This window comes from Peromyscus californicus, unplaced genomic scaffold (genome assembly GCF_007827085.1).
Source record: "Peromyscus californicus insignis strain IS unplaced genomic scaffold, ASM782708v3 Scaffold_24__1_contigs__length_46423439, whole genome shotgun sequence".
In the NCBI taxonomy this organism is placed as follows: Eukaryota; Metazoa; Chordata; class Mammalia; order Rodentia; family Cricetidae; genus Peromyscus; species Peromyscus californicus.
This window is the reverse complement of record NW_026294535.1, coordinates 35,172,128-35,244,216: the sequence shown is the minus strand read 5'-3', so window position 1 is coordinate 35,244,216 and position 72,089 is coordinate 35,172,128. Positions and strand designations below refer to the sequence as shown.

The following is a 72,089-nucleotide window of genomic DNA, read 5'->3' as shown; positions in this document are numbered from 1 at the left end:
AAAAATAAAATAAAAATAAAAAAAAAAGAATAGACTTTGTTTTCTTGGTTATTCTCTAACAAAAACATTTGCATTTTTAATTATACCTCAAATAGTAGTGAAAAGATCCTATGTAGCTAGCTCCTGAAGAATTTATGGTCAAAATTGTCTGCCACTCCCCTGGTATCTCTTAGTGAGCAGCCTATCTGAGAGGAGTTGGGGGTGTCCATCATCCCTATCTCCATGGCAATGAAGAGGTACTTGTAAGGCTTTAAACTTACAAGACCTGAGTTATCACAGCCTAGATCTCCTTACTGGTAAAAGAGGGACAGTACCTACAAGATCATTCAGAAAACTGAACTACATCATGTAGGCAGAGGACAAGTCGCCCACAATGTTGCTGGCTCTTGCTCATTTCTAAGAGTAGTCGTTACCAAGCATCTTCTGTGTATGGATGACCGTGGAAGAACCCTATCTGCACCTGCTCGGTCAGTCTTGATGCTTTGTGGGCTTAGAGATGCATAGTAACAGGCCTAAAATTTCATCATGTGTCAAAGCAGAGGTAGGAACCCAATGCATCTAAGCCCACAGCCTAAAATCTGCACTGTACATGGAGATGTTTTTGAAAATAAACAATATGAATAGTCTGTTACTTTATAATTTTGTGTACATATGTGTGTTTGTGTGTGTGGGTTGTGTGGGTTGTGTGTGTGTGTGTGTGTGTGTGTGTGTGTGTGTGTGTGTGTGTGTGTCATATATAGACTGTCATGTACTTCAGTGGATGAGAGAGTGTGCTCAGGAACAGACAAAAGATGCCAACACACTGTTTTGTACACCTTGAGGTTTATAATACCCACCCCCATCACTGCCCTGTACTTCTCACTAGTTAAATTTCTAAAAATACAAAATTGAAGTAATTTGTATTTCCCTCAGCATCTCTCACCTTCTGTGAAATAGAGCTATCTCCAGGAAATAAGATAGAAAATAACGTCGTTATGATTTCTGAGTGCCTTATACATGCACTTGAAGTATTAAGTACTTCAGATTTGTAAGATTAGCCATATTAGTCAGGGTCATCTAAAGGAACAGAACCTATAGAATAACAATATATAAGTATATTCAAAGGGCATTTCTTAGCATGACTCACATACAGGCTGTGGTAGGAGTAGTCCAACAACAGCTGTCTCCTGACTGAAAGGGCAAGGATGTGGAAATTGTTCAGTCCAGGAGACGGGCTGTCTTGGCAGTCACAATCTGGTGCCGGCGTCTCAGGGAAGTCCTAGAGAGCTGACGGTGTTCAGTCTAGGTTGGAATCCCGAAGAAGCAGGTTGTAACCCTAGTGGAGGAATGACTCGGGAACGGGACAGACACACTTGCCAGTGAGAGCGAGGACAAGCAGACAAAAAGCAAAAGCTTCCTTCTTCCAAGTCCTTCTATTGCACGCTGCCGCCAGAATGCATGGCCCAAATTTAGGATGTGTCTTTCACCTCAAGTGATCCAACCAAGAAAATCTGTCACAGGTGTGCCCAGATGCATGAGTGTTAGTTGAGTCCAGATGTGGCCAAGTGACAACCAAGATTAGCCATCAGAAGTCCACTCCTTGTCAACCTGACTCACAACCATGTTTCTATACCATGCTTAATTTCCAGATGAAAGCAATAACCCAGTCATAATTCTACCGACAGCTATAATTATACCTATACCTATACGATATAGCTATCCATGTATAACCACAAATGCATTATAGATTTCAGAATAGGTGGCAATGTCCCTTGAGGAACTTTCTTTTTGCTGTCTTATAACTTAAATAGGATGACCACTGATATTGTCTCAATTGATGCTACGTGATAAAGAAATTGAAGAAAGAAAGTACAGACATTGCTGTATGTATGTCTATATATGCACAAACACGTTCTTAACAAAATAGGACAGAGTCTAGGCCCCTTAGCATCCTACCTGGACTAAGCTGTTGTAGTTTCTCCTTGACATTAATCACAGGCTATGGTAGCAAGGGAGGCCCTAAAGTATCGCCGTATTCTTGCTTAACTCCATTGTGGAGGAGAAATCCAATTTCTCCCTGGTTGTCTGGATCAATCACCCCTCTTAGTACTGTTATTCCTTTCTTAGCCTGTTGGTTTAAGGGCATTAGAGTCCAATGAGGCCAGGGGGATGCCTGAGCCTCCAGTTCAATGGAATGCTTGTTGTGTCTCCTGGACACAGGAGTGCTCCAACATCTGGAACCAAAACTTTTAGGCTAGCAGAACTTAAGGATATAGGAATAGGGAGCTAAAATTTTCCTAGTGGGTCGCTAAGGATGATAGTGATTGGAACCATTCCCATTTCCAATCCATGAATCCTGACTATGGGAGAGACCATACCATATATTGGATGCTGATTCAAAGCACACACTGCCTTCTGGAGAGCCCTGCTCCAGCCCTCCTCGCTACCCCCACCCACTTAGCACTGTAATTGTGTCTTCAGGAGGCCATTACATCACTCTATCAGGCCAGTTGCTTCAGGATAATGAGGAACATGGCAAGACCAGTGGGTTCCATGAGTGTGGGCCCACTGTTCCACTCCTCTGGCTATGAAGCAATGCTGTATGGAATAACATGATGGTGTTAAGGTATTCTGTAAGTTCACAAATGGTAGTTTTGGCAGGAGCATCAATACATGCAGGAAAGGTAAGTCTGTAACCAGTATCTGCCCGGGGATGTCTTTCTGTACATTGTGAATATATGTTGTTCCCATTGGTTAATAAATAAGCTGCTTTGGCCTATGGCAAGGCAGCAGGCAGGAAATCCAAGTAGAGAGACAGGGAAGAAGAAAAGAGAGCCAGAAGAGACACCAGCTTGCCGCCCAAGGAGCAACATGCAACAGACCGATGAAGTCACGGAACACATGGCAAAACATAGATTAATAGAAATGGGTTAATTTAAGATATAAGAGCTAGCTAGCAAGAGGGCTGCTATAGGCCGTATAGTTTATAAATAATATTAGGCCTCTGAATGATTATTTTATAAGTGACTGTGGGACCACAGGGCCAGGTGGGACCGGAGAAAACGTTATGACTACAATGTCTATTCCATAAAGGACAAAGTATTGCTCTTTCCATGAAGGAAGTGGTCCAATGAAGTCAACCTGACATCAGGTCACTGACTGGTCACCCTGGGAATGGGAATGGTATCATATCGGGCCTCAGTGTTGGTCTCTGCTGCTAGCAGATCTGGCACTCACCAGCAGCTGTAGCCAAGTCGGCCTTGGGGGATGACAGTCCATCTTTGCCACCATGGCCCCTTTGTTCACAGCCATACTGGGCAATGACAAAGATGGCTGGGAAAAGAGGTTGACCGTCCAAAGTATGGATCATCCTGTCTATTCGACTATTCAACTCCTCCTCTGCTGAAGTCACCTTTTGATGAGCAAATACATGGCATACTTATATCTTCACAACCTCCGCCCACTCAAAGAGATCTAGCTATACACTTCCTCCCTAAATGTCTTTCTCGCCAACTTTCCAATCGTGCTCTTTTCAAATTCCTGACCACTCAGCCAATCCATTAGCTATTTATTGCCCATGACTCAGAGAACAATTGCAGATCTGGCCAATTTTCCTCCCAACCAAAATGTACAACCATCTGTACTGCCCGAAGTTCTGTCCAGTGTGAAGATTTCCCTTCCCCAGTATCTTTCAGGGTTGTCTCAGAAAGGGGTTGTAATGCCACAGCTGTCCACTTCTGGGTGGTGCCTGCAGAACCATCAGTAAACCTAGCCCTAGTCTTCTCTTCCTCAGTCAACCAATCACAGGGAACACCCCATGAGGTTCTAGGTTCCCGCTTAGCAGCAAATGACATTGTAACAGGAGTAGAAACCATAGGTATTTGGGCAACTTCTTCATGTAGCTTGTTTGTGCCCTCAGTACCTGATTGGGCCTCATCATGCATATACTGCTTCCAATTGATAATGGCTTGTTGCTGTGCACACCTTGTTTTATGAGTTGGTGGGTCAGATAACACCCAACTCATGATGACCAACTCAGGTCTCATGGTAACTTGGTGGCCCATCATCAAACATTCAGCTTCCACTAAAGCCCAATAGCAGGCCAAGAGCTGTCTTTCAAAGAGAGAATAGTTGTCTACATATGATGGTAGAGCCTTGTTCCAAAATCCCAAAGGTCTGTGATTCACCTATAAGTGCCTACCAAAGGCTCCAAACAGCATCCCTATCTGCCTCTGACACCTCAAGTACCATCGAGTCTGCTGGGTCATATGGTTGGGACCTGCTGAAGAGCCTCCTCCTGCTCCAGGCCCTACACAAAGCTAGCATCTTTCCAGTCTGTTATATGGGCCAGAGTAAGATACCCAAGAAAGAAAAGTCCTGTCTCCAGAATTCAAATAGGCCCACTAAACCTTGTGTTTCTTTCTTGGTGATGGGCGGGGCCAGAAGCAATAACTTATCCTTCACCTTAGAAGGAATATTCCTGCATGTCCCACACCACTGGATTTCTAAGAATTTCACTGAGGTAGAAAACCCTTGAATTTTGGTTGGATTTCTTTCTCATCCTCTGTTAGACATATGTGTTACCAACAAGTCCAAAGTGGTTTCTACTTCCTGTTCCCTTGGTCCAGTCAGCAAAATGTCATCAATATAGTGTGATACTTTGTGGAAGAAACATATGATCAGGATTCCTTTGAACTAAGTTCAGGGATGGAGAGCTAGTATACTCTTGAGGTAAAACTGTAAATATATGCATTGCTGACCTTCCCAACTAAAAGCAAATTGCTTCCAGTGGTCATTATAGACAGGTATGGAGAGAACTGTATTTGCTGGATCAGTAGCTGCATACTGTGTACCAGGAGGTGTGTAAATCTGCTCAAGTAGGGATGCCACATCTGGTCTCACAGCTGCATTCAGAGTCCCTGCTTAAGTTTCCAATAGTGAACTATCATTCTCCACCCTCTGTCTTCTGCACTGGTCAGATAGGAGAGCTAAAGGGATGTGGTGGGAACAACCACCTCTGCATCTTTCAAGTCCTTGATGGTGGCACTAATTTCTGCAATTCCTCCAGGGATGTGATAATGTCTTTGGTTCACTGTTTTCCCTGATAGAGGCAACTCCAATGACTTCCGCTTGTCCTTTCCAACCATAATAACCCTCACTCCACAGGTCCAGGAATGACTGGAAATTCCTCCATTTTCTAAACATATCTATGACAATTACATATTCCAGAACTGGGAAAATAACCCCAGGAGTTTGAGGACCCACTGTGAATCAGACTTCAGCAAAACTCCAGTGATCACCTGGCCTCATAAGCCCTCATACTTTAACTGGAGGGCCACAATGTTTCTTGGAGCCTCCTGGAATCAGTGTCAATTCAGAACCAAGATCCAATAGACCTTGGAAAGTCTGATTTTTTTTCCTTCTCCCTGGTGTATACTTACCCTTGTAAAACATTATAGGACCCTCTGGTGAAGGACTGGGGAAGGCTAACACTAAAACTCTCAGGCATTTCATCAAGGTCCTTCCTCAAGTCCCTTCATTCTTAAGTCTGGAAATTGGTTCATGGGTCAAGATTCCCTTTTGTCGTGATCCAACACAGCCTTCATTTGTTTGAAAATGTTTCTGCTTATACAGCTCAAACAAAAATGGCAGTCTGTTTCTTATCTGTTTCATTCCTGGAAACATCATGACTGATTAACTGATACCAAAGGTCCATTCAAATCATGCCACCATAGAAATCACTCTGCCTATGCTGAACATTGTGGTTCAAGCCATTATGGACATGGCTTCCCCATGCTGCCCATGAAAATAACTGTGGTCACCTGGCCTTTGGTGAATCAGTATTACCACCTGGCTCCTGTTACCTCGGGGACCCGATTAAACACATACATTTTAATCCATCCAACTGAGCAGCAGCATCTCCAACCCTAAGTGTTGCCACAAGGAAAAGAGTTAATGACAACGCTCTTTAAATGCATGAACCCCTTGCCGTTTTGTATCTTATAGGATTAGTGAAGGGTGTGTCTTCCGAGCCTTCCCATGATGAAGGATTAGGTTTTACACATCATAACCCCCCTAATATTGTGATTTCCCTGAGCCATAAAATTCCTTCATCCACAGTAAGCCAGGGGATATCAGGCATCTCCAACTCCTTTTCAGTGGGCCATCTTTTGACAAATGCTTCAGTCAACCGTTCAAACAAACCTTTGACACCCTTTTGAATTCTGAGTGAGCTTCCATATTAAACCTAGAATCTCCACTCAGTGGGTCTATACTGATAAACTTGGCCTGACCCATCTTTATGTTCCTCCAACCATTATCCCACACCCTTAAAACCCATTCCCACACACATTCCCCAGGCTTTGGCTTGAATGAATTAGCAAACCCATTAAGCTCTTCAGCAATGTAGCGCACCTCCTTATGGACTACACTTTCTATCTCTCCTCTAGGAGACTGCTTAGCCTTAAGTCTGGCAGTACCAAGCCTTTTTCTTTTGAGCGCCAACCAGCAAGCTCACAAATCATGACACAGAGACTTGTTATTAGTGATGAATGCTCGGCCTAGCTTAGGCTCATTTCTGGCTAGCTCTTTTAACTTAACCTTTTTATCTTTATCTACCTTTTGCCTCGAGGCTTTTTACTTTCATTTCTCATGTCTGCTGGCTGGCAGCTGCCTGGCTTCTGGCCCCGGGCATCTCCATCATTCTCTCTTCCTCCTCCTTCTCTCGTTCCTCCTTTTCTTCTTCCTGTTGAGCCCAGATTTCTCCTCCTCTTTATTCTCTCCGCCCGCCAGCCCCGCCTACCCTTTCTCCGCCTAGCTATTGGCCATTCGGCTCTTTATTAGACCAATCAGGTACCTTAGGCAGTCAAGGTGAAACAGCAACACGTTTTTGTAATTAAACAAATCCAGCATAAACAAAAGTAACACACCTTTCCACAGTCAGAGTAATATTCTGCAGCATAAATGCATGTAACCCATCTTTGCCTAGTTAATAATTCACAACATCTGGTTATGGGTCTAGAGGTCTATTGGTGGGCCCTGAGGTGCATCAATATTGTCTTGCCTGGCATCTCCCTCAAGGAAAGTCACCCAGGGTTTGGGAGACAATGAAAGATAATTAAGTTGATCCCAACACCTGTACTGAAATGACTCAGGGACAGGGTAGATGAACTCGTCAAGGAGAGTGAGGAAAAACAGGCCAAAAACCTAAGAGTGTCCTTCTCCTAAGACTTTTTATATAGGTTGCCACCAGTAGGCATGGCCTAGATTTAGGGTAAATCTTCTCACCTCAAATGATCAAACCAAGAAAATCCTTCACGGGTATGCCCAGATGCTTGGGTCAAGTGACAACGAGGATTCACCATCATGTTTACTGATGTTTTCTGAGATGGCTTAGGATTATGAAACCTATATTTAGCACACTCAGCGGCAAGAGCTCAGAGAAGTCAAGTAACTTTCCCAGGGTTGCACAGCTAACAAGTGGCAGAAGTAAGATTCACACACCATTGTCTGATTATGATTGTTTCTGGGTTCTTGTTGGTTTTTTTTTTTCCAGTTTCTTGTGGTCTGTTCAGAAAGTTGAAGAAAACTTGCTATAACATTGGCTTTCAAGCTTCCTAATGCTGTGACCCTTTAATACAGTTCCTCATATTGTGGTGACCCCAAACCATAAAATTATTTTCACTGCTACTTCATCACTGTAATTTTGCTACTGTTATGAGTTGTAATGTAAATATCTATATGCAGGATATCTATATGTGACACCCCCCCCCCAAAGGAGTCATGGCCCACAGGTTGTGAAATGCTGTGCTATAGAAAGTGTGGAGAGTGAATCATTCACCCAGAGAAGGAGATGGCAAGTCAATACATTTCTAAATCCATTTGACTGTGTGCCTTCACCATTCCTGGTTTTTAGGGTCCCGTCAGGAGCTGAGGAAAGGTCATTTCCAGAATCCTAAAGCAACTGAGACCTTGAGACCCAGAAGGAAACATGTCACTGGTTTAGCATGAAAAACACAAAGGCAAGGCACGTGTCCCTTAAAGCATGGTGTACTGCCGGAGGAAAATGTACTCAAGATTTCTTGTATTTTTGTCTTACTTTTGCATGTAGATCTCAGACAAAGCAGTTGTGGTAACAAGAGGAGAGTGTGTTGTGAGTCACTAACACACATGCAAACACGTTCTCACGCCACCCTATGTGACTGCGGCTTGGATGGACTTTCTGTCATCGGCAGGTAGGAAGCCATTTAACAAGGGGAACGGGACAGTGGAAAAAGTAAGGCTTGCTGACTTTGCTGACCTTCAGGGACAGGGAGCAAATGGAAATTTCCTGTCACCGAAACTCCATGAAGCCCAAGTGGAAAGCGGTCTTTCTCCTTAGACAGAACGGATGAGAAATCTTCATCTTGCTGCTGTGGTTTAACTGCTGCGCACACTGGAAATGACCTGTGGCATTTTTGCATGCACTTTGGGTGAGTGAATGAACAAGTGAATGAATGAAAACTTCCACTAAATCTACTTGAGGATGATATGTAGTCTCTCTAAAAGCTTTCTCAATCAAAAAGGCTCACCATTGCTGTTTCAGCACCCTTACCACTATGAGTTGCATAAGTAAATATTCTGTCTCTGTTGCCCTGTACTTCCACTGCTCCAAATTATAAAAGTGGACAAAATGTTTCCTTGGTTCCCACACTTGGATTGTGACTGACTGATCATAGAGACCGGCATGTTCTTAGAACATGGCTCCAAGGTTTATCTCCAGTCTCAGACATAATTCACAGAGTCAATTTGAATGGTGTTTATCTCAAGCAGATATTCTCTACTGCTAACACACTTTGGCAGCTCCATCTTCACAAAATCACAAGGCAAACTCTCTAAGAGGACGGGTCCTTCACGGAACCAGACTTAGCATCGTTGCTCAACCTATTTTCAATTCTGTGTTGGTTTTCCCGTCATCTGTTTTGACCCAAATACATTTTTAATGGGAACATCACACGCTAAGGTAGTCATTGTGGGCAATTTTTCCTGAGTGTAGAAAGGGTCCAGAACCCCGACTCTCACTGAAGTCTGAAAGAAAACATTCATCTACATTTTCCCATAATGTATGTCCCTGAGGTTAGCTTTTATTTTCTTCTTGGAATTACAGAGCTTAGTTTTGGTTTGGTTCATCTTAGAAGTCACTTGCAGCACATAGAGGAAGCCTTTGATATTGGCCACACAACTCATTCATGGACCAAGCTTGCCAATCTTTCCTTTCATCGGCAATCACCAGGACTCCCGAATCTCCGCATTTCCTGACTCAGGCCCGATAACATCTCCAATTCACGGTTACACTAATCTGGTTCGAGTACACCAGGTAATTGATTCCACCTTCTACAATCGCTGAGTCACAATACTGTAGTCAGAATCTTTTTTTTTTTTTTTTTTTGTCTTTACCACATAACGGAAATAGATAAATCATTTCAGCATCTCTCCCCAAAACTGCCTCTCCGTGTGAGCTGAATGTAGGTCAGAAAAGACAGGTCTGTGCTGAGCTGTGCCACAGTTTCGTTTCAGGGTACTGTGTCTCCTGCTTGCTAGATTAATCCCGGGTGTCTCTGGAATGAACCCCCTTTTCTTCTACTGTTTTAATAAAAATTTGCCAACAAGATATTTTGTGCTGAACATTGAAAAAGCATATGTAAAACTCCTTTAAGACCATACACCATTCAACCTGCTCACTAAACTTGAGCTCACTGGCATGCTGAAGAACACAGGCTCAGAGCTAAATAGACTTACTCAAAGAAGAATTATATGGGCTATTTTAAACCCAAAGCCAGTGGTTCCCAAAGGATCTTAGCCTCAGGACCTTCTAGAACAGTGGTTCTCAACCTGTGGATTGTGACCCCTTTGAGGAGGACCAAGTGACCCTTTCACAGGGGTCACCGAACCCTGTGGGGGAGGGACCCCAGAAAGCACAAATATTTATGATTCATAACAGTAGCAAAATTAGTTATGAAGTGGCAATGAGAATAATTTTATGGTTGGGGGTCAGCACAACATGACGAACTGTATTAGAGGGTCGCAGCCTTAGGAAGTGTGAGAACCACTGGTCTAGAAGGTTATACATCCAGAATCTTGGGCCCATCTCTGGGCTGGTCCATAGTCTATCATGGCTGTCCCTCTGGAAGTCCACTGGCGGCCACCTGTGGTTTGTTTTATTTTCTAGATGGATTTCACCAAGAAAGACAACTAAAGCAGGTATTTATTCGTATATGTCAAGGGGTGTGTGGTGTAATAAACATCACATCTGCTGCTTATTTCCTGGAATTGATGTTTTTCCATCTGGCAAATGATAGAGAAGGCTCAGCACGGATGGGCAGAACACGGCAGGGGGGAATTCGTACACTGCCTCTCTGGGAGGGAGATAGAAATGCTCTGATTTACACGGCTTGCTGATGTGGGCAGTCTCAAACTACTGATGCTTTAGCAACTGCTCACAGATTTACGGAGTCTGTAAACTAGCGCCAGCCTACTATCAGACGTGGAATGTATGGAGAAATTTCACAGCATAACCGGAGTATTTCGTTGTTTGACTGGCTGCGAAGTCCTCCAGTATCACTCCACCTATCGGCACCAGGACCTGGCTGTCAAGGTAGTTGAGGGCCCCCCAACACACACATGTCCTCACCCCTGGGGTATCATAAAGTGAATTAGAATGGTGGGTGAGCCCTTCGCAGGAAGAAGAAAACGGATGCCACCTGAGGGCATCCATTCTGGTTGAGTCCATCTGGATGATAACCCACTGCCCACATTCTCTTCTTTTCCTGACTCGAAAAAGGAAGATATTTTATCTTCCAAGAAGGCAAAGAGAAAAATTAACTCCCAAATGAATCAAGCAGAAATAACTGATTCATAGCAGATACTACATTTGAGCAGAAATGCTTCAGAGAAGAGAGTGTGGGTGGAGTTCAAGTCAAATCTAGATTTAACTCACTAGCCAATGGGGTCTTGGATCAAGTCATTAAAGTTGTTTTGTCTAGAAAGTGAGCATGATTCTGCTTAAATTACATAAACCTTCCTAACAACATACCAAACATTCTTATCATGTTCTTAATCATTCTTCAAGCATACTTAACTTGGGATTCAGACTCCAAAGGGATCCAGAGGTGAGACTAAAACTTAGCATGTGAACGCTGTCATATACATATGCACATGTATGCATTTGTACTGGGTCCTCAACCGAGGAGCAAGGAGAATGTCAGCTCCTGGAGCGAATATGGGCCTAAGGAGGAGGGGGATAGCTTTGAGGAAAACCTTATACAGTGACTTAAATGTTCACTCCTGAGTATGGATCATGAAATGCCAATTTTGACAAAATTACCAAGTCACCAGGTTATAATACCCATTTGGCTATACTGTACCTCTAACACATATGCTCAAAAAAAAGGTATACTTAGGCCGGACATTGTGGCACATGTTTTTAATCCAAGGCGGAGGCAGGTGCATGTCTGTGAGTTCCAGAACAGTCAAGATGACATAGAGAGACCATGTCTCAGGGGTAGGGGTAGAATACACCTAAAATAAATAAAGGCAGGATTCACTGAGTGTTTCTGAAGACAGTAGGAAGCATAGTTCTACTCAAGGGCTCACAATGTGAACAGCAGACATGTTTAGTATAGCCTCAAACTGTAAGAAATCCAAAGTTTGCCAGTAGGTGAATAAATTAAAAAAGAAACATGCACACCAAATCATGATCTCAAAAATACAATGAAATACAGACTAACATTTTCTAAACTCAGATTCATGGTTGCCTTGAAGACCAGCTGTGGGACAGACTTGACAATAGAGGAAAATCAGGACACACGGGATAGAAACACATCTTGATGGCTGCACTTTTTCTGGGTGTGTTTACCTGTCCAAACTCTACAAGACGTAATTGTAACAGTATCAGTTTATTAATGTATGCCTAGATAAGATTAATTTTAATTAATTATTTGAACACACAGATTGCAAGCCCAGCACCACTTTGAGATCTTTGGCAGCAGTTAACTCTGCAGCTCACACACGATTGAGCCTGTATGATAATGAGTATTCTGAGACGGGTAATGCCCGGGGGGGGGGGGGGGGGGGGGGGTGCTCACCAACCTAAGACAGAGCGCCTGTGTGGCCTGGGCAAGTGTCTCCATGACGGGTAAGGAGACCTGCTGACGTCCCACACAACCTAAGTCAGAAGCTCATTTTCTAGTAAAAGGGAGACCTGTAGGGTCCTGGCCCCCGTTTTGGGTAACTGTTGCCTTGCTTGCTGACCTTGACCTTGATATCCTCCCTATGCTAATTCCCTGCCAGGTTCCACCCTCCTGAATGCTTAAGGGAAGTTCCTTGTCTGTGTATTCTGCATAATGGGCGTTAACAGCTTAGATGCAAGATTGTAAAACATGGGTAGCGAACTTCTGCCCTCTGGGGTTCTCCCATTGTGCTGTAAGCCTGTATTTAAGACCTCCTCCCTCCTTCAATAAACGGCATTCGGCAAAAAAAATAAATAAATAAATAAATAAATAAATAAATAAATAAATAAATAAATAAATAAAAATACAAGCTGGACTTCAAAGATGATACAATAAAAAAAAAAAAGATTAATTTTAAATGAATTCCCATCCACAGCTTCTTCTAAGTACTAGGAAATTTCATGGCCTGTTCTCGATACTAAGACAACACACTCACAATTCAAATTCACGCCCTTCGAGTAGCTACTCCAGTGCTGAAACAATGATGATTCCTAAAACTATTATCTTCCTGGGGCTGCAGAACAAGTTTTTAAAACAGAGGCAGACAGTAGCATACTGCAGATCAAGAGCATCACAAGAGAGTAGGGTCATGATCGAGGCCCATGAGAACCATCCCTAACCTAATTGATAGTACGTAGATCGAGGTCATATGACCCGATTCACTGTGACGGGCTTAGCCAAAGATTACAGTCTGTACTGCACTACAGATCCACTGTTAGCCATTGAGAACTTTCCTAACCAACAAAATGAATCGACCTTTGAGGAAGAAAACAAACCTTTGAACTTCCAGAGACAGTGAGCTTCAAACTTCGAGCACACAAGCCTGAGAGACCACCTGAACAGATGCTAATCTGTGCACTGAAAGCCAGGTTGTGCCAGATTCTAAGCCCTTATTCCTTCTGTATCTCACGCCTCAGGAAATTTTCATGACCAGGTCTTTTAAAAGTCAATGGAATGTGGGCAAATATCCATCTGCTTATGGCCCTTCACAACTTTTTAACAACCTATGATCTTTGACAATTTATTGCAAACCAGTGATCTACAAAAGTAGTTGTCATCAAACCAAGCACCTCAGAACTTGTCTTCTAACCCAAGGGCATTTTACCTACACTATTCTATTGTCAACTCTGTCACCGCGACAAAATACCTTAAAAAAAAAAAAGAGCAAAGACCGGTTTTGGCGCACGGTTACGGTCCATGGTAAGCTGGCTCCTCTGCAGGTGGGCCATTGTGGAGGCGCAGGCATGATGGACCAAAGAACTCACCTCATGGCAGCCAGGAAGCACAGGCTATGGAAGCCGGGGCCTGGGTGTCAGAACATGGTCAGAAGAATGAACGCGGTGAACAATGCCCTGGGGTTGAACTATGAGAGACTCCAGGAAAGAAGGCAGAGGCCCTTTTACCTCAAGTGCATTTTGTCCCCAGGTTTGTTCTTGGATGTGATTCCGTGCCTTTTGTGTTAAACATTTACATTCAATTCATAAGACGTGTCTATTCTTATTGGATGTCGGAACATGGCTATAGAACCCGGTCTGGTACAGGAATATGCTGAGTGCTGTCCTCAGTGTGCCCTGGATCTGGTTCTGGCTTCTGCCTTGCTCTCACGCTTTCCCAGAGATGACCTATAGGATGTGCCAGGCAATTGTGTTTAAGTTGCTCTGCTCTTGGAGAGGGCTGCTCCGTTAATATTTAGTATGTGCTGACTGGCGTTTATTTACAAGTTTTTCTGAACTCAAACAACCCTCCTTGGATCATTGCTTTCTCTGTTACATTCATGTATACAGGTGCACCGAAACTGAAGTTGTCTGCAGCAGGAGACCGTAGTCAGTCTCAATCTTTAAGAAATCCCAGGTCTCCCAGACAGACCTGCATAGGTTGGCAAAGGGTGACTCCTGGGGACAGAATATACCTTTCACAGGCACGCTCCCAGTGAGCTAATTCCTCTAACTAGGCCCCACGTGCTGGAGTCTCCATCATCTCCCAACAGTGTGCCATCAAATGGGCTCCAAACTTCCAACGCATGATGGCACATGCCTGTAACCTCAGCACTCAGGAAGCTTATACAGGAGGATCATAGGTTCGAGGCCAGCCTTAGAAACTAGAGAGATCCTCCAGATAGAACAAGAAAACAAAAACACCCAAATCGTAGCAAGCAGTTTACGTGTACTATTATAGAGATTTGTATAACATGTTTATAAAACCCATTCTTACTAGAAACGTAAAGTTATCCTGATTTGTAAACAACTGTAAATATGTCCTAGAAGGGAAAACCAGACTCACAAAGTTGCTGTGAAATTTTTTTAATGAATCTGCTTTTAAAACCCTGCATTTCTGTTAAAAAAAAATACTGTACACTCAGTTTCACCAAATTTGACAGCTGCACACGTAGTATAATTTTTGATTAACCAATTCTAGGAGACTGTTTCAAGAAGGCATTTATTCCACATGATAACCTTTTGGAGGAGCCAAGCACACTTAATTTTCATTTTCAAATGTCTACAAAGTTTTAATTCTCCATTACACAAATAATTCCTTAAAATCTAGACATTATTCAAATGTATGCCAGTTATTGTACAAATAGAATACATAAAAAGATCAAAAATATACATATTCTCTCAAGCAAATTTGTTACATAAATAAGAAAAATATATACAGCCGGATTTTCAAAGTACAATTCCCTCAACACTGCAACTGTGTACAGGAGGTGCTAATAAAAACACTGAAACACAAGTCAAGGAATGGCAGATTCCTTTGATGATCTCTACGGCTATGCAAATGCCTAGAACAATCTGGGAGGGAATATAATTTGGGAGATCTTAATTCTGACATCATGTTATCCCTTTAGCAAATCCTCTGGACAGATGACATTCACACTTCTACCAGCCACCCCCGACACCTGATACAAAAGACAGAATGTGTGAAGAACTACATCATCTATGTCTTCATAGTCAGATAAGTAACAAGGGATTCTCAAAGAGTTAAATTTAGATACACTTGCATTGAAATTTTCTGGGTAGGATGAGCTACTGAAAAATCAAATAGTTTAAGTTGAAAGTGTCAAGAGGAAATCAAACACTCCGAAAATCTTAACACGGTAAGCAATAAGGAAAGAGGATCCCAGTGTTTCTCTAGATAAGAGGAGCGGGTTTATGTTTTGCCCCAGAAATTCTCCTTTCTTTTCTGAGCTCGTGCTAGAGTCTGAAAAGCCCGGAGACTGGAAGCCGCAGAGCGGGCAGAGATCTCAGACAGTCTGTCTGCATCTGTAACGAGAGAATCCCAGGATTACATTCCCGGTAGAAATCTCCACAGAACAATAGTATGCTTAATGTACTAGGAACAGAAAATCAAAACCATCCTATTGACAGCAATGCTGGATCTATCAGGAAACAAGGGACCTGGTAAATGGAGAGTTTAACTCACCATAGCTCATGGCAGTTTTCTAAGTTTATCAAAGGTCAAACATGCAGTGTGACCAGAACCCTTTTTACATCATTGAAATCCCACAAGGTCAGTAATTAAGCATAGCTTATAATTTCAGTATTATCGGGAAACAACTCATCTTGAGATGTCTTATCCTAGTTTTAAAAGAACAACTATTTGGAGCAAAAACGTTTTCAACTAAGAAAATAAAATGCGGGGCTGGGGAGCCAGCTCAGAAGCTAAGAGCACATACTGCTCTTCCAGAGGACCTGAGTTCAATTCCTAGTACCCACATCACCTCTAACTCCAGGGGATTGTCATGCCTCTGGCCTCAAGGGTACCGGTATACATGTGCACATGCTCACACACATTATCAAGAATAACACAAATAAGTCTTTTTAAAATGCTATATTTTAACATGGTATTATATCACTTTTTCAAAATCTCACTAAATGTTAAAAAAAAATTGTTTGGCAATAAATAAGCTGCTCTTTCTAGGTACTGAAATCCCACATTCTGATTGAGCAAATCTATCACATTAACAAACACTGCTATCAACAAGACAAAAGGCAAAACTAGATTCAAGGTAGCCAGATCTGCATTTAAAACACAACTTGCATTCACTGAATAAAGAGCTGCAAACTTACTAAAAGAGTTCTTCCAATGTAAAGAGCATTAAGTTCAAATTTATTTCCCAACTCAAAGTTAATACATTCAGAAACTTATTGGCACTTTACAGGTTACAGCCACGCCTCTCAGGATGGGACAACGGTCATTTTGAATGTTCACCTCAAGTTTTCAAAATTCCTCCTGCCTTTATTAAAATCAAAAAATTTAACAGGATGAAGACTATACAGGAGGAAAAGGGGTCCATTTTCATTAATTACACACATTTATAGAAATGAAAAGTGATAAGAATATGTAGGCATTTGAGAAAAATATGGATTAACATCAGGCCAAATTTCTGAGACAGAAAGATGGACGCAAACAGAGCCATGGCCTCTGCTGGGGTGAGGAACATGCTTGCTGGGGAAATACTCCTCCACACACAGTCCCTGTGACTCCTGTGTAAGACGGGACAATTCCATCCCTAGCATAAGGTCTCAAAGACCTAACGTAAAAATATCTGCAGAAGGACTCCGAGGTCTTTGAAGTGCTAGTCAAATGTAAGATCACCATACTACAAACCACCTTACAAAAGAGCTGATGTTGATCTTAAGTAACTACTAAAATACCTTCATCGTTAAAGGCTTCACGTGGAGGTAACTGCAAATTGCTCATCCTTGATTTTCCCACTTAAAGAAAAAAAAAAAGGCAGAAGACATTATCCTTTAGCTCCCAGACATCATATATTAATGGAACTGTTTGAACATTTGTCCCCTCCAAAATTCATGCTGAAACTGAATTGCTGTTGAGATAGCTTTAGGCGGCAGGCCCTTTAGAAGGTGTGACCTATGGCAGTATCAGGGAGAGTCTGCCTTTCCTTCTCTCGCCTTTCTGCCAGGAGATGATGTATCAGGAGAACTCACTGGATGCTAGCCCCTCTTTCATGCACTTTCCACCTGCTGCAACAGTGGTTCTCAACCTTCTTAACGCTGCGGCCCTTTAATACAGTTCCTCATACAGTGTAGACCCCAAACCATAAGACCATTTCATTCCTACCTCATAACTATAATTTTGCTGTTATGAATTGTAATGTAAATATCTAATATGCAGGGTAGCTGATATGCGACCCCTGTAAAAAGGTCATTTGACTCCAAAGGGGTCGTGACCCACAGATTGAGAACCACTGATCTAGAGCCATACTTGTCAATTAATTGTGTATATTGATAGAAACTACTACATCAAAGGGCCACTGGGTACTTTTAATGTGGTTGGCAAGTACATAAACTATGAATAAGCTCCTACAATTCTTCTCAATGACAATATTGACATAACTTCACAGAAACATAGTGGGCTTCCGCAGAGAGATGGCAAACTCACTGTACACATTTGGAGAGAGCAGAAGCCAGAGAAAAATAAAACGAAAAGATAAGGAAACAGCAACCAAGTTAGGAGAATGGGAAGAATCGGAGGAGCTAAGTATGTGATTCACCACAAGAGCAGAAGTCTCAAGTGGGCAGAGCAGAGAAGCTAAGAGGCAGTGAGTCACCAGGTATCTGTCCGCTTGTCTGTCTGTCCCCGGGTGACATGGGGGTTGGGACGAAGCAGAGGACTCTGGAGACCGTTTTATGGAACAGCTAGGTCACAAACTTCTTTACACTTACACAGCTGAATTACTGCGTCTCCCAAGAGTGGACTAGAGATTTGTCTCTGGCGGTTCATCAGCGCTACTGTGGCCATGCGCTCTACAGCTACCGAACAGGAGCAGCAGGGCAGCAGAGGACAGGAAGAAATTGCTATTTCAGAAAGGTCGACAGGGTACCAGGAAAATGAATGGGGAGCCACCCACTTCAAGATGCATCATTGTAAAGTATCGGCAGCATTGGGCATGAACAGACATTCCCAAAGCCATCAGAAAGAAAACACCACACACACAAGCTCCTGAGTGAAAACTCCTGGGAATTCCCAACTGTGATGGAGGAAGGACGCAAACAGAGGGTAATGTCTACCAAAACCCAAGGAAAACCAGATCTGGAACTCCACATCCGAGCACCACCAGACAATGTCTAGAGACAGTTTCTGCTGTCCTGCCTGAAGAGGAGGAGCTACCGGCAGCTAGGTGGTCTCTCTACGTGCCTTGGTAAGAACGTGAGAGACACCTTCCCCTTTATAAAATGTGAAGTTGGGTACAGCAGCAAAATCCAGTATCCACAAAGAGATCTGCCCGTTCACAGAAATCCATTAGCCTGGGCCAGCCCGTGAGAGCAATTAAAAAATAAGGAAGGAGAAAGGAGGGGAAAGAGAGAGTGAGTGAGGGTCTGAGGAAGAGATGGAGGGAGAAGGGGAGCCAGCATAAATTATTAAAAGAAGAAAGGAAAAACACCTAAACAATAGAATTTTGTCAGCATGTGGCACTTTTTATAGCACTTATCTATCAGTATAACACTTTTGCTTTAAAAAGACAAGAAATTAAAACAAAAATACTCACCATTGTGCTGAAATTCAGGGTCTCGCAGACAGCCTTGGATCCTGCTGGAAGGATGCCAGTAAGGCAGGACACACGAAGCAGAAGGCTGTCCAGAGGTGTGTGTCTGGTGTTCTGGAACTTTCGAACCTGGAAGAGCAGCCTCAGCCAGTCTGGGAACACTGACTTCACAATCTTCCCGCAAAGGCAGGGGATCAACTGTTTTGATGCCAGCAGCAGGAGAGGTCAGGAGAGACACCGTACGGTGGGTTCCTTTCTAGATGACAGAAAAGAAAAGGGAAAAGATGCACACATGTGGGAACCAACATTCAAATGCCGAAGAGTCACAAGTCACAGAAGACATGGGGGAAGTGGCGGTGTGTCCACGGAGAGAAGGCTGTGTGCGTGACCAACCAACATGAGAAACATCTGCTAACAGGACAACAAAATGTACGTTAAAAATGCATCGAAAGACGAATGTGGGAAGACAGGATCCTCAATGAATTGCTATCAAGCTACGGAAGCGTCTCCTTCGTAGGAGGAAGAGGTAAGTTTCATAACGAAGCAGAAAAAGGCATATGTCAATAATTCAGATAGATGTAAGTATAGTGAACGTTCTACCTCGCTAGAATTTTTTAATCACAAAATAAAAGCAGTGAAGTACTAACTGTTCACTTACCAAACTGTGAAAATTAATTAAATTGAATATAGTATTACAGAGGTGACCTGGATGTAGAAACACGGGACTCTTCTACAGACTTCCTGGAGCTCACTCTGTGAGAGCCCAGGAAGAGCTCTACATCGGTGTCTGTTTTAATGCTGTATTAATACTTGAGAAATAATGACATGAGAGGTTAATAGTGATATAAACCAAAATGTAGTTGACAGATGGATTTCTTTATATTACCTTTTAAATAAAAAATAAAATGCTACAATTCTGAAAATTCTATTTGAATATTAGCATCTGGTTTAAAAATTTTTAATTACAAATAGCATCCATGTTGCCATTAAAATAAATGATGCCTCATAATGCAAAAATGTGTTCACAGTAGAGCTAAGTAAGAAAATATATTAATCAGAAAAAGATGTATATATTAATCAGAAAAAGATCTGAAACAAAACTAGCGTATAAAAAAATAGATTCTGAAACCTTGCCTGTAGAACACCAATTATTTATACACTATAACTAAACACCTCCAAACTTAACACTGACCATCACCAGAGAGAATGGGCATGAAAGCAATCCTTTTCTTATTCGTCAGTGTTTTCAGATTTCCACAGTGACAGTGAAGTTTAATCCTAAGAGTTCCACAGATTGCAAACACAGGCACAACAGTCTCAGTCATCCCTTAAACTCCCCTCATCCCCTCATCTGAGCCCATGGATGTGACATTTACACATTTCCAACCTGGGGTATCATTTCCGAGAACTTCAACTGCAGTAAAAGAAGGTACATCTCCCATTCGCCTCCCCTGTCTCCTGTTCACTTAGAGAATGACAAGTGACACTAAAGGGACCGTCTTTTCTTCCTGTGCAGCCCGGCGGCTCTGCTCATCTTGGTTTTGCTGCTGCTAAAAAGAGCTGAATGAAACCTACACACTATTTTAATTGAACGGATCCCCGGGCTTAGTGAACCGAACTGATGTGGTTTTGAGCCTCAGGCCTCTTTTCTGGCTCACTGTCCCCCCTGTCCTTGCAGATAACAGTTCCCCACAGCAGTGACTTGATGGACCCTGAGTCAAACCCTACTTGCTCTCCATTTCATATCTCCAAGGGCTCCCCAATGCCTGTAGGACAAACATCCAAGCCCCTCCCCGTCCCCACCTTTCCAACCTCATTTCCTACCCTATCCTCCCTCTAGATCCACCTCACACTTCCCCTCTCTCTGTCAAACTCGGCACTCTTCCTTGGGGACTTACAGGTCCATGACGGTTTCTGTGGGGGTAGGGGTCCCCCCTTCTTGAGTATGATTAGGCAGCTATGGTCTCTGGGAAGGGAGAGACATTTTTCTTCAGTAGTATGACTACTGGTGGGCAGCCCATGCTCCTTGTTAATAACTACTCACTTGGGATTCTGTTTAAAAAAAAAAAAAACCTAACACAGTGGGGGGTCACACCAAAAGCAAAAACAAAAAATGGGTGGGAGTAAGAGAGGAGGGGAAGAGGGAAGGAGAGAGAGACTAGAAGGACTAGATGGGAGGAAGGGGATTATGGGAATGGGTGGTGAGGTGAACAAGAGAAGGTAATGAGGCCAGGCGGTGGTGGCGCACGCCTTTGATCCCAGCACTCGGGAGGCAGAGGCAGGCGGATCTCTGTGAGTTCGAGGCCAGCCTGGTCTACAGAGTGAGATCTAGGACAGGCACCAAAACTACACTGAGAAACCCTGTCTCAAAAAAAACAAAAAAAAGAAAGAAAGAAAAGAAAAAGAGAAGGTAATGAGGAGCAAACATGATAAAAACGCATGGCATGTGTGTGAAAATATCATAATAGAACACGTTATTATATATATATAATTAATACAGTGAATAAAAACAAAATAAAATGAACAGCTCAGCCCCGGGAGAGAACAATGTGGCACTTTCTGTTCTGCTTGGGAAACGCCCCGCCAGGTTCTCTGCCAGAGCACCTCTCTGCTTACTCAGTTCTGGCTGAAGTGTTACCACTCCATGCACCCATCCACACGGCCCCACCACAAAGCCTCACCCATCCCTCGGGGTCACCTGAAGTTTAATTCACAGCCCTTCCTTCTTCCTACCTGAAATTACTTTTTAAAAAGAATCCTTTGCCTATTTCTCCCGGTTAAAAGGAAAGTTCCACAAAGTCAGGAAGTTGTGTCCCCAGATGTTAGGACAGCACCTGGCACACAGCAGGAGCCACATTAAATATGAAGGAAGCAAACAAAAATAAAAATCCTTATGTTCCTCTCCAAAATAAGCCTATGAGTTTTTACTCAATACATACCCTCAATCCTGCTGGAAAGACAGAAAACCACAGCCACTCACAATCCCCTTCCCCCCATTATCTGACCCAGCACCAGGGGAGGACACGCTTCCCTTACACAGTCATGTGGTGTTGGCCACTTCTACCTATGCTCCCCATTGGTCCATGGTGCCAATGTCCCCTTTCTGGACAGGAACGCTGTCCCTTTCGGTCTGCTCTTCCTTCACTACAGACACAGAAATCACACTGAAACTACTTAAGTCAAAGTATGCCCCTCAGTGGCAGAGTACCTACTAAATAGTTCAGTGGGTCCCCACGCTTCTGAGATAACGGGAAAGTCTCAGTTACCATCTTTGCTAGCCTGGTGCTACATCGTGATCCTTGCCATGCCCTGTGCCGGTAGGAAGAAGGAAGGGCTGTGAATTAAACTTCAGGTGACCCCGAGGGATGGGTGAGGCTTTGTGGTGGGGCCGTGTGGATGGGTGCATGGAGTGGTAACACTTCAGCCAGAACTGAGTAAGCAGAGAGGTGCTCTGGCAGAGAACCTGGCGGGGCGTTTCCCATGCAGAACAGAAAGTTGTTCTTTTCTGCCTGGGAATTTTGTACAAGCCGTGAGCCATACTTTAACCAGGTTAGAGCATCCGATGCCTTTCATCGCAGGTGAATTATGACTTCTAAGAACATCCTTGACTTCAAAGAAGTCTCCTCGGGCTGGAGAGATGGCTCAGAGGTTAAGAGCACTGACTGCTCTTCCAGAGGTCCTGAGTTCAATTCCCAGCACCCACATGGTGGCCCACAACCATCTGTAATGAGATCTGGTGCCCTCTTCTGGCCTGCGGGGACACATGCAGGCAGAATACTGTATACATAATAAATAATCTTCAAAAAAAAAAAAAAAGAAGTCTCCACTGCTAAGCAAGAGCTCGACCACTGGGCTATATCCCCAGCCTCAAGACTCACTCAACTGTCACACCTAGGTTAATTCCTCATAGAAAAGCACTGAATAATTCACCTTTGAAACCTCATTAGTTCTCAATTTTGTGTTTTACTTTGATTGATTAACATGTGTTCCTCCCAAGGCTGTAGCTTCTACCAGATCTACTGTCAGGGCCACAGCATCCAGCGTGTTCACAGATGGGTAAGATACATCTCCAACATAAACCAAGCTGGTGCACACGGGGTTCTTCATATCATCTGTAAGATCTGAGGCAAGTGTGATGCACACCTATAATCCCCACAACTCACTCAGGAGGCTGAGGCAGGACTGTCAGTGTGTGCTAAAGAAAAAGGGGCTGGAGAGACGGCTCAGCTGCTCTTCCAGAGGACCCTGGATCTATTCCCGGCACCCACAGGGGGGTTCACAGTCATCTGTAACTCCAGTAACGGGGAGACCTAATGCCTTCTTTCAGACTCTAGGGGCACTAGGCATGTGCGTAGTGTACAGACATACATGCTGTTATTAGCCACTTGATGTGGGTACTAGGAACCAAATTCACGTCCTCTGGAAATGCATCAAACATGCTTGGTCACTGAGCCATCTCTCCAGGTCAGAATAACATTCATTCATTTATTAGCAGTACTGGGGATTGAACCAGGATCTCATGCACGCTAGACAAATACTCCACCTATGAGCTAGCTACACTGATACATAAATATATATATTACATAGAACGTTAAGTATCTCTCCTCAGCTTTTCAAATGCATTGGCAGCTCCCATCCGCATGTCCACTCATACAGTTCACAAGCTTCTCAAATCTAAGAGAACTCTTGCTATCTTCTGACAAATCTTTTCCTATCCATCTTTCCTATCTCAGTTAAAAAGCAACTCCATTCCTTTAGCCCAGGCCAAAAATTTCTCAGTCATCCTTGATTCTTCTCTTCCTCCCCCACCATATCTCAACTTTGGGCAACTCTGGCACACACATCTTCAGTGCACATGCAGAACTGGACTTCATCGGATGGCCTTACCCCCTCCCGCCACAACCCAAGTCACCAGGATGTCTTCCTAGTAACTGACTGCTCTCACACGCGTGTCCAGTCCCCAGGGTCCATTCTCAACGCCACGGCGAGAGTGACTCTGGGACAGTCCACGTCGGATGGCGTCACTCCTCTGTCCTTCCAACACTTCCTACCTCACAGCTCACTGAAAACAACGTGTGCGCCTTTTCTAGGACCCACAAAGCCCTACACAACTTGGCACGGCATTCTGTCTCAAAACCCATCACCCAGGCTATTCTCTGTTCCAGCCACAAGAGCACAGGACTGGTACTTAAGGAATTCGATGGCCTCTCGCCTCTGAGACTCTTCACTTCTCTTCTCTTTGACATCTTCTCAGATAGGCCAGACCAGTCCTCCACCTTCTTCAGACTCTGCTTCCACACCACCTTGCCAGTGAGGACCTCCTGGACCACTTCGTACTCATCCCCCTACCTTAGCTCTCCCAGAGCACTGACACCTACCTGTGTTTTACCTTCGCTATCGTGACTTCGGCCCTGCCCTCCACTGGACGGTAAGCCCAGTGAGCCCCGGGACTTCTGTCTAGTGTTTATCTCCAGTTCTAAACAGTGCCTGAAACATGGTTGGAACAGAGCGACCAGACAACAGACTGTGATTTTCTTCTTTCCTTCCCGATGAGTCATTACTAAGAATACGTGGAAGCTTATCAGCAGCAATACAACGTCACAACCAAATAAGTAAGTCAGTAAATCCCAGTGCCTTTGCCTGGTGTTACCAAAAGGTTACTAGAAATATTTCTATATACAGTGGGCAGGACTTTCTGAAGTCTCAAGCCTACATGCCATTTACTACATGAGACTGCGAACCCAACAAGAGAGGTTTTCCCCTGAAACACAAATGTCTACCTTAGTAAGGTCTTTCTTCAGAGAGTCTAAGCCATCCTGGGAGGACGCTCTCTTCCTCTGCTCTGGGGCTGAAGGCTTCGCTTTCGATGGCGACACTAAGACCGCCCCACCTGGAAAATCCCACAGAAACTACGTGTCAATCACACCAAGCCACATTCTACACAGGCAGACTGTGGACTGCAGGATCTGACTCTTACCCACAGCGGGAGTCGTGAGGTCATGGTGAGTCCGCTGGATGCCGAGTTGTCTCAGCTTCGGAGTAGGAAGCCTTCCCCCATTTCCTGAGGAAACAGAAGACGGCTCCGACCTAAAAAATGAAACAGTCTATCAGGAAGCCTCTCTTCCAGAAAAATGTGATCAAAACTATGTCATCACAATTATTTAGCACAATAATAAAGCATAAACTGTCCAAGAGAAGTCTTGTGTGTTTCTGGGGAAAAAAAAATAAGGTTCCTATGCAGGGAGCCTGTGATGACACCTGCCTATGATCCCAGTGTTTAGGGCATAGGAATACACGAGGGAGTCGTGAGTTCTAAACCAGCCTCGAGTATTCAGGGAAATCCCTGCTTTTAAAAAAAAAAAAAATCCTTTTTAAAGTTCTTAATCTGTATGTAGTTAAGAGGAACTGCATACTAGAAAGGGGGGAAGATCACTATAAATCAGCAATCCATAGCTAAGAAGATCCGTTCGGTCGGCACCGAGTTCCACATTAGCTACGACACCCATGAATGAATAAAGGGTTAACTACAGCCAAGATGTACCAACAGCAGCAGTGACGAGCTCCCCCAAAGCTGTCTCCACATACAACCAGCTATCAGCTATTTTCAGAAGCCACTCTAAGTACTACAACACAGTAGCCTTGACTTCTGGACAGAACTGGTGCTATGATAATGATGAATACTGGTTTGCTCCGTGGAGTCATTCTTCCAGGCACATAACGACCCTGGAAGTCCTCGCCACCAGATGTAAATGAGAACAATCTATGACCCCTCCAGGAGCACAGTGTTTCAGTGCCCCATCAGCATCGGTGGGGATTCGACTTACAGCACACGTCACGTAACTGTGCCTACTTCACCGAGTTAAAGCAAACCTGTTCTTTATCAGCCATAAAGCTGCAGGTGAAAACCCCTAGACCTGGTGACGAAGCAAATGCATATTAGTCATGGACTAGAATGTTCTAGATGCTGAGAAGTGTGAGCCTCACCCTTCTTTCACTCTGTCTGCCTTGGACTTGTCCTGTGTGTCCGGTTTCTCTAGCTCTCCCACAGAGATCGGCTTGTCTTTCCCGCTTTCCTCCACCCCGTCTCCTGTGGGCTGCTCCTGTGGGTCCTCACTGGTGCTCTCCGCATCCCAGGCCAGCTTCCTCCTGACAGGCATGGTGGCCGCCTGCGGCAGGCCCAGTTTCTCCGTGGAATTTTTCGGGGGCTGCTCTTCCAGGGCAGCTTTTTTTGCTTCTAGCTTGGGAGGAGGATGTTTCTGGGGAGTCTTGTGGCCTGCAGGATCACTGCATAACAGAAAAAAACAAACAAATGCAACATAAAAGAATGAAACACATCCCTGATCCCTGCATAACAAAGAAGTTTTATTGTAAGTCTGCGTTTGAGTATTTTAGTTTATACTGGCTCAGTGAGTTCATCACGTTCCTTCTCGTTTTCCACACTGATGGCCTTGTCTAGGTATTGAAGTTATTGTAGACTACAGTAAGTGAAAGTTACATCTGAGTCTCCACTAATGTATTCCAAAACGTAATATATTTACCTCCTTTCACACATATATGCTTGTACTTCTAGTGACAAAAACCATTATTTACCCTCAAAATGAAAAGGACTAATACCCCAACTCAGCTAATCAGTTGTAACTAAATTCATATCCACACACACACTCAAGGATACATCTGAACAAGTATGCAGATTCAAATTTTTAGATTTTAGATTCATCTTTCCAAAACATTATTAAAGACAGTATTTTCTGAACTTCTAAAGCAGGCTCATCTATAGAATTTATAGATGAATTTGGTGTATGTGACTACATTAGTATGCTCTAACTTAAAATTATTTTATTTGCTACAAATCAATGTGTAATTTCTCTTACAAGTAGTTAAATTGTGTTCACTTTAAAGTTCAAAACAGCAGAGAATTCTCTACAACTAGAGACCATGTTCCATATTAGCCACAAAAATGTATTCGTGAATGATAATGGGTATATACCACTAGCTTGTATTCATGGATGATAATGGATATTTACCACTAGCTTTACTCATGAATGATAATGGATATGTACCACTATAGCTTGTATTCATGGATGATAATGGGTATATACCACTAGCTTGTATTCATGGATGATAATGGATATTTACCACTAGCTTTACTCATGGATGATAATGGATATTTACCACTAGCTTTACTCATGGATGATAATGGATATGTAACACTAGCCTGTATTTGTGGATAATAATGGGTATATACCACTAGCTCATACGCGCATGAGTTTTCATGCTTGCTCTTTCAACTTCTTAAAGTCCTTTTTACATCTAATCTTTAGTCATTCTAGTTCTGTGGTTGTTACAAAAATATTGCAAAATTTAGCCTTCCATAACAATGTATTGTCCACACAGAAACATAAAGAGCAAGTATAATATAGCTGTATGTGTCACAGAGAATAAGCTTTAAATAATAAAGAGAACCACTTGAGTACAAGGCAGATTGTGGGTAGTCAGGTCATTTTCCCTATGTCATTCTACAATGAGCATAAGCTACAACACGCCCTTCTCACCATCCACAAAGAGTGCCTCACCCAGCAAGATCTAATGCTCGGATGTTGCTACTAATGGTCCCTTCTGAGCTCGTGGTCGAGGAGACATCCCAACAGCAGTTGCTATCAGACAGAATCTGGTTCAGATGGTCCCGAGAAAAATGTGTTCCCTGAACTCGCTTCCTGTAAGACTCAGCCTTTTCTCGGAGCTCCTTAACCTACACCGAAGAGCACAGATGTCATCCGTTACTATCAAAGGCTCTTTTACAAACATCAACAAGGACATATTAAAGTCAATGCACAAATACAGCCAAAGTCCAATGAGAAAGGAAGGCAAAAATAAGAGCCACATACACTCATCAGACTATGCATTTAAGCAGAAATTAAGACAATTGGGTTAAAGCACAATGCAGTTAATTTACTTCAGACTAGCAGGCAAGGAGACATTTGTGACAGCTAAGAAAAATATTGACATATACTTTTTTATTGCAAATGAAATTATACAGGTATTCTAAGCATTATTACAGTGTTTAAGAACTCAAAAGCAACCAACCTCTGCATACCACATGGCATTTAGAGAACCCTAGGGGAGGAATACAGAGACACACTTAATGACAGGTTAATGCCATAAAATAGTATTAATGGGAATCAATGAGATGCTGTACCTTATTATTCCTCCTCCTAAATATATATAAACTTGTCAATCAATATTTCTTGTATTCTTAGTAACATTCAACTCAGTAACCCAGACATCTTAATACCGCCTCAAGGATCAGCCACATTCTTGCTTGGCTGTGATGGTGTTGTACAGGTAATGGATTGCTATTCCTAGCTCCCCATCCCTGGCTGGGATGGTGTTGTAACTAGTAATTGACTGCTATTCCTAGCTCCCCATCCCTGACTGGAATGGTATTGTAACAGGTAATTGATTGCTATTCCTAGCTCCCCATCCCTGGCTGGGATGGTGTTGTACAGGTAATTGATTGCTATTCCTAGCTCCCCATCCCTGGCTGGGATGGTGTTGTAACAGGTAATTGATTGCTATTCCTAGCTCCTTGCCTCTGGAAGAATGCTTACATCAGTAACTCCCAGTCTGGCCTACTCTCCTAGCTTTGTACCCAGCTGCTCCTATGACAGAAGATGCACTGAAGTTGTAAGAGTCCCTCTCCAAATCCCTCAGGTTCCCTTGGAGTCAGCAAAATCTCAACTTCAAAAAAAAGTGTTAACTAAATATACAATTGAATAGAAATCCCTACCAAATAATGGTTGTATATTCAACAACAAGATGTTTTTAAACATTATGATGAACTGTAGAACACTTGGCACTCCCTAATCTGCAAACAGCGTACTTTCCTATGAAAAGGACCTAACTCCCCATCTGAAACCCTTTTATTTTACACATCATACCGCCACCTGCTGGCTCGCTTCTCTAAATGCAAATGTACGGTGTAGAAACCACAACGCAAAAAGCTAAATCGTTAAAATTCAGCTTTAAAAATCTTGTTTATTATATTTAACAACTTTGACTGTCACTGATAATTCCATATTTTAAAAAGAGAATTCCCATATTTTTGTAAACTCCTTTATCCCTTGATGATTTATTTTGGGTAGGACTGTTCATAGTGCCATTTTTTTAATCTTCATGGGGGAAAAAGCTGTTTATGCATTATCATCACTGCCTTATTCTTTAGTAGCAGTACTGTTACACCTGTGTGTGTGCAGGCATGCGTGTATGTGTGTGTGTGCATGTCTGTGTCTATGTGCACGCGCATATGAGTGTGTGCGTGTCTGTGTGCACGCGTGCATGCGTGTGTGTGTGTGTGTGTGCATGTGTGTGCGTGTCTGTGTGCGTGTGTGTGTGCATGTGTGTGTGCACGTGCGTGTGTGTGTGTGCATGTGTGTGTGTGTGTGCGTGTGTGTGTGCATGTGTGTGTGTGGTCAGAGGACAACCGACCTTAGGGAGTCAGCTCTCCAAACTCAGGCTGGCAGGGCTGGCAGCAAGCTCTTCCTCTGCCGAGCCATCTCTCCAGCCCGCAAGTGTGTTCATTTTCCACCACTAAGGTAAGACTCTCGTACTTACTGGAGTACTGTGCACTAGTACTGCTTGCTCACTTAAAGGCAACAGAGGAAAATAAACGATGAAACCCGCGATGCAAAAGCCATTGGGGAACTACCCAGGGCTCCTTAGAAGACAGTTGGAAACAAGGGACGGAGAGCATTGCATGTCTAGGGAAAGACCCATCTCAAAGTGAGCACCTATGAAAGCAAAGGAGACCACACAGACCCAGCAGCCCGCTCTTACGCAGACAAACTTGAAAATATCCTGAGGGATGATCTGAAATCCTACTCTTCTTCACTGCCAAAAATGAACTATGCACACAGATCAGTTCTAGCAACTCCCAGACTTCCAGGGATATGGGCAGTAACAGTTTTTGCATCAACAGCAGAACGAAGTCGTCTGGTTTAAATGGCTGAGTGACTAGCAGGGCATTCCGAATGACTAGGAAACCGGTTATGAGGTGCCTCATGTAAGTGCCCATGTATCAAATGTTTCATCACCTCCTAACAGCTGCAAGCCTTAGGATCACTTCCTTAGGTTCATTCTCTCCATGAACCTGGGAACCTGTGGCAGGCGGGGCAGTGCAGCTTTGAAGCAGGAATTCTGTACTGTCCAGAGTGTGGACTGAGCAGTAGAGGTAAAGAGTGACCAGAGCCGAGGAACTCCCAGACTCAGTGGGCTCACAATGACCAAGAAAGCAGGCCTGGATCTACATTGTCACCCTAATCACAATCTGCACCCTAATAAACGAGTGAGGTACAAACTGAAGGACAGGCCCTAAGGGGGTTCTGATCAGCACAGCCTTGAATGTGGAACCATGGCAAGGAACAGTCAAAGAGGCTACACCCTACTCACATGGAGGCTCCAAATGCTTCACACGTGAGAGGGTGGATGAAGGACCAACCACCCTCCATCCAGTGATCCACTTTTGATACCAATTATTTAGAAGGATGGAGAGCAGACACTTTCTGGAAATTCAGTATAACCATTCAGTTCTATCTACTTACGATATACAAATCCAAGGCTTTCACAGTTCTTCATTAGCCATTCTTCCTAATAATGTCAGCGCTAACATTTCAGTTTTACATTTAAATGTCTATAATCCTAAACTAAGATGGAAACTGAAGAGGCCGACATCTCTCAAAGTAAGACGTTCTATGAGCAAGAGGGGAAATTTGAGTGTGGACTCCAGAAATAACCCTAAGACCAATGGCCAGGACCACTATAAAGGATGGGAATAAATTATTCCCAACTAAACAATCCCCACAGTAATGCCAGCCAATGACAGGACATAAATACGTTAAGCAGTGGGTAGAGGGATGCCTCAGAGGTTAAAAGCATTTGCTGCTCTTGTATAGTACCAGAGCTCAGTTCCCAGAGCCCACATCAAGTGGCTTACAACCACTTGTAACTCCAGTTCCGGGTTACACAACACCCTCTTCTGGCCTACACAGACACACACAGACAGACGACAGACAGACAACAGACAGACACAATCTGAACACCGTAAGTAGAATGTTTTCATTACCGAATTATTTTTCCCAAATTGAACTAAATCGTTTAAAATTTACATGCAGAAAAATCAAATTCAGAAAAACTGAAAGATTTTTTTTCTCAAAAATCGTGCCCCCAAAATGAGGAGTAATCTTTTAGCTAGTTCTTACAGCATCTGTTTAATCACAGGATCTCTCCAATGTGGATCTTTATCTGGAATCAAAGTCCCAAATGTCCTAAACGTCACATCAATAGCCAGCCAGACATCGTGACATATGTCTGTAATATCTACATGGGAGAGACTGAGGCAGGAGGTTTGCTGTGAGCCCTTTTCCAAAAAGCAAAAACAAATGAACTTAAAACAGACTCAGTTATTAAAGGCACAGAGTGTTCTCTTAAGAGCGTTATAAAGCAGCAGCGCGATGATAACATTGCACAGATGTGGAATACACAACCACATTCAAAACCAACTACACAGACATTCAATGAATAAGTACGTGGGACTTAGGATAGAACGCCCAGTAGTTTTGATTAAAATGGATTCCAAAAGTGCAGCATTCCAAAAATATAAAAGGAAAAGAGGACTGTGTCTGAACTAGAAGATTATAAGCCAAAAGGTGAGTTAATGTAAGGATTGCGAGCTGGAGCTATGGCTCAGTGGTTAGAGCACTTGCTCACTTATGCAGTATAATTCCAACACTGGAAGGTAAAGGAGGATCCTGGGAGCTCAACGGCAGCCAGTCTAGCCCATCAGTGAGCTCTGAGTTCAGTGAAGATGCTGTCTCAAAAAGTAATGCGGTGAGTGACACCAACCTCTGGCCTCCACGTGCACAGCCATGAACACACACTGCATACACACACACACACATAGCACACACACCAAAAAATGCCGGAGGGACGGGATGACAGAGTACTCAACATTCAGATACTTTGTTACCATCAGTCACATACCACAAATAACTGTCTAGAGAAAAAAAAATCTAGTATTTCAGCAAAATATGGACCATATTAAAGGTCTGTAACTTGGTTTATAAAAACTGCTCATCGCCGGGCGGTGGTGGCACACGCCTTTAGTCCCAGCACTCGGGAGGCAGAGCCAGGCGGATCTCTGTGAGTTTGAGGCCAGCCTGGTCTACAGCGCGAGATCCAGGAAAGGCGCAAAGCTACACTGAGAAACCCTGTCTCGAAAAACCAAAAAAAAAAACAAAAAACAAAACCTGCTCACCGATTTCTTAGAGAATCGTTATTCTTTTCTATCACCAATTTAAGTTTCAGTTTTTTGATAAGAGGTTGAGGCAAACTTCATCCCTAGTTTATATACCTGTGACTTCTAGTAACAAGAGATTACAGCATCAAGATGTCATACTAGGTAAAACTGAGAAAACATTCTCCTCCATTAGGGCAATGTAAGGAACGGCGCCTGACTTGAGCATCTCTCCAGTCTCTGAAAACACTAAACATTCGAGCTGAGGCCTAAACACCAACTCACCTTATTAAGGAGTCGCACACTAGCCAGGGATCTAACACAAGACTTTCTCATGACCTCACCCCTGTCCACCAGCCCTCGGCAGCCACTCTGTTCTGTGTCCTCCGATTCCTCCTGCCCTGCCCACTTCCCCAGACATACTCTCTCTGTCAAGACCTGGAATACTGAGAAGCCATCCAAGAGCTTAGGGGTTCCCATTCTTCCTCCATCCTTTACTGCTTCTGATGCTCAATTTTTTTTTATTTGATTCACCAGAGTGAACAGACAAATGGCCCAGACGAAATGGGGGCTGGCACTCTACCTCTGTCCCATGTAGCCTGCACGAGGCTCAGGGAGACAGTACCAAGACCAGCTGCAGTGAAAAAAAAATCCAGAAACCTACTGAAGCAGAATGCTGAGGCAGGAGTGGCAGCCATTTGTCTGGGAGAGGCCAGCTCAAAGAACCAGCAACTCAAAGGGGCCAACACCTGACCCCGGAGGCTGGCACATAATTGCCAGCCATGGTCCTAAGCACTGAGCTAGACAAACGCATTCCCCATCCAATGAATCCTCTTTGGAAAGAGGGATGGAAAAGAATGTCTATTATTATATAATCTAACTAAGGAATGTTTTAGTTTAGCTTGTGCACATGGAAAAGGTTGAACACTGTCAGCATACACTCTTAAGATACTAATTCTATGACAATCTAAACGTTCCACTATTTATCCTATAGGAGCCCCACTTCTCCTCAGCACTAGGAAGTAACGGCCCTTTCCTCCGGCCTGTCTAGATCCCCAGTGTCTCCCCTATGTCAGGGCACCCCGAGAGTAGAACTGGAAACTGAATGAGCTCAGGCTATACCCACCCTTTCCTACACGCTGCAGTGGTACCGACTGTCAGCAGCCTTGCTATCTATACATTACTGACTGGACGGTGACCTTCAGTTAAAGACTGGAGGTCTGAATGTCATGAGAAACAAATCCATAATGCAAAGTGAACTGATTAAAACTCTCAGCTACTGGATGGTAAAGAATGACTTTAATAACAAATATCAATCTCTAAGGAAACCATTGGCATAAAAACAGTGAACACACTGGTAAGGTGTCAATTACTACCTACAATTTTAAGATGGTTGAAATTGGAGTGCTATTATTGTATCATTCATCTTGAAATTGTGAATGAAACTCACTGTAAAACTGTTGGACAGGCTGGAAGAAAATGTGAAATCACAGGCTCACCTGGCTTGGCACGTTCTCCTTCGCGCGGGTCCAAGCTCCAGCTTTATAGAAATACTGGGCTGGGCTCAGAAATTTTGCTCTATATTCAGAATTCACCTTGCTAAGAGAGACAGAATGGAAGTAAGTACTTTAGCATGTTGACCACCCAAAAATGACCATCTCCTTATAGAATACATACCCAAGCCTTTGGTGTCTCCATGGAGCAAGCTTCTTTTTAGGCTGATCTGAGTCTTCTGATCCCATCTCTACTTCTAATTCTAAAGGCTCGTCTGCCTTGTTATATTGAAATGGAAATAATTTAAGTGTTTATGCTTAGAGCGTCATACAATAGAATAAAAACACAGATGTTATGAAGGCAGGCTTGGAGATCCTATTACAGTTTTGCTTTTAGATGTTTTTAGCTACTAAAGAAAACAAGAAAAAAAATCAACAAATTGAGATCCCTGACTAGGGTTTTGTTGTTTTGTTTTTTAAAGATTAACAAATGCCATCTAAATATTAAGCAAACAAAGCTACTACATAGTGAACAGATTTTTACTTAGTCCTTAACTTTACATTCAAGTGTTACAGTAAATAAAGTTTTGCTAATTAAGTTACCACAGTGCTTTACAGAATAACACTTTCCACCCCCATGAATGTCATAGGTCATAAGAATGTATGTGTGTGTGCTTAGTGAACATGCATGTGTATGGGCATGCACGTGCTTGAGTACACATGTATGCACGTGTGTGTGCATGTGTGCGAGCATTTGTATCCACACGCACATACACAGGTATAAAATTTTACTTTTAGTCATATACTTCCTAGTTTTAAAAACCACGAAGTATCAGGTAACATTACTATAGGAGACAAAAAACAATATTTTATATTTCATTTTCCTATAATCTGCAGTGATTTTATCCTGATGTCGTAACTTGTGTGTAAGTTCACACACAAACCCAGGTGTTCATATTCACTGAAGTAAATGATATGAATTATACTAGCTATAACTTAGCATAATAAAAAGTTGGTCTTAAAATAAATGTGTGTTCTGTTTAATAGCTACGACTTTCAAATGCACGTTCCCAGCATTCCTGCTGCCCTGCAGCTCCCGTCACCACACGGCCAATCATTGGGCACTAACATGGAGGACTTACCTGCTTACTGCTAAGTATGTCATGCTGTATTAATGTTAGTTATGTATCTTTCTCCCAGCAGCCTAAGCGCTGCAGAGCCTTGCTGTGTCTGCATCTTGTGCTCTCATACCTACACAGGACCTGGCTCCTCATAAGTACTCAAGGAACATCTGGCCTTTAATGAACAAATGAGTTAACGCTGGCAAAAGAAAGAGAACTCAGGCAGTAACAAAAGAAGCCAGGAGGAGTGGGAAGCCTTTGTTAAGAGGCTGGGAGTTAGCAGATACCTTCTCCGGAGACAATGTCTCAAAACCACCGTTTCCTTTCAAACCCTCTCTTAGCTTTGGCTCCTTCGCTGGAGATAAACCCTTAAAGTTCCGCTTGTATTCAGTCTCGTGGATGACTGTATTGCCTTGGAATTGTGGAACAATTTGGCTTCTATTACGGAAAACCTGAAAACAAACAAAAAAGAAGTTCAGTTTTTGGTTGGTTCTAAGTGACACAGAACTTACGTGTTTAATTGCTCTTAGAAACTCCTAAGAAGTTGAATTACAGTGCACAAAAAGGCAAAATTGTGTATGACTGCAATTTCATTTCACATGTGTCCTTCGTAGCCAAAGGGCAAATTTCTATACTTGTAACTATGTTTTTAATAAATAGTCAAATTACGATCAAAATGTTACTTAAGGAAAAAATAAACCATACTCCTTTGTCTGATTTTCCCTTCCAACTTCCTCCCACCAGTTTGTAGTGAGATAATGAAATAAACATATTTTCATAACCTGAACAGACATTAGCTTTATTAAAGTAACTGTTGTCAGCTCTACAAATTATGTTTCTCCTGTCAGAATTCTCCTTTTTCTAAAACATTAAAATGGTGCCTGATTTGTTCAATCGGGATTTTTTTTCTTGCCTGTTGCTTGCTTAGATTTAGCACTGTCACTAAGGCAAGAGAGAACATCCAAGAACTACAATATTTCTTTTTTAAATGTTTTCTTTCATCCATACTATTCAATATGGTTTCCACGTGCTGGTGTATCACCATGGATGACAATGAAATTCTGGGAGGGTGCAGGGTAGGACATACACCACTGCTGCCTTGTACCACTGAACAGCACATCTTCACACAGACCCAATCCAAACCCATCTCCTCAGCACCATACAACCTCACGGGCTTTCCAGCCCAGACTATTCCAACTCCTTTCAGTATTAGTATGACAACCTTATTAAGAAAAGGCACCTGATTAAAAGCAGATGGCTCCTTTAGAGAGTGCTGGAAGCTTATCAGTGAGCTCCTCTAGACCTCAAAGCCAAGGCACTTTGAACTTACAAAGAGCATTTGCTTCCCAAAGAAACCCTTTGAAAGCCTCGCTAATGAAAGCAATGGAATCATTAATGAAGACACCGCTGGCGGTTTATTTTACGTTGTACTTCTGATCCTATGAAAAAAAACACTTCTGCAAAATGCTTTCATTGGCATGTAAAATTTGTGGAGAAATCTTTGATTTGAATCAGCTCTAGCTTATAGTTCAAATGCTCTATGAAAACGAATCATCACTTTCAAGTCACAGGTATTTTTTAGGGACACTTCATATCTAAGAACACTTGCAAGCAAGTAAGCAGATGAAATACTGCGTCTATTTATGAGGTCCTGAAAAGAGAACACATCATTTTGTGTTACATCTCATATGATCCTAAAACATGTAACAACTAAGAAAAACTGCCACGAAGTACATCATCAGTGGTGTGCATATGACCGTGGAAGATCACAGATGTTATTACCCTGCTGTTATCTATCATCCTCTCAGTTTTTAGAAGCAGAGTATACACTGAGCACTGAAATACGGGCAAAATGGACCACGGGCATGTAAAGGTACACAGCCTTATCAAAGAAAAATACCACGACCAGAAACAAAACTGAAGCTGTCATGGACTTCTGGAACTATTACACATGGACCTGGGAGTTAAGAACCTAAGTAAGAATTCAGAGACTAGCAAGTCTCCAGAGGACAGCAGCAGTTAACAGAATGTTTATTAGCAAGGTAATAAAATGCTAAAACTGCACGAGAATATAATGAAATCTAATCTAATCTAAATATAATGAGAAACAAACAGAGCTAAACTCAATCCCCGTCATCGTTCAGCTGATTCAAGGCAACAATTATATCGAGTGCTACTTTCAACATACTTTACATTTATTAAATATTCAAGGCAGTTATCTTTCTTTAAAAATACACATCATGCCGAAACATTAGTCAAATAAACAGCAGTTTAGAATATAACCAATTGAATGGTTTAAAAAGTAAACTAAAAAGATCTTTTGGCACGTGAACACTTGCCACTCCCCAATGTTTTCACTGTCCTGTCTCCTGCTTAGTGGCTCTAGCAATGGGAATCATCAGTAGCACAGGACGGTACATTATTATATAAATCGTAAGGGGGAGAGAGCCAAAGTCCAGCAAAACTCGCCTCTGTCTTCCAGAACCTAGAACCAGACCTCGGTCAGTTTCTACTTTCTCTCAGCTCTTAGTTCCACATAAGTCTGTGTTACTAAGTCAGGTTAGAATGCTCAGAAACGTATCGCAGTTGTTAAACTACCTGACTGGCTGCAAACACGGGCGCAGTTTCTTTACGGGTCTTCCAGACAAACTGCCTTTGGTACTCAGAGTTTCTCAAGGCATTGTGCAAGGGAACAACGGACAATCCAGCTTTCTTACGGAGATGCCTATCCAACTGTTGGGGAGAAGAAAACCCATCCAAAACTATTAAAATTTGCTCCACAGACTATAAAGCATGTAACATGAAATTTACCCCCTTAAGTTTTCATTGTATCGTACAGTATTGCTAACTATATACATACAGTATAGTAAACTTTTAACTTCTAATCACTTTTAAACTGTCAAAATATTTAAAATTCCTTTCTTAATAATAGTGTCAAGGAACTATTATGCATCTAAAAAAAATAGTACTGCTCAGATCCTCCCTTCCAATCATTCACAATTAAATCTAATATCAAAAAGATCACAGCACCTTGCCCTACCCACACACTTTTGTGGGCACCCTTCCCTCGGACCACCAAGCTCACGCATCACCTTCCATGGTCCCCCTACATCCCCCGGCTCTCTCAACAAGCCATGGATCCTCCTCCAGCACCCCTAAATGGCTCCAGGGTTCCAGTCAGTGGCTGGAGAAAGCTAAGGAAAAAGCAACAGCCTGAAGAATGAGATGTAGGAGGCCGTGAGATTCCCACAGCCACCCCGCTGCCTCTGCTTATGTGCCTGCCGGGCCCTGCTGCAGGCCAGCTGTGACATAAGAGGACAGAACTGCAAGGCCTTTGAGAGCCAGCCAGAAGGCTCCTTCCTTCCCCTCCCGTCAACCGAGCTTCTGTTTGTCGCCTCCCGGTACACAGTAAGAAAGTGAAACGAGGCTAGGCAGAAGTCAGCTGAGCACCCCAGCCAGGGAAATGGCCTTCCCCTTCTGCTGCAGCTTGACCTCAGCCCTTAGGACTCGGGCGCGAGTCCCGGGAGAACAAAATCCAGAGGCAGACTGTTCAACCCGGGAAGGCGTGACTTAGACAGCCAGCACAAAACAGTGAGAGTTAAGAATACAGGCATTCTTAGTAACTCTCAGCAGCCTGCTGGCATCTAGACCAGAGACACGAGGCAAGGAAATAATGACAAGAAAAAAATGTAAATGCACAATGCAGTACTATGAAATGATGGCAAAACCTACAGAAGCTGTCACACTTTTCTAAAGAAATGTGACGGATGTTCCTACCCTGGGATCTACACTCTCCGCCAGAGGTTGTGGGGACGGTTCCAACTTCACTTCATCATCCAGTACGTGGTTTCTTATTGCATCCTGGTACTGTCCCACGGCATCTGAAGCCCCTTCAGTTCTGGAGTCTGCAGAATGAGATCGAGTTCTCTTGGGAACCCTGGAAGCCTCTAAGGAGAGCGCTCTTTCTTGGTTAGCATCTTCTTCTGGCTCTGCCTCTTGTGGTTTTGGTGTCTGGAGGGTCTGGGGTTCTGGTGGGACAACCATATCCTTCTCTGTGATGGCTCCATTCCACTCCAGGGATTTTGAAATCTGAGGGTCATGGTAGGGAACCCTTCGTTTTGAAATAAAACTTGGTTCTTTCGTGATCCCTACAAAACATAGCACATAAAAGTAGCTACTTCCAAAGTTCACAGTCGGGAAGAGCTCTTAATAAAACCTGTGATTAATAAAACCTGTAATTAATAAAACCTGTGAGGAGAGAGCTGGAGCTTAAAATTCAGTTGAGAGAGCAAGATGGCACCTGCCACCAAGCCTGACCACCTGAATTCAATTCCCACAACCCACCGACCCACACGGTATAAAGGAGAACCAACTCCCACAAGCTGTTCTGTGACCTCTACACATGTCCTGTGGTGTGCGTACACACGCACGTACACACACACACGCATAAATTCCTCCAGATTGCAGGACTTTAAAAAATTAAGTATGAGCCGGGCGGTGGTGGCGCACGCCTTTAATCCCAGCACTCGGGAGGCAGAGCCAGGCGGATCTCTGTGAGTTCGAGGCCAGCCTGGGCTACCAAGTGAGTTCCAGGAAAGGCGCAAAGCTACACAGAGAAACCCTGTCTCGAAAAACCAAAAAAAAAAAAAAAAAAAACAACTAAATATAGTTTTCAACATCAAATATTCATTCTTCTTTAAAGTAGCATTAAAGCTGGACACTGAGGTCACAGTGTCCAAGCTGTCCTTGGACAAGTCACGGGCATCACAAGATGAGCGACCTGGCATGCCAGGAAGTGTGCTGCCTCCGTTTCTGGTTACTTTCCTGTTCTACTTAGAACAACAAGCCCTGGTCTGTCAGATTCGGAACCTTTCACAAAGCTTCTCCTGTGCAGAACCGACCAAGACGAGGAGGATGAGATGTCACCATGCTCGCTCCTGGTTCGCTTTCGCCTTGATTTCCTGAGAACTAAAGAGTGACCCCTTCACAAGAGCTAGATACAATTTCTCTCCATCACTGTCCAGCGGGTAGAGACCAAACTGGACCTCCGCCTTCTACTGAGGTAGGTGGAGTCCGTGACAGCGCTGAGCGAATGCCCTAGTTCGGGGCCTTTCCTTAAATAGGGAGAGGGCAGCGCCACCTGAGGAAGAGTAAGACCAGAGCAGAAGGAAAGGCGACAGGAAGGCTGACATGAGGTAAACCCTCCGCTCCCAAACCTCTCTCTGAGCTGCTCTGCCACTGAAGCGAGGGCCCCACACTCATGGGCATCCCTGGACTAGAAGGCGTCAATGGATAGGCACACAAAGACATCTCTCATAGGGTGGGGTGAGCAGAAAGGAGCACTCTCTAGATCCCAAATTCCACGTGTGCTCTTGCTTGACCCTGCTCTGTCTGTCTTCTGTGTTTCTATTCGCTACAGCCTACCTGGGTCCCGCTGCCACTTCCCAGAAGATGACAGGAGCACATCTCAAGTAGCCTGACGCTACCTGTGGTGGGCCACAGCGACACACCACAAGAACTCAGGGCTAGGGAGACAAAGGGACAAGAGCGACACTATCTCACAGGAAAGCAAAGGCTGGAAATAGCCAAGGAGCAGCTATTGATTTTGTGCTTTTCCAACTGCCATACACTTCATACACTTCAGGTGTGGAGAGCTCGCTTGGGAAGTACATGTAAGCACTTTGAACCAAAGCATACAGTTAGACTTTTCTCACAGGATGTTGCTCTAATTTGGCAAGTTAGTTCGCCCAAGAGGGTGGCTTTGCAAATTATATTTCCTATAAACTGAATTGAGCTGAGGTGGCAGTTCCACCACAATATACATCCTCTGAAGCTTAGGAAAAAATTAAAGATCAATTTTAAAACGGGAGGGAGGTCAATTAGATTTTCTTAACTTTGGGGGCACTACTGGGGATCAGCCCAGGGCCTCGGATATGTTAGGCATGTGCTCTGCTACTGAACTACACTCTGCTACCCTCTAAATCCCTTTTTTTAATTCTTATTTTATGTGCTGGAGTGTTTTGTCTGCCTGCATGTATGTATGTATGTATGTATAGGGCACGCATGATTGGTGCCCTGAGGGGCCGGAAGGGGTTGGATCTCCTGGAACTACAGTTACAGGTAGTTGTGAGCTGTCATGCAGGTGCCAGAAACCAAACCCAGGTCCCCTGCAGGAGCACCAGTGCTTTTAGCCTCAGAGCCATTTCTCCGGCCCCTCTAATTATGATAGGAAGTATGAAAACAAAACAAAGGCATAGAAGACCACTGCCTTAGACTTCTGCTGGAACAGAGGGGTGGGGTTTGGGGAATGAGCAAAGAGGAAGATCCTCCGATCAGCTGCCCTCTGTCTTCCCAGCTCCAGCAAAGGCCCCTGGTAGTGAGGGATGAATTGTACTGAGAGGCCGGACAGTAAGTCCTAGGTAAGCCTGCTGCTCCTTGTTAGCCTCCTACTTCCATTTCTGAAATCCTCATGCTGGTCCTTGTGCTTACCTAAAATTCCGACGCCCCCCACCTCTAAACCATCACTTCCTTCACAATGTACCCTGCTCTGAAGTGGTTTCACTTGCAAGGTGTCCTCTCATCACGGGCCCCTGGGATGCAGCTGATCTCAGCTAAAATGCTAAAGGACAACTAAGCAAGTTAACCAATTGCTCAGTGCCCAGTCAGACCCCTCGGGCCTTCAATGAGATGGTTATACTTGAAGGCCAGTTTACTCTGCATTCCTGATCTAACAAACCCTCCAAAGTACAGGACATAGGAGCAGAGAGGTTTCCCAGCATGCTGCCTGAGAACCGGGCCTCTGAGGTCAGGCCCTGGAATCTTGGTGCTGTGAGGAGCCCTAAAGAGCTAACCCACGCTTCCTTCTGTTCTCCAAACTTAACCTAAGCACATGCCTTATTTTCCTGCCTTCCCGGCTTGGTGCCCTCACTGTAAGTCTAGTCTTTCCCCGGTTTCAAATGCCTAACGTTTGCAGGCTTACCCATCAGGCCTTCTCACACACCATCCATACGACACTAAGTATTGACCTGTGTACGTAAAACCCTTACCAAGCAACGCCGCCCTGGGTCCTCCCCAACCATCCTGGGCGGCATTGCTTCCCAAGGCCCACTTGGGAGGGTAGAGCCCAGGGCTCACATTCTCTGAGGTCTGGAGAAGGAGGAAATTCATAAGAAGAGCATAGCTCTGAACTCATGGGCACCGGCCAAAACAGACGAGTTCAAGTCCTGCCTCTGACGCTAACTGAACCTGGGCAGGCTGCTCTACCTACACTTCCGCCCCTCCAGACTTTGGGAGTCTTCTTCCCCAGGCTCCACCCTCTTAGTTTGCAGGTTCCAGCTCAGACATCTTCAGAAGAGCCTTTTTCAAAAACAACAAATCCCAAGGCCAGTCCCTCCAAGTCTGCTCTTCAACCTGTTTGCTACCATGCTATTTCATATACAACCTGAAATGCCTTATTTAATGAGTTTCTTGTCATACATAAAGGAGTTTAGGATCACAGTATAGCATCAATAAATATCTGCCAACCAAATGAATGAGTCTGCCGTGACGAGCGGATTTTAATTGTTTTGGAAGCATAACCCAAGGTTTATTCAGGTTATAACAGCTACTGATTTGCTCAACTTACCCAACTGATCCGATCTAAGTCCGGCCCATGAGTGCTTTCGCCCCACTGAGGGGTTGTAGGACTCTGACAAATACGACTTTTTCCACAGAAAGTTTCTCTGGTATTCACTCAGCCCCTGTAATTGCAAAGTACAATTTCAGCACCGTGTAATAAACAGTGTTTTAAAAGCCAGCATCAGAAAGGGAAAAAAAAAAAAAAGAAAAATCTCAACCTCCGAAGAGTGTTGAACGGTCTAAGAATGATAATTAAACCCAGACAAGCTCCTTAATAATGGCTAATATTTACCCAGCCCTGGCTAAGTAGCTCTTTAATCCTCCCAACCACCTGAGGGGGATGGAAGCGGGAGTCTGATGCTCAGAGAGGCTGCCCTCTAGCTGGTTCTCAAGTGTGAGCTCAGCTGATAAAGTGTACTAGGGATTTACCCTAAATTCCCACCAAGTGCGTAAGAGTATGGATTCCTCCTAGTTCCTTTTAACAGAAGGCCACTGGAGAGAGACAAGACCCCTCTCACTCCGTCGACAAGCCCTTAAGAATTAAGAGTGGGGATTTCTGGGACGCTGTGGCCACCTGTTGCGTGGAAGGGTGGGAGGCACAGACAGCTAGCCACCTGGAAATGTTAGCAACCCCTAAAACGAACGCACAGCGAGGCAAGCTGCAGACCCACCCGCGCTCTCCTCTTACTGAGAGCCCGCGTTACCCAACTCGAAGACACACATGCACACTTTTCAAGTTTTGCGGGGAAACGGGGGGTGGGGGGGGTGGGGGGGGGGGGCTGGATGCAAACGTCAGAGGGACCACAGGCGTCCCACCCTGAACGCAGCCTTTCGTCTCCGCTCCTGGCGCCCGGCCCCAGAAAGACTTCCATCAGGACCGCATCGAACTCTCCCACACCCGCACCTCGGCGCTGGACCACGGGCCGGAGCATCCTCGCCCCCACCCCACCCCACCCCAGCACAGGCTCCAAGCCAGGAGCCTCCGTGAGGCCGAAGCGTGCCCCGCACTCACCCGGCGGGGGTCCCCGCCACCAGCCCCCGAGCCCGCCGGAGCTCACCTTGAAGCGCACCGGCATGTCGCCCTGCTCTACCGAAACCGGCCCGGCCGACAGTTAACGGGACTGCAAGCCCCCGAGGGGGCGGGGCGACAACACGGGTTCCCTAGCAAGAGCCTGCCCCGGCGTCCCCGACGACGCGCCGGCGCACTGCTCGCCGCCCTCCGGCCCCGCCGCTCGGCCTTGCTCCGCCCACTCCCGGAGCCTGCAGACCAATGGCAGCCCTTACCGTCATTACGACTAGACCAACCAGCGCTCGCCAGGGCGCCGCCCCGCTCCCTCGCCTTCAGCCGGGGGAGGAATGGCGGGCGGTGAACCAGCCAATGAGGATGCGGGGACTGCGGTGGGCGGGGCCCGCGGGAGCTTTGTCCCCCCCCCCGCCCCGGAGGAGGCTGCGGGGACCGATGCTCCGGGGACCCGATGCTCCGGGGACTGATGCTCGCACCGCACCGCACCGCAGCACCGCACCGTGACAACCAGCCGGGCTGTGCGTCAGCCGAACTCCGCAGGAGCCCACCTTGCTGGTTCCAGCTCCCTGACATCACAGAACGTGAGAGCCCTGCCCGGCGTTCCAGAATGCACGGCAGAACCCAGAGTGGCTTTTTCCTGAAAGGAAATTGTCCCGGAGTATACCATGCTGAAAACCAACCAGTTCCTGCCGACAGCCGCGTTACAGTAGCCTCCGGTCATAAAGGCTAGGCCCAAAACCACATACGATGTACTCAGGCAGAGTCAAATAAATTTTATTAAGACCACAAACACCATCTTTTGATGGTGTTCTTTCACCCTCTGACCCCTTCCGGAAAAAAGGCTCATGTCGGGGCTTAAAGGGAAAACAAAGAAAAAACTATGTTTGAATCACAACTATCAGTCCTTCAGCCTTGTTTTTTCTCTTATCCATTTTTAATAATAAAATTCTATCTATAGAACAGACTGGCTTCAAACTCACAGAGATCCTTCTGCCTCTGCCTGGGGAGTGCTGGGAGGCATGACAGACTGATCTATGAGTTCAAGGCTAGCCTGGTCTAAGAGTTCGAGGATGGCCAGGGATACACAGAGAAACCCTATCTCAAAAAAAAATAATAATAACTAAATAATTTTAAAAGTCCATTGTTATAGAATATTATTTTAAGATGTGTTACATTTGTTTATGTTGTGGAACATTTGACACAAAGATGTGTTGCATTCTTTTATGTAGCATTTGTTTAACTCCGAAGCTGTGTTACTTTGCCTGTCTAAAACACCTGATGGTCTAATAAAGAGCTGAATGGCCAATAGCGAGGCAGGAAAAAGGATAGGCGGGGCCGGCAGGCAGAGAGAATAAACAGAAGGAGAAATCTGGGATCAGGAGCAAGATCAAGGATGGAGAAGAGAAGGGGCCAGCCACCCGACTACACAGTCAGACAGATTAAGAAGGAAAGAAAGGATATACAGAAATAGGGAAAAGAAAAAGCTCAGCAGCAAAAGATAAACAGAATAATTTAAGTTAAGAAAAGCTGGCTAGAAACAAGCCAAACTGAGGCTGGGCATTCATAAGTAAGAATAAGACTCTGTGTGTGATTATTTGGGAGCTGGGTGGTAGCCCCCCCCCCCACAAAAAGAGCAAAGACCAAAGAGTAAAAACTAAAGAAAAAAAAAACCTGCAGTCCGTCTGATTTTGTTTGTTTGTTTGTTTTTTTGTTTTTTCGAGACAGGGTTTCTCTGTGTAGCTTTGTGCCTGTCCTGGAACTCACTCGGTAGCCCAGGCTGGCCTCGAACTCACAGAGATCCGCCTGGCTCTGCCTCCCGAGTGCTGGGATTAAAGGCGTGCGCCACCACCGCCCGGCCCGTCTGATTTTGACAGGCTATTTTGCCCATCATCATAAATATTTCCTAAGAGTGCTAACTCTAAAAGTCGGGAAAGAAATTGCCCAGACATGCTTGGGAAGGATGTACAGAGATTTATTCAATAACAGTATGATGTGTCCCGGGCTCACTTTCCAAACGAGAAGCGTGAACGAAAAGTTTGAAGCAGAGAGTCATCCCCAGGGGTCGAGATGATTTAGCAAAACCTCAGGGGGGGGAATTTCAGACTTGACCTTGAAAACTGCAACTGCAAGAAGAGGAAGATGAGATGATCAAGGCCAATGTCTGGCTAGAAGGCTGCCAGGGTTCTTCCAGGAATAATGAATTTACCTGTTATTTTTGTCATTTGTTGACTGGGGAAAAAAAAAAAAAAACCACCTCTTTTAAATGTTGGTGTGTTCACATCAACCCTCATACTCTCCTTTAAGCACTCACTTCCTGTGGACTTGCCTTCCTGATCCCTAATTGATGTCTCTGTCCATCTTCATCATCACTGAGATGCTTAAAAATTCCTTTGAAGCAGCCACCTGATATTCTAAAACAAAGAGAATGTTAAATAAGTCCCCCGTGCAGCCGCACATCCAGGAGGCCTTTCTTTAATGTTAATTGGTGACGACAGAGCCTCAGCCCTGTGAATTAAGAATGTCACAAGCGAGACACGGTGGGACGCGAAACAAGAGTCCCCTGCAGGAAAGCAGCCCAGACCTTCCAGGGTGGGAGAGACCCCCCCCCCCCCCCCCCCCCCCCCCCGCTCTGATTATACACCAAGCTTTGTCACCACACAATGCCAAGGGGAAGTCGGCATAAAGAACTGAAAGGATCATAAGCTGTCTGCTTAAACAGGGACTGTGACCATTGTGATAAAGCTCTGCCGGGCAGGGAGTAAGTGACAGGAAAAACCAAAGGGCAGGTGATAAAAGTGACCTGGTGACATCCCAGGTATGCTAGAGATGTATTGCAAGGACTCAGGGAAGAATAGTTTATCGTGCCACTGTTAAGCAAAAATCAACGCCCCAGAAATGAATCAAAGACGTGGAATAAAAGAGGTATGAACTCTGAGAATGAATCGTGTAGTCTGTGTGTTACCAACTCTTACCATCTTTGCCAGTACAAAAAAAAAAAAAAAAAAAAAAAAAAACAACCCACAAGAGTGGAATGGCTTCCAATATTCCACACATATTTTTCAGGACTCAAAGGAACTTCCTCACGGGAACTTACAGCTATACCCAGTACACCCAGCAGCACTACCCCTCTCCCCAGTAGCCACACGTCTATAGAAGAACTATTATTGCTGGCTACAACCACATCAGCTGGGTACTAAGTCTCCACTGGACAACTACTCTTTAAACCGTCCAGCCTGGGTGTAAATGACAGACGACCCTCTTTCCTCTCTTTTCCCCTAGTAAGTGAATAGGGAAGCATCTTAGACAGCTGTTGTTTTGTTTTGGCCTTTCTCATCTCCAAAGGTCTCAGAATGAAGTCCGTGGGAAACGAGGCTTCCAGAAAGTGATCCCTCTTAAGACAGGCTTCATGTTATGCTTCTCTCTTCTGGTAGGAGCCCCTCACAATGGATGGGACAAGGGTATCATACCTGCTTCCTGCCTCCCTGTATAAGAGTCTCTGTTTCTCCTACAAGCAGAATTACTATAACCCCAAATGAGAACCATTTGACAATCCTTTTGACATATCAGTTCCTCTTCTACAAACTTACAGACAGACTCATATATATATATATATATATATATATATATATATATATATGAATATGAAAAAACATTCCTTTGAGATTATTTGATGCATTGTTGCTGATAATAAAAGGTAGGTATGACGATAACATCGTTTCCTCCACTAGGTTGGAAACCACCTAGGGAGTGCACCTCTCAGTGTGTCTCTGAAAGTGTTTCCAGAGAAAGGAAGGAAAGACTCACCCTGAGCATGAGCAAGCAGCATCCCATAGCTGGGACTTCAGGAAAGGGGGGAGGAGTCAGGGGGAAGAAAAGCATGGACATCAGCGTTCATCTCTCTGCTTCTTGCATGTGACCATGATGTGAGCAGCTGCCTCGTGTTCCCGAGGCCATGTCTTCCCGCCATGATAGACTACGTCCCTTACTAAATTGTGTGTCTCTTATTAGTCCTTCCTCCTTTAAGTTGCTTCTGTCAACAGCGAAGGGCTGTGTACAGTAGAGCGTTGTCTGCTTAGGCAATGAGAAAAGTAACTCATACAATAAGAGACAATCTAACCGCCCATCAAAGAGGACAAGTTAAAGGCATCATAGTTCATCGACGGCCCAGGGAAAGAACAGACCTTTCAGCAGATACAGAAATGTCAGCTGCTCTGCCACTTAGGGACTCTGCTGCAGAAGCCCCGAGTGTGTTGGTACCTTCTGGTACTGAATACTGTACCTGCTAGAGTCCAGTCAGGAAAACAGAAACTGACTAGGTATTTCTGCAAAGAAATTCATGGACTTTGGTTTCTTGCTTAAGAACTTTTTTCTTTTTTCTTTCCTTTTTTTTTTTTTTTTCTTGTGTGTGTGTGTGTGTTTTGAAACAAGGTTTCTCTGTATAGCTTTGGTGCCTGTCCTGGATCTCACTCTGTAGATCAGGCTGGCCTCGAACTCAGAGAGATCCTCCTGCCTCTGCCTCCCAAGTGCTAGGATTAAGGTGTGCATCACTGCTGCCCAGTGCTAAATATATTCTTTAGAAAACAAAATATCACCTGTTCAGAAGATTTAGGATATACATATATATATGATATTTACATATAATATTTATTTAGGATACTTTTAGTCCTTATCGTAGGAAGTATATACCTGAGCCATTACAGACTCCTGGCTCTGCCTCCTGAGTGCTGGGATTAAAGGCATGCGCCACCACCGCCCGGCTACTGGAGGACTTTTAAAGCAAAAAGGAGAAAGAGGGAATAGTAACTGTAGAAAGCAGTCCACACCCTGTGGCTGGGAGCGCAAAGGGAGAATGCCAAGGTTCCTAGAGAGCAGAGGTTCACAGGAGAAGCCTATGGAACTGGTCTCTGAGACAGCATCACCACCCAGGTGGTGCCAATGCTCTGAGGGAACAGCATGAGGCTGCCTCTGGCAAGGCCAAAAGAGGAAAAAAGAAAAATGGAAGCTAGAGGCTGCAGTGGACTGCCACCATGGGGTATGAGGTCACTTGTTTGGGTACAATTGAGAGGGACAGCAGTTCCATCCATTCGAGCGTTCCAGCCTCTCTCTGGGGTTCTTTCTTAGAAAACCTAACGGTGCTGCCGCTGCTGGCCTTGTGGTTTGCAGGGTCTGAAGTGAGGTGACAGGAACTGACAGGTGGCATGGCTCACACCCACCCGTGTGTGTATCCCTTAAAGAGACAGAGGCATCTCCGTGAGTTAGCAAGCAAGAATCTCAGAGATAAAAGAAAAAGCCGATTATGCATATGACCTGCCAACAGTTGAGAGAGAGGAAGAATATCAGAAGAGAAGATGTGTCATCTGATAGGGTACGATGACATTCACAGGGTGAATCTAACCCCATTAGCAGCAGCCAGGGAGAATTATTTTATTCAGCTCACTTATAAGATATGCAAATTATGGAGGGAGCGCGTGTGTGCTGTGGCGTATATGTGGAGGTCAGGGGGCAGCTTTTGGAGTCAATATTAATAGTTACCTTTGGGGCTGTTTTCCTTATATAAATTAACTTCTTCCACTGGCCCTTTCTAGGGTCATCTAATTTACATACACTACAATAACATTGCCAGTTTTCTTTAACACTAAAGCAATAACAACAACAACAACAAAAAATCCTTTAAGGCGACTTTTATTTGCACTTGGAATGACTTGTCTGTCATTCGGTTAAACGCAGGAGCTAACTGCCTTACAAACGCATCCTTCTTCTCGGGGTGGCAGCAGCAGAAATATGGGAGAGCTTGCATTTGCTTCTAGAGGTCTTTGCTTTTCTTTAACAACACAAAATTCTACACAAGTAAAACACCACCAGGCTAGGGGTGGGAAATGGTGATATGTAGAAGACTAAGACACAGCCCCGCTGTCAAAGCCGATTGCAATCACACACGGGGGAAGGATGCTCACACAAAGGACGCAGGAAATAAAACGAAAGGGGAGAACCCGGTAGGGGCTGCCTGTGAGCACCTGGATATGCTAAGGATGCTTTTAAACCGACTGCCAGAAAGTTCCATCTAGAGGAGACGGAAGAGCAGGCAGGACAAAGAAGCTGCTCTTAAATGCCATCCTCAGAAACACCTGATCCAGGGCCGTTCACTTTTTCTTTGTTCTGGCCTGAGTAGCGAATCCGGGCCAGACCTTCCTTGGGAAGATGTAACTAACATTTGCTCCCAGAAATGCAAATTGCTGTCTGTATATCAATATTCCCATCCCCCTTCCTTGCTGCTTCAGAAATCAGACTGAAGCTGGTGTGGAAACCCAGGGCGTCGACAGAGCAAGCAGCGTTTCCATACATGCAGCCTTCTCTTTAAAACCCTATAAAGTGACTGGAGTTCTGGCTGTTCCGGCACCCCACTCTTGAACCCTGCCAAGTCCTTGGATTTTCCTTAGTAAAATTGGAGCTCTGCAACTTCCAAAAAGGAACAGCTCTGACTCATGTGCTCCCCGGCATGTTTCTATAGGTATTAACTGATTTTTCCGTTTCCTCACACCAATGAAAAAAAAACTGAACAATCGAATCAGTGCTCTCCGCCTGGAAGCAGTTGCTGATACTTGACATCAATGTCAGTCAGAACTGAATAAACACATCGATGATTAAGATTTACTAATGAGTCAAGTTGGATTTGCCCTCTAGGTTTTTAACTGTATGATGCCTTTGTTGACAAGAGGTGTGTATAGCTTTTGTACCAGTGGGATAATGTTGGGGGGCTTTTGGAGGAACTCCAGGCTCGCTTGACAAGGACTTTTCCCTTTTGGTGAGTCTGAGAGACTCCTCACCATACAAAGCCATGGCTGAGAAAAGTAATTCTTAGCAGGGCAGAAACCACCACAAGCAAACAAACCAAAATAAAAATGTGCCTCGGCTGCATAGACACGGGAACAAAATTCGGGGGTGCAAATGCCTTTCATTTTAACACCTCCATTGCTGAAGACTTTGCTATCTGAGAATCAGCTCCCTTTCTCTTCCCTAATTACTCATTGTCCTAAATCACCATCCCTTAACAAAGCACCCCCAGGAGCATAAATGTTTCTCCAGAATTTGGAAGCATTCACTCTCTGACTACATAAAAACAAATGCCATTTCATGTGTGTGTGTATGTGTGTGTGTGTGTGTGTGTGTGTGTATGGTGGGTGTAATGCTTTTATTAATCATTTGAGAATTTTATATAATGTATTTTGACCACCTCCACCACCTGCCTCTCACTCCTCCCCCAGCTCCTCCCAGCTCCACTCCCACCTCCCCACCCCCTCTTTTAGTTTAATAACCCATGAATCCAGTTGTTTCCCCGATACCCGTGGGTGGAGGACCCAGATGCCATTTCTTTGGTTAATCTGTTTTTAAAGATTTATTGATTTTTATTTTAGATGTATGAGTGCTTTGGTAACTTGTATGTCTATGTACCATGTGCACACAGTGCTGAGGAGACCAGAAGAAGGTGTTGGGTCCTCTGGAAGTAGAGTTACAGGTGGTTGTTAGCTACCATGTAGGTGCTGGGAACCAAATCCACCTCCTCTGTGAGTAATGAATACTCTTAACCACTGAGACATCCTGCCAGTCCCCAGACTCTTAAGGCATTATTATCACAGGGTACAATCCAACAAGCCCCTTAAGAACCTTTAGGTTCTTAATTTCTACTCTTAGGCCAACATAAACCTTGAAATATTTCTTTGTCACATAGTTAATGTATTTGCACTTAGTAACTGTTGTAGGTCAAGGCCAGATTGCATTCTTGCCCCTTCTGAGATCTTGTCTTTTCCTATTGGCTATGCTCTCGCAAGTGTCAATAAGTGATCGAGAATTTTTCAGGACATACAGGCAGTTTCTTCTCCTTTGTTTTTTCATTGTTGATGGTCCTAACAGATTTATGTGTTTTGCTGGAGCAATGAGTTCAGAAAATCACAATACTATGTTGTTTAGCCCTCCAGTCTCTCAATGTGAGTCAATGGTGTGTGACAGTATAGAGTAAAATACCCCATTGTAAAATACTACACCTATAAATTCAAAGAAATTGCTTCAGTATCATTGAGCACTGGCTATGAAATAAGTTTTAGAAGTCGTGTTCATCTTAGCTAATGGTAGATGTGGCAAACAGTGAAACTGACTGAGTCCAAACCCATTACAACTGCAGTATCTGGGAAACTGAGCATCCCTTTGACCTTTTGACTTTAGATTGCTGTGCTGTAGACGTGCAGGAATAACCCACACCCTGCTGATCAGAAGGGCTCGCACACACTGAGTAATGAAGAAAAGCAGAACTCAGGCATCTGCAGGTGTGAGTCATATCGGAAGTGACCATGGTGTGGCGCTGGAGTGGTCAGCTTCCTGTTCATAACAGGTCTGGAGCTAGGTTTTGTAGTGATGGTTTCTCAATTGGCTTTCTGGTTCCACAACTTCCCAAATGTAGCTCTTCTCATGAGGGTCCTACGATGTGGTCCTGGAGACGAGTTCCTTCAATTCTCCTAATGATTCTTTCCACCTAATGATTATGTCCATCTCTTCTGTCAATCACCCATTGCTGTAGTATAACAAACCCCTCCGAAGGCAGTGGCTTAAGTTATAACCATGTATTCCTATAACAAACCCCTCTGAAGGCTTAAACTTGTGAGCATGTATCTGCTGCTTATGGATCTGTAGGTTAGCCGGCCATTTCCGATGCTTCACTGAACCTGATTAATCTCAATAAACATTTCATGAATCTGTGGTCCACTGACGGCATAGTTGGGACTGTCTGGTCCCAGCTGGCCTCAGCAAGGTTTACTCTCTTGTTCTTCTGGGGTCCTCACCTTCCAATGGCAAGACCTCACCCCTGAGTTCCCCAAAGGTGTCTTTTCTGGTGCAAAAGGTAGAATAAATTATTTCCTCTTCAATTTATTTCTAACCAATATAATGGCAGATATAAGCTCTTCTCTCTACTCCCTCTTGAAATGGCACAATACGACGACAAGTTAATAAATCATGTTTAAACTAGGAAAGTCAAAAAGATTGGTAACGGAGACACTGAAGAAGCAGAGGTATCAGCACATGCTGGAGGGCAGAGTCTGCTGTAGACTGAGTTCTCAGAGAAGTGGATGGTAAGCTGAATGTTGGTCATCTAGAGCCTTGGATCAACACTGTGGAAGAGAGGGCAAGGGAGAAGAAGGGGGTAGACAGAGGCAGGCTACAAGCCAGGCCTGATGCCAGCCTCAGCCAGCCAGAGGAAGGCTCCTGGACCAAGGTGGCTTAATACAATTGCCCTTCCGGGAACCAAAACGGGATGCCTCGGGAAGCCATGGCTTTGGACAAGGTGTCTCTCCTCTCTCAGGAGGAGGTCATCCTTCACAAGGGCTGACAGCTGCGAATTCTCGCAGAAAGTAATAGAACATAGCCTTCCCTGACGTAGGACATGGACAGTGTGTCATCACCAGTACGTCCCAGTGGAGCGGCCAGTGTTCTTAACAAGCAGCACATATCTGAAGCCATAGACCGGTGGGTCTCAACCTTCCTAACACTGTGACCCTTTAATGCAGTTCCTCATGTGGTGGTGATCCCCCGACCCTAAAATTATTTTCATGGCTACTTCATAACTGTAATTTTGCTACTGTCATGAATCACAATGTAACTATGTAATATGCAGGATATCTGATACTCGACCCCCCTCGAAAAGGGTTAGTCGACACCAGAGGGGTCACGACCCACATGTTGAGAACCACTGCGCCACAGCCCCCCCCCCCCAAAAAAAAATGAAAAGCCTCTGCTTCTGTTTGGGAACTAATCTCAATGCAGCAGTTAGCATGTTAGTCCCAGCACATGAAGGAGTGGAGGGGGTCTTGTCAGCACTGGCTACTTTTCTGCTGTGCATAAACTTCAATCAAGTGTCGCCTCACCCCGACCCCCACCACCAGGACTGAGAAAGAGTTCCTGTCCTTTTCTATGTTCCCTGAGGCCTAGTTCAAGCTCCCAGGGACCCAGCACTAGCTCTGAATCCCACTTTGTTCCCTCCCTGGCTTTACCCTGTGGTTCTGTTCTGTGCCTGGATCTGGAGCAGTTGGTCCACATCCTGGTACTTGGAGAGAATCTAGAGATGCTGGCACCATTCAAGCTAAGAAGGGACCCTCGGGAAAGGATGATCTGTGCCCCTGGTCTTTTGAGAGCGAGCAGTCATCAACTAATTCTGCTGTGGGAAGGCAGCACTGAAAGGCTGCGGCTGTGGGAGCGGGCTTCCCGGAAGAAAGCAGAAGTGATGCAGTAGGAATCGATCCTCTTTAGCCCACCAAACAGCAAACGTGTTTCTGTAGGTGCCAAAGCGGACCGCGGGAGAGAGCCTGGAGTCGCGTTTGAGCCTAACTAATAGTATTGCCGGATAGCGTTGCCAGGAGTCCAGACATGAGAGCAGGGTACAGTCCTGAGGTCCAGTCCCACCCACACCTTCTTCGGTGAGGTCCTGGATGGGCAGACTTCCAAAGCATCCCTCTAGAGAAAAGGCCAGCAATTGTGCACCTGCCACCTCAAAGGAAATCATCAAGTTACAAGTCGGAGGAGCCACAAAGGGCCTCTTTTTTTACTAACCCCTCTCACTCTGGATCTGGCTCTGGAAAGGCATCTTAACCCAGCTCCTTAAACTGGTGGGGGGGGGGGGGAGGCGGCGGGACTAAACGAATGTGGATGGAGCCTGGCATCTAGAACCCCCGGCTTCTTAAACCGTGGACACCTGACTGAAGGTGGAAATCATGAAGATTTTGACAACAATAAGAGATCTGAGAACAAGCAGCGATCAAAAGGTAACCCAAAATCAAAACATGATGACCCCAAGGTGTTTCAGGCTGAGCTGGCCCAGCTGCACCCCAGGACTTCACAGTGGCCTCCGTTCTGAAGACAACAGCATGTGCACCTTTGCATTCTACAAGCTGCCACACTGTGTGTGTTGGTGCCTGAAAAGCCCTGGCTCAGGGTCAAAGCTATTCTATGTTATGAACTGCACGGCTTTAACTGTACACAGGTTTTCTGCTCTTGTAGGAACACGATAGTTGGATGACAGAAAGCAAAGGCTTTGATTTGTTATCCTGCCTACATCCCTCAACATATAATTATCAAATTGGTGCCTCTGGATTGAATTGTGTCATGGTGTTTGACTTTAAATTTTTCTGTTTCCGTTACTGATTTGAATTTTTTTTTTTAAGTTGGGTAAATTTTGGCTTGGAATTAGGGCAGAATTTCCAACAATTTTAAAACAGCCCTAAACACACCTCCATTTTGTAGTACTCGTTTGTGCAAAGTGACATTCTCTGCACTGGGGATTAGAGGATTAAAATGCCAATCAACTCTGAAAACATTGAAGATGCTCTGTGCCCCGCAGTATCCAGTCTTCAGCCAAGATTTAGTTATGTATATATAGAGAACCTCTGTCTCATTAGCATGCAAATTTACTTTACTTTTTAATAAACAGTAAGATTTGTGCATACCAAAGGATTGTTTAAAAGCTAATTCCATTATGATTTATTATTAGTAAATGCTGATTTGTACACTTATCTTACAGACTTGCATACCCAGGGTTATGTAAAAATTTCTCAGTCAAAAAGAAGTCATGAGTGGAAAAGTTTGTAAAGCCTTGATTTAGAAAGTAGACAGGAAAAAACGGAAAAAAAAAAAAAAAAACAAGGGAAAGCAAAGGTATAGAGAAGTCAAGCTACATGTGTCCCCCAGCTTCAGGAAACTGAGCCCTGAGTGGGCACGGTCATCAGGACTGAGTCTCAGGAAGGAAAGAGGGGCTTAGGCTTGGATTAGAGTTTCACGCTGTCTGGGGACTTTAGAAGTCACTGCCTTGTCCCAAAAGTGACCAATGGCTTTTTGTTTTTCTTATAAGACCAACTAACATGTCTGAGGTCTAGATGAGATGATGAGGTTCATAGCCAGGAATGGGATTTAACAGGGAGAGATAGGAAAGAACAGAGAATATGCTGGGTCTGTTTTACCCTACTCAGTCTAGCTTGTAAAATGATTGTGCCAATGTAAGGAGAAACACAAAAGCACTCTTAGTAACCAAATGCAAGTCAGTGGAACTTAAAATCAGTGGGTACGAGTTTTTTAAGATAGCCAGGTGCACTGGCTTATGCCTGCAGTCCCAACTTCTTGGGAGACTGAGGCAGGAGGACTGTTTGAGCCCAGGAGTTTGGAGCCAGCCCAGGAAAAGATAGCAAGAGTTTATCTTAAAAAAAAAATCAAAGTGGGAACTTACTAAAAGTCAGCAGGCACTTGAGAGTGTTCAGAATCTGAAACCATGATAGGAGTCTGGAAAGAAAACAAGATACGAAGGAAATGACCAAAGAAATAACACAAGCAGTTATCCTAGAATAAAGACACAAGTTTCCAAATTAAAAATGTCCCCCGAATACATGCCTTAATTCATTCCTTTGTATTTGAAATCACCTACTATGTGCAGGGTCCTGTTCTGGAACCACGGCAGAGACTAAAACAAACTCTCTGCTACAGAGCTTGTGTCGTGTTGGGACTAGAGATCGACAAAGAAAAAGATACACCAGGAAGTGTCAGATGGCCCTACCACAGAGGTCCTCGACCTTCCTAATGCTGCGACCCTCGAATACAGTGCCTGGTGCTGTGCTGACCCCCAACCATAAAATCATTTTTGTTGCCACTTCATAGCTATAATTTTGCTTCTGTTATGAATCATAATGTAAATACCTGTGCTTTCTGGTAGTCTTGGGCGACCCCTGTGAAAGGGTCATTCGACCCCCAGGTTGAGAACCGCTGTTCTACTACATAAAATAACCCAAGCAAAACAAATATGGGATGGCGAGGTGAGTGGCAAGGACCAGTGTTTTCAATGAGGTTGTCCCAAGAGACCTCTCTGGTAAATCGATGTCTCAGCAGAGAGAAGTGAGAGACGCTGATAGGATGATAATTTAAAAACAGAAAGGCTACATTTTTTTTGGTCCATTTTATTTGTAACTGCCTGCAAACAGGCCTGGCTGCATACTAAGCATTCAGCAAACATTTATTGGAGAAGTGAATCGCGATGTAGAACAGCATATGAGAGGGGTCCTGAGATGAGAGCATCCTTGGCTCAGTCTGGAATGAGAACACGTGCTGGGACAAAGCTCAATAGGTAGATTGCTTGCCTAGCATGCAAGAAGCCTGGGGTTCATCCCAAACAGCCACAGGAACTCGGCACAGTGGTGGCACACGCCTTCACTCCCAGCACTTGGGAGTCCGAGGCAGGAGATGTAGCAGTTCAGTCATCCTCAGCTCCATAGCAAGTTCAGGTCAGGCCCATCCCTGGACCACGCTGGACTCAGCGCTAAGGTCCGTCTTGTTTAAGTGATGGGAGAAGTAGCAAAGCAGTCCTTCAATTAGCCACCCAGTTGTTTCTTCTTCATTTCGATGACCACACAGCCACTGGTCCCTGCCATCCTGGAGGAAGTTTCCCTCCTCAGCTCTGACGTCCCTCTCCATCCGCTTCACAAGCCAGGTGCCCTTCCGATCCAAAGCATCCTTTTGGCCGCTTCCATCTCCTTCAGCTTCCCGGGGTTCGGCATCATTCCCAACATTTGACTTCTCACAGCATCCCACCTGTGTGCACCTTCCCCCTGCAAAACGCTCCTTCATTCCATAGCTACCGTGAACCCTGTGGGCTGTAGGGTCACCTTATGTAGTAACCATTGGCGTCCCTTCCTGCCAGGGTCGGGCTGTCCTAAGAGGTGGCAAGGGAAGCCAAGGAGCCGCAGCAGGTCTGGATTCAGGCGACTTGAGTGTCAAGCTGCTGTGAACTCTTGCAGCCGTGTTGAACTTCTTGACCTTTGCGTGACAGGAGCAACAGGAGCACCTGCTGCCTGTGAGTTCCGAGAGGAAGAAATGCACTCGTGATAAAAACAGTGCCCGGGGCACAGTAAATAATAACAGCTCGCCGTTGTTAGAGGGGATCACGCTGTTGTCGCAGACTCAGTTTCCCCAAAAGCGAGGTCTCATTTCCTTCTTTCCTGAGTCAGTTCTCAGCCCCTTTCCCATTGTCTCTAATTCCCAAACCCACCGGCCTGAACGTGCGGAGTGACCTTTGACCTGGCCTCTACTTCAAGTCCATTGTCCAATCAGTTGGCAGATAGGCCTTGCTCTTTCTTACTGTTGTTTTGGGGGTGGGCCTGGTTTTGGGGGGGGTCCCTTTGAACTGTTACTCTTTTCCCTTTCATTTTTCACCCCCTCTGCTTGGCCGAGGGCTTCCAAATCTCCTAGGACAGCTAGAACAACAACATGTGGTTGAGAGCGTGAGGCGGGCAGACAGGCAGTCTCCACAGGCTCAGACCTCTACTCCCGACACAGGAAGTCTTTAGATGCCCATAACTCTCCTTTCATTCCCTGAAAAACCCTTCAGTGTTCGAGGTTCATTGCCTCAGGTTCCTCTGGGCAAAGTCTGTGTTCCCAATTGTTTCAGGGGCTGTAGCAGGAGCATTTCAAGTTCAAGGCTTGCCTGGGCAAACTCAAGGCCTGCCTTGTCAACTTAATCTGACACCGTCTCAGAATAAAAAGCAAAATATCTTTAAAGGCTCAAGGATATAGCCCAGTAGTCTTGTGCTTGCTGGGCATGTGTGAAACCCTGTGTTTAATCCACACTATTGAGTAGTAGTAGTAATAGCAATAATAATAATAATAATAATAATTTTAAAAACTAGCCCCCATTTTATCACCCTGTGTAACACAAATCTTAAAAGGTCTTATTAATAAAAAACCCGGAGCCAGATATTGGGGTGAAAGGTGAAAGATCAGAGAAGCAAAACAAGCCACAGCCAACCTCACCTCGCCAACTCCTCAGCCAATCCTGTCTCCACAAATCCTCAGACTGAAAGCCTGAGTCCTCACCTCTGAGTTGAACTTCTTAAAAACCTTTCTAGTTCCTGGTCTTCACGCCTTATATACCTTTCTGCTTCCTGCCATCACTTCCTGGGATTAAAGGTGTGTGTCCTTCCCAAGCAAAGACGTAAGATCTCAAGTCCTGGGATTACAGGTGTGTGCCATCACTGCCTGGCTCTGTTTCCAGTGTGGCCTTGAACTCACAGAGATCTAGATGGATCTCTGCCTCCCGAGGGATAGGATTAAGAGTGTGTGCCACCACTGTCTGGCCTCTGTGTCTAATCTAGTGGCTGGCTCTGTCCTCTGATCCCCAGATAAATTTTATTTGTTAGAGCACAAATAAAATATCACCACAGCCCTGTCATCTACTGCCCCAACGTCATTCTCACCTTCTGACTTACCTGTCTTCTCACATGTTCATGTCTGAATCACCCTCCTCACCGTCTTCCTCCATCTCAGTCTCCCCTCAACCTCTGCTTGCCCCGAAGGTGCAGAAGTCTGCTTGTCTCCTTCTTCCCATGACTACATTATCTGAAACCAACCTCTGCCCTGGGTACACATCACCGCCCTGAGTTTCACAATGGAGTTGCAACTGAGCATTATCATATGATCCCACATTTCACAGCCCCTCTTCAACCTCCGCTACACTGTGCCTGGAAAAGCCATGAGTATCATAGAGAAAGAGGAGCTAGAGAGGTAGCTTAGAGCTTAAGAGCACTGGCTGCCCTGTGAAATAGCTGTTTCTGTGTTGGAAACTGGAAGGAATAAGGAGATTGTGCTGTTTTAAGATGCACTCTGTCCTCCCTTTATACCCCTGGTTCTAAATAAGTCAGAAGAAAACTGGGGGGAACTAACCAGTTAGCTCCCCCTGCTTCAGAGATGAAGTAACTAGGGTCACTCTCCGATTACTATGGAATAAGTAAGCCTTTCAATTGGCCACTGCCCTGCCCTAAGAGAAGACACATGTGAGATGCCATGTGTTCTCCGGGGCTCAAGCACATCTTCACTGGTGTCATTAGGAACAGTTTTGAATACGTACAGATAACGAACGACTCTCCATGTTAACCTGTGCCCTTGGTAAAGTGAATCAGATGTTCCCTCAAGTGGCAGCCTGTCTGCATCTACCTGAACCCCAGGGTCTGAGTGATCCTTGCATACTGCCTGAGCTGCCCATTTCCTGACACCCAAGGTGACAGCTCCAAAGCTGGGCTCCCACACTAGTCACCCCCTGCCTGTGAGGGAGAGGATGCAGGCTGTGCCGGGTGAATCACAGGGTTGAATAATTCTGTCGTTTGCCCGTGACCCAAGCAGAAATGTTCATCTCTTCACTTTTTGTTAAAGAAGAAGGGGAAAGCAGGGGTTTGCTACCTCAGAAAATGCTGCCCAGGGGGAAGCCAGCCCTCTGGGTGTCCACCCTGTTTCCTTTTAGCTTCATGGCAGTTTGGAAAAATCTAGTTTCAAAATCTTCAGAGGGGTTATCTTTGGTAGGTGCGGTGATTCTTTTAAAATGAAATGAGAAATCAAGAAACATTGCTACTTTAAAAATATTATTCCCAAGTCATTGGTATTTGAATGTTTTTGTAGGTTCAGATGGATTCCATATGGGTGGAAGGCTGCAGACTTGAGTTTAAATGGCAAGTAAGATGATTTTAACAGAAGCCCCCTATATATCATTCTACCACCAGCAAATTATCTGTGCGAAGGGATGTTTGAGCTGTCACACACACTCTAGACTGGCCTCGAGCAATTTCTTCTGTCTCTGCAGCTTCCACCCTCCAACGCTCCCAAGAGGCTCAAGACACCACACACTCCAAAGGCAGACGTCAAGTTAAGCAAAACAGCCACAGGAAGCAGATGCAGACCACAGAAAGAAAAGAACTGAGGCTCCCCCAGAGACAGCTGTGCGCTAAGGTAACCATGGTTTTTAATCTCCGCAGATACACTCTCTATACCTGTGCGCGGCTTGTACAGTATGTTCAAAAGAAACCTGATAAGAGCTAACAGATGGGCTCATTCTGGCACTTTCTTATCAAGCACCTTTGACTTCGCAGCTTTCCAAAACAGAAAGCGTCGCTGAAATGGAAGCCCAGAAGCTTGATTTATACACTTAGCCTAATGAACCTTGTCAAATATTACTCCCAATCATTTCCCTCATCATACACACCTGGACTGGCTGTGGTACATGGACGGGTGATTTAACACACTGAAGCTTCTTTCACATGTCACCTTTCTCTTAGTCCTGAGAACTACCATTTCGACTGTCATTTTCTTTCAATGGCTGCCATTCAGCTGGCTGCCATAAAGATAACCATCACTATCCGATTTCTTTGGGACTAACTTTCACACAGTAGGGTGGAATCGCATCTTTTATTTACCTTGGAAAAGCGGAAAGGACTGTCGACCACTGGCCTGACACGGGTGTGTTCTCTCTCATAAAAGCCAATACTCAAGTCCCGTCCTGGAACCTGGCATCGTTACATGTAATCATTACAGTCCCCCCCCCCCCCAGGTATCTGAATGCCCAAGTGTTTGTTCCACAAGACAGTCAGGAACCAAGGTGTAATCAAGACTTTCACTGGCCCCAGAGGACTGCACCATGAGTCATCTTCCTTTCTTGCCCAAATGACACAGATACAGAGGGACCCAGCAACATTTTGTCCCCTGAACTGTATCATTTCATTCAATTACCGTATGGCGCTACATGTTTTCCCTCTCGGATTTTGTAGAGCAGGCATTAGCTCAAGGAGGTAAAAACAAATCTCAGAAAGCAACCAACATATAGAGCAACCCCGATGGGGAGCTCAGAACCTCTGAAGGAAACGGAGTGGGCAGAATCGTCCTCACAGTGGCCTGCCTGGGAAACAGGAGCCGATGGTGGCTCCAAGTAATGACACCATCTTTTGTTCCCAGGCTCATTTTCCTGCCTGCATCCTGTCACCTGCTTCGTCCCTAGGGGGTGAGGTAATAGGTGATTGTCACCTCTCTCAATGAGTCCACCTGGTTCACTGAAACTTATCTCACAATGAGCAGCGAGTCAAAAGATGGGAAGAACGGCACGGGGCGGTCTTATTTCTATAAGTCCACCACTGTCAACCCATGAAAAAGACCATTGGCTTTCCTTTCACTGAAAGTATTAACTAGGAGGTAACAGGGCCTTCCAGAATGTTCAAATATGACCTAAATTAAGGTGTTTACCCATCTTATTTCAGGCCTTTTATGCAGGCTAAACGTATAAGATCCAAGTCTTCCCTAATAGGTAACTTCCTTTCTTAAGCTTCATAACCTGACGGGAGTTGGAATCACTTAGTCACATGCGAAGTCACGATCTATCCACCGCGTGAACGAAGAGTGGAGAAATCTTCATTTTTCCCTGTAGATTCCTGCTGGGAAGCAGGAGTGGCATCCACTCACATGTTTAACTGTGACTCGGAGTTCCGGTGCTCTCCCTGGACTGATATGGAGCTAGAACAGTCTTTGCTGAGCCATGTGCTTTAGCCGGGAAGAAGCACACGCTAGAGCCTTCTGCCCGGCTTGGCATCTGGTTCTGTTATGCTCCCTGTTGGATCTTGGGAAAGTTCACTAGTTCCCACCTGGGTGTCTTCTCATTTGTAACCTGGTCCTAAAGATAGTGCCTGTGGGCTGGGGAGACGCTCGGTCAGTAAGGTGCCTGCCACACAAGCGGTGAAGACTCAAAATCAAGTCTCTAGGCCCTGTGTAAAAGCCACGTGTTGTGGCTTGTCTCTGTAACCCCAATACTGGGCAAGGGGAACAGAAACAGGCAGAGCCCTAAAACTCATTGGCCAGCCAGCCTAGCCAAACTGATGAGCTCCAAGTTCACTGAGCGACTCAGACTCGAAAATAGTAAGTTAGAGTGACCGAAGAAGACATCTGAAGTTGACCTCCACACCCCTAAATGTGCATGTGTACCCACATTAATACACACACACACACACACACACACACACACACACACACACACACGCACTTGCACACATGCACGTATGTACATAAATAGTACCTACCTTGTAAGATAAGTGTAAGAATGCACTTAGCTAATGTAAGGAAAATAGTTAAATAGTAGTTGGCTAATTATAGGTGCTAGATATTATTATTATTATTATTATTATTATTATTATTACATTCTACAGACCACTGTTATGTTCAAGAGATGTTTCTGAGGAGATTGAAGTCTGCAATGAAGTACAATTGAAACAATTTCACACTGCCATAGTCATCAAATCCACACACTAGGACACAATCTTTTCCCAGGGAACTTTCCTGGCTTTGGTGGCATAGTCCTCTTCATGTGTGGTCGGCCATCCTTTTTCACTGCCCTCAGAGGTGACCTCAGCCATGTTGATGTCCTTTTCTTAAATTCTATCAAGCATTTGGTTATTGTTTGCAAGGAAATACAGAATTGCAGTCCAACAGCCTACGTATGCGTGCTCTCTTGATGGTTGTATTACTTATCTCTATGACATTTCCAAAGAATAATTAAAAGATATTCCATTTTTCAAAGGAAAAGAAAACACTTGCTTTATTCCTAGCCTGGAGTTTCCGCCAAGCTGGGACAAACTCCTTAGACTGTCAAATGCCTGCTTAATAAATAAGCCATAAAATAGATTTCTCAGACCCCAAGCACAGCACCCCGTCTGCAAAAGTAATTACGGGATTACGTTGAATCGTCTGCAAAGAATCCAACGACAGTGACTGTAATGATGGTGTTCCTGTCATTGGGGTTGATGGCCACATGTGTAGCGTCACAACGGTCCAATGGAGCTGGAGTTTATCCAGCTTGTTTCTGGTGTTTTATTCAGACCAATCTGTAAAGCTTCCTTTCTTAAATCTGTGTGTGTGTGTGTGTGTGTGTGTGTGTGTGTGTGTGTGTCTTGTCCCTCTCTCTCCTCCCCCCCTCTGTACGTGTCTGTCTTTCTGTCTGTCTCTCTCCTCCCCTGCCATGTGTGTGTCTGTCTGTGTGTCTGTTTGTCTCTCTCTTTCCTCCCTCTCTGCATGTCTGTCTGTCTGTCTCGGTCTCTGTCTCTCTGTCTCTGTCTCTCTGTCCTTCTCTGTGTGTGTCTGTCTCTCTTTCCTCCCCTCTCTGTATGTCTGTCTGTCTGTCTGTCTCTCTCTGTCTGTCTTGTGTGTCTGTCTGTCTCCTCTGTGTGTATGTCTCTGTGTCTGTCTGTCTCATATATGTGTGTCTGCCTGTCTGTATGGTGTGTGTGTGTGTGTGTGTGTGTGTGTGTGTGTGTGTGAGTGCACGCACCTGTGTGTGCTTGTAGAGGCCATAAGGTGTTCTTCTTTATCACTTTCTATCATACTCTCTTGAGGCAAAGTCTCTCCCTGAATCTGGAGCTCTTGCTTTCTGGCTAGGTTCGCATCTCGCAAGCCCCAGTGATCTCCCTGTTTCCACCCCTTCTCTCCCCAGTGCTCTGGTGACAGGCCCACATGAGACCACACTTGACACATTACAGAAGTGCTGGTCTGAACTCAGCGGACCATGGTTGCCAGCACACACTCCTAACCACTGAGCCGTCTCTCTAGCCTCTCCCTTCCTTTCTTAGCCTTCATCACTGGGAGGTGTGAAAATCATGCAGGCACATGCAAAAGGCAGTAATGCGTTCACAGCATAAACAAAGAACAGAGAGATCTTTATTTTCCCATTCAGATGCCTGGTGTCAGGCTGGCTCGGACACTGGCAAGGTTCATGTCGGTGAGAAGCAGAAGGGGAATGTAGGCAAAGCTAAAAGGGAGCCGGGCTACTGTCGGGCCTGGTCGCCATGGCCACTCCTCTGTCCTTCATTCTTGAAAATAAGATTATCACAGAGGCCACCGAGTAGATGCTTTACTATAATCCAGTTCGGTTTTTGTTTGGTTGGTTAGTTTGGGTGGTGTTTTGTCTTGTTTTGTTGTCTTTTGTTGGAGACAGGTTCTCTCTATGTAGCAGTCTGGACTCAATTTAAAGCAATTCTCCTGCCTCTGTCTCTGGGGGAACCAAGATTAGAGGTGAGTGTCACAACACTCGACTAGTTTTAACTTTGGATTCAACTCCTTCTAGTTCTTATAAAACCTCAAGAACTAAATGAAGCTTCATTCAGCCTGGTTTGGGTCATCTGTACCCTGCAAAGGCTGGGTACAGCAGAGCCCAGTGATTTGTTTTAGCTCCAGATGGGCATTTGCAGTAGTAACCATGAGAGGGGGGATATGCACTCAGCGAGGAGAGAAAGACAACGCACAGGAACACCAGGAGCTGACCTAAAGAGAGACATCAGCTCAAAGGTTTCCGCTTCCAGGCCCGGAGCAGCCAACGTGATGAAAAGTGGTACCCAGCAGAAGCCCCAGGCCCTTGAGCTGGAGGCCAGCTGACGTCCAGGCTGTCTTTAGAATCCCTCATGCTGGGGCTTAAAATCCAGCTTGAACCACCCCGAGCACAGACATTCTAAAGACAAGGGCACTTGTCCTCAGAGACCCACTTCACAACTACACTTGTAGCTCTTTCTTTGTTAAAGAGGCTTCGGGGTAGCGTAGAGGACAGTTTCTTTCTTCTTGAACATTCCCAGTCATGTGAGGAGATGGGCACTTAACTACATCGCCTCCTGCTAGGAGAGAGAAGCTAAGTGACAGTACATGCTTTACAAGGGGATTATTTGAAGGATGGGGGCGGGGGGGGGGGGGGGGGTCCATTAAATCCCGTACCCCGGCCCGGCTTCTCTTGCTAAGTGACTCAGAAGGAGTGCACAGGGAAAGGGTGGAGACAGTTCACCGCTAACATAATAAGCACTAACAGCTACCAGAGAACCAGTTCTGGGTGGCCTCGTGGCAATGTAACTGACTTCCATCGCTGCAGGGCAGGTCTTCATGAATTAGCTGAACACTACTTGATATAACTGGGGAAATTCACTTAAAATACTCATTAGCTAATTAACATGCCCCGTGGCTCCAGATTAAGTGCCATATAAAGGATACATTGTCTTCACACACCAAGTAATCTCTCAAGAGAACAAAGAATAACAGATTGCTCCTTCAGATTCAATTCATATACAAAATGTTTATTCTAGAAATAACCTAGAGACATGGTAGTACACACCTGTAATCCTAGCACTAGGCAGGAGGGGTGGTAAGTTCAAGGCCAGCCTGGGCTACATAGGAGGCCCTGTCTCAACAAACAAACAAACAAATATTAAAAAGAAACTCGGTATAATATCCATCTGAATCTCTGTAGAATAGAAGCTGGCGCTCTGGACTTGATGTCACATGTCTTCAGGAACTTAGAACAAGGCATTTACGGCACTCTCCTCGTAATCGAAGCGGAGACAGTGAAACCTGGGTGATTAGTAGCAGTGAGCTGGCAACATTAAGTTGGCCTGGCTTCTCCCTGCTGGTATTAATATGGATGAGGACTAGCATGTTAAAGTAGCAAAGACTGGACCCACATGCAAGATGGAAAGAAGACCCAGGCAGGAGAAAACCAAGGGACAGCAAGTCATGAGGTCCAGACCTGCAGCTACAAGGCTGAGTGAATGGAGGGTATATGTTGGGGGGCAGGGCTAGGGGCATGTTCCTGGAAACTGCCTAATAGTGGAAGCATCAGCCAGGCGGTAAAGAAACCTAAGGATGGTTAGAGCAGGACTTAGTCACCTGGGTGACAGCCCTTGGGACTGTCTAGGGGGAGGGAGGACCCAGAGAAAGAGGTGGCATAGGTCACTGGTTTCCATGGTGACTAGACAGTCACCCTCAGAGCATGATGGCATCAGAACAGGAGTGAGGCTGTGACAGCGATATCTGCTAACATCAGCCCTCCAGTCCTCCCCAGGTTCTTGGTGTTTACACATTCATATTCATGACAGTGATATCTACTAACATCAGCCTTCCAGTCCTCCCCAGGTTCTTGGTGTTTATGAATTCATAATCATAACTCTTATGAAGGATGGAATATTGTTCATTTTGTTTGAGATTTAGGAACCCAAATGGGACCAATCTAAAAAGACATTATGTCCAAAAGACTGCTTCATTCTGAAAGCATAAACTTATAGGATAATCTACATGAACACTTTTATTGGTGCTCATGATGAGAATTTTGAGCAAATTCTCTTTGGAAAGTGTATTATCATTCTCTATTGGGACACTAGAGGGGGAAAAAAGAACTTGTTTCTAACAAAGTGACTTCTGTTTCTCCTTTACTTACATGAAAGTAAAAAACAAAAACAAAAAAAAATCCCATTTTATCAACAGCTCAGTGCTGTTCTCCAAATTTTTTGCATCAAAAACTGTGGGCCTGTTTTGCTTATGTGTTGTTTTTATTGTGAATGATGCTCTGCGGGACTCCTTTTTTTATGAGCAATGTGTCACATTCATTCTTTCATCCTCCCTCTTCCATTCAACGGTCTCACAACTCTCCTTCAAACACACCCTCACAGCCAGCAGGAGGACCTGTGACTGTCACCAGACAGCCCGCAGCAGGACACTAACAGCTGTGAAGAAGTCTGAGGAGGCATCGGAATCCGACATGCTGGGCTGTACGCCTGCCTCCCATCTTCCAGCAGGATGCCCTGCACCCCACTAGTTCTCTAACCTTAATTGTCTCCGTCTGTAAAATGAGATTATGTTAGCATGATTTTCATATGGGGATAAAACTAGGTAATGTATATCAAGTGTTCAGCCAGAATTCTTGTTAAGAGTGTGAAAATCGACAAGCCCCTCCCTCAGCTCACACCCTCTCCCGTAGTTCCCATTCTGGATCCGAAACTTACAGTACTAGCTAGGCAGTCCTCTCTGTTCCCATCTTGGGGGTAATGAGGAAGAATATTCGGAATATTTGTTCATGCCCAGCATTGGTGAGGACCTCGGGAAGTAGCTGAGGGCCTACAGACACAAGGCCAAAGTTTCCATTGGTGTTTCCACAGTCCAAGCCCGTCAGCCTTGGACTTCAACTTCTCTTCTGTAAAATGTCACTGCAAATACCCACTTCACAGGGACCTGTGCTTGTTAAGCTGCTAATGCATGTGAAAACTGCCCTAAACAGGAGTACAGTGCACAATACATGCTCAATAAAGTATCAACAGAACACGAACGTGAGCTAAACATTGCCTGCCAGCCTCACTTTCTTAGAATTTAATAGCAACTTTATGATTGGTGGATCCTCTGAGGCCATTTACTAAAATCATGGGCTAGAAGACTCTTCGTTGACATGACAAAATGTTCCTGATCTTTTATTTAGTGGAAAGTATTTTACATCCGAGTTACTCTTTTTTCAAACTATACACACTCATAAAACTATAGGGAAGAGGTCTGCTGGGATTTTGGCAAAATGTTAACCATGATTATCTGTCACTTTTGGCTGTGTGAAGGGGGAGAAAGAGAGAAAAAGAGTGATTCTGTAGTTTCCACATTCTGCATGAAACATGAATCTTTTTCTACTTGGGGTCAGAAACTAAATATAAAAATTTAAAGGCAGCTATGGTAATAATAAAAAGTACGCTCTGGTGAGTCTTAACTGACTAAAGATTACAAAGGATGCAGAGCTCCAAGCACAGCAGGGAGCAGGCACAAAGGAAGGATCAGTGGGGGGTGGAATGGGGGGGATCGGGGTCAGAGAGAGGACAAGCTTTAAGTCAGAGCTAGGACTCCTTGGGAAAGAACCTGTCCTCTCCAAGCACATGTTCCTGGAACTAAAGGATGCAGGGCCATGGCTGGACCAGGCAGGCCACAGGCAATCAAAGTTCATGGATGAGCTGATAGACTTCTGAGCTCAGGAGGCATTGAACCACCCTGCCCTTTCTGTCTCAGATCCACGGAACAGTTGATTTATGCACCAGCTTATGCAAAAGCTGAAGGACAACCTAGCGGGCCTCTCTGTCTTTCTCCTGTGACTTTCAAGGAGACTTTGATTTACTCGGAGCTTGATTCACGTCCTTCCAGTGAGCAATAAACCAAAAGCTGTCACCACTAGGTGGCATGCCCCAAATACTATTTAACTTTGAAACTGGTAGAAGAATTGGCCAGGGAGCCTGCGGCAGCCTTCCCTTCAGAGGCTTTGAAAGTGTAGGCCAGATGAAGACTATTGAAGGTTTTCAGTTTCTCCCTGGTAAAGATAAAGGGCATCCAGGAAAGCCACACCATCACCACTCTGCACCCTGCCCTGGCCCCAGCACACGCTCCTCTCTCGAGTGATAAATTCAGTGTGCTTCTTCTCAAAGGCACAGCAGAGAGTCTCATCAAGAGACCTTTGTCTTTCCCTCTCAAGTGCCTATAAGCAACCATCTCTTTTGCTAATCAAAATAAATGTCCCCTATAATACTCCCCAAAGCTAAAGTAGATCTTTGGTGTCAACGGATAGCATCCGGTCCTAGATGTAAGACTGGTGTTAGTTGAACTATAACAAGAAGGTCCCTATGTAGGGTCTACTATATTTGAAGGACAAAAATGGTACCCAGACCAAAAAAATCTATACTGACCTTGGCATCTCTTCTAAACATCAGTGGTACTTTTAGGTACTTTTAGTACTCTATATTAAGCTATTTGTGATTTGAAGCTTACATGGGTTTCTTTCTTTCTTTCTTTCTTTCTTTTTTCCCTTCTTTCTTTCTTTCTTTTTAATTCTCTTCACCTAAAGTTCCATGCTTTGGGTCACCTTATAAAAATGGGTTTGGGGCTCAAGCATGGTGAGGGACACCTGTAACCTCAGCCCTTAGAGCAGTGGTTCTCAACCTTACTAATGCTGCGACCCTTTAATATAATTCCTCATGTTGTGGTGACCCCCAACCACAAAATTATTTCTGCTGCTACTTCATCACTGTAATTTTGCTGCTGTTATGAATTGTAATGTAAATATCTGATATGCAGGATATCTAACATGCGACCCCCGTGAAAGGGTCATTCAAACCCCCCAAGTGGGCCTCGACCTATGGGTTTAGAACCACTGCCTCAGAGCTGTAGCAGGAGGATTGCTGAGTTCAAGGTAAGCCCAGGCTACGTAGTGAGTTCCAAGCCAGTCGGGGATACACAGCAAGACCCTAGTGGACAAAACCCAAGACAAATAGGGCTTGGGGTGGGTAGGGATGGATTCTTGTGGAGCATTCAGAAAGTATGGGACAGGAATGGGTTGTTGAACTTGAGGACACTGAGTACAATGAGCCAATAAAGCTCACAAAACTCTTGACATTTTTTTTTTGTTTTCTTTCCTCCTCCTCCTCCTTCTCCTCTTTTTCTGCAACACAAGGTGTTTCATTACAAAAAAGTAAAGCAAACTAAAGCAATTCCTGCTTAAACACACTGAACTAACTTCTATCCATATTGAGTGATCTAGATCGGTGAGCTGCGTGGTTTTTCTCCTCGGCCACTGTCCTCAAGATTCTGAGAAATCTTAGGCTATGCAAGTGTGGACTCAAAGCCCAGCCTCATCTGCGATGTTGTGGGACAGAACTACACAGGATGAGACAGTGATATTCTCCCATATGCCACTCGGACAGCGCCTGGGGAAAGGGAGTTCCTGAGGTATCTATACTGGACTCTGGGCATTTTAAAATGAGAATCTGGAATGGTTAGAGAAACAATCAAAAGAGAACCCAAAAAAAGTAAATGTGGCAAGATATTTTTCTTGCGTCATGTACAGATGTGCCTTGGGTTATCTGTGCCGTAAATCTCTAGTCTTAAAATGTAAAGAAATGCAGGCCCTTGGTATTGCTGATCAATAACTCTAAAAGGAGGGCCTGGGGAGATGACTCAGTGGGTGAAGTCTTTGAAAAGCAAAGGTGAGGACCATATATCAGATCCACAGCAGCCGAATCAATATTGGGCAGATGTGCTACCTTGCCTAGAGTCTTAGCACTCCTGCGGCAGAGACAGGGTATCCCTGGAGCAAGATGGCTAACTTATTAGCCATATCTGGGAGCTCTGGGTTCAGTGAAAGTTTCTGCTTTAGTGAATAAGGTAGGAAGTGGTCAAGGAAAACTTGCACTATGAACCTCTTGCCTCCACATAACTGCACACAAATGAACACACACACACACACACACACACACACACACTACAGATATGCATGCAAAAAACCCCAAATATTTGAATAGGAAATTTCTCAGATGCCCTTTTACTTAAAGAAAGAAAATGTAGGAGATGACAGTAAACAGAAGGGTGAGTTTGTGTGGTTTTTTTCCTTGTGACAAGGCTCGACTGTAACCCACAGTGGCCTGAAACTCCATGAGTATCCCAAACTGCCCTCAAACATGTGGCAATGTCCCTGTGGTTCAGTCACCAAGGTGCTGGGATCTAGGTGAATATCATCACACCTGACTAAGAACAGAATTTTTTTAAACAAATGTATGGTTACACACAAAAGGATATCACCTCTTTCAATGTCATCACTGGTCACTCATTTTGGTGATGCAAACCATTTTGGTACCGTCTCCATTTTAATTGGTTTTAATATCTGACACATACACTTTGAAAAGTTACAAGGCTAATAAAATATCATTTATTTTTAAAGTGGATTCTATTTGTTTATAAAACGAAAGGCTATTTGGAGCTAAACTTGGCAAACAGGTAGGAAAGATCATAGTAAGGATGATCCTCTTCTGACAAAATGGGGTGGACTGTGACCTATCAAAAGGATGATCTCTGGTCACAATAGTCCTCGACCCCTGCTACACCATTTGATTAGCTTTGAGGATGTAAGCAAGTCAGAACAGGGTCATGTGTTTCATTTTCATGATCCATAGTGGTTCTCAACCTTCCTAATGCTGTGACCCTTTCATACAGTTCCTCATGCTGTGGTGACCCCCAACCATAAAATTATTTTTGTTGCTACTTCATAACTGTAATTTTGCTACTGTTAGTAATCATAAAGTAAATATATGATATTTCTGATGGTCTTAAGTGACCCCTGAGAAAGGGTTGCTCAACTCCAAAGGGGTTGAGAGCTGCAGGTGATAACAATATCTACCCAGCAATGATGCTATGCCATTAAATGAAATATACATGGTGGTATATTTCATATACCATATAGACGGTGGTAGCGGGCACAATGTTGATAATCACAGATTCGTAGCAGCCACAGTAATATGCGACTTATGAACTCAAAGAGACTATTTTAACAGTAGGTAACCTCCACAGAGTTCCAGCTTTGATTAACTTGCATGTGCCTTCTGGCATGTTCTATCGTCTTAGCTGCTGACAAACTAGCTCTTATTTAAGTTCAGGTGACATATGTTTTCCAAAGAGTTCCTCCAGGCTGTGCAGATATTCAGACAGAGTTTCTGCATCCATGGTTTTAAGTCATCATACCAATATAGTAAAATTAGTTCAGGTTCTCTACTCCCTACCCGTGTCAAACTGGATGTCTTCTGCTCGTATACAATAGAAACGTATGGGGCTAATGCAATCATTTGAAGACTGATAGGACAATTCTAATTAGTCAGGGACTAATTGCTACTCAATCAATCCAATAATTGTTAGCCAACAATTTGGGGCTGCTAGGGTTAGGTTACCCACTAGAGATATAGGGGTGAGTGACATAGATGGAGCAGGGAGACAGTGTTTAGATTCTTTTTTTTTTTGGTGGGGGTTGGTTTTTCAAGACAGGGTTTCTCTGTGTAACTTTGCACCTTTCCTGGATCTCACTCTGTAGCCCAAGCTGGCCTCAAACTCACAGAGACCCTGCCTGGCTCTGCCTCACAAGTGCTGGGATTAAAGGCGTGTGCCACCGCCGCCTGGCAGTGTTTAGATACTTAAAACAGCTTTCAGCTTATGGATGCATATGTACATGTGCAGAGAGAGAGAGACAGAGAGAGACAGAGAGAGACAGAGAGACAGAGACAGACAGAGACAGAGACAGAGACAGAGGCAGAGAGAGGGAAGGAAGGAGGGAGACGTTAGAAAGCCATCTAAGATAGTGGCAATCACAGTCGCCTCTGAAG

At 44.6% G+C, this 72,089-nt stretch overlaps 1 protein-coding gene across 1 annotated transcript; it reads right to left on the bottom strand.

Annotated features, from left to right (window-relative positions):
- Positions 1 to 14,662: 14,662 nt before the first annotated feature.
- Positions 14,663 to 43,485, bottom strand: Mdm1 (Mdm1 nuclear protein). The gene is made up of 15 exons (XM_052753444.1): positions 43,331 to 43,485; positions 42,280 to 42,394; positions 38,433 to 38,803; positions 37,254 to 37,388; positions 34,943 to 35,107; positions 33,719 to 33,813; positions 33,541 to 33,640; positions 27,838 to 27,867; positions 27,327 to 27,502; positions 25,738 to 26,037; positions 24,731 to 24,840; positions 24,534 to 24,643; positions 18,757 to 19,009; positions 16,901 to 16,960; positions 14,663 to 15,505 (listed from the first exon to the last, which is right to left on the bottom strand). The coding sequence occupies exons 1-15, from the start codon at positions 43,346 to 43,348 to the stop codon at positions 15,393 to 15,395; spliced, it is 2,151 nt and encodes a 716-aa protein (XP_052609404.1). The 5' UTR covers positions 43,349 to 43,485; the 3' UTR covers positions 14,663 to 15,392.
- Positions 43,486 to 72,089: the final 28,604 nt, after the last annotated feature.

What these genes read in the sequence shown, in the direction of transcription:
- Mdm1 (XM_052753444.1), bottom strand. An exon ending in CCTCACGACTCCCGCTGTGG is followed by an intron (nt 24,644 to 24,730) that starts GTAAGAGTCAGA and finishes GGGATTTTCCAG; the next exon opens with GTGGGGCGGTCTTAGTGTCG. An exon ending in CCCTGAATTTCAGCACAATG is followed by an intron (nt 16,961 to 18,756) that starts GTGAGTATTTTT and finishes TTTTTCTTTAAG; the next exon opens with TGGGAAAATCAAGGATGAGC.